Here is a 72,089-nt window from a genome sequence, read left to right as displayed (position 1 = left end):
AAAAAGCACCGTTTCCATGCTCAGCAATCATTTCTAATGGACCACTGGCAACTTCTCTGTGCAGATCTGCCTGCAGTGTCCTAGGGTCATCTTGCCCGCTGGGAGAAAGCCAAGAGAGACACCTCCTGCCGTTAGGCATATAATAAGGTTTCATTCTTTCAGGTAAAGCTGAGGAAAGTCATCTTCTCAACAGGGTTGTACTGAGCAATCACCCATCACTTGCCTTGACACGGTGAAGTTGTCAGGGACTACAGGTCCCTCTGCCATACTAGTAAAGTGCACTGGTGAGTCTCATCCCAATCAGACACCATGCCACATGCTGTCCCCCAAGATGGACAGGGAGAGCAGCCACCTCTCAAACCTAGAGATACACCATGTGTCTTTGGAGACAATTACACCCAGAGAACAAAAAAATGCTACACAGAACTCCTCAGTAAAACAAGTCCTACTTGGATTATATTCATGGTGCCACATAACACCATTTAAGACATACTTCAGGTTACTGTAAGTCCCAGGAAAACACAACAGCATGTAAGGAGGGAGGAAGGGAAGGAAGGGAGAAAGAGAAAGAGGTTGCAACTGTAGCCATCAGGAGAATAACACGGGGGCCTCAGGGAGGCTCCTGGGATCAAACCACTTTACTCCCTGTTACGCACAAATCTACCCCTAGGGCCCCCAGCAGAGCATATATAACTGTTTCCCTTTGTAGCAGCCTCAGTAGAATTGTTTGCATTCAGAAATTTTCAGCTAAAGACCACCATAGAGTTACAGTATTTTACTCAAGCTGTGGGGTTGTTCTCCTAATGCAAGACAAAAATAAGCCCGTTTCATAAATAGCAGTCAAGCCAAAACTACCTGCAAATGTAGAGGTGCTGCAATAAGCTAAGCTGAGCATGGCAATGACAACATAGGCAGGAGATACCCTACAGTACCAGAGTGCTGCTGGGGCAAAATATGACCAAGTGCACTGCAGATGTTGGCTGTAATATGGCCAAGATGCCTGTTCAAAATAGCAGTGGAGGCAAAAAACCTCCCAGCATTTGCACACAGGGATTCAATGGCATTACCTTCAGTACAGAAACAATCTCATTACCTCTGTGCAGTCAACAAGCACTCCTATCAATAGGAACGTACCTCAAATACCCTAAAGTGTCATTAGTCATTCAAGAATCAGCAATAGGTGGTAAGTAGGATTGGCCAGTTACATACCATTGCAGTTAGTGCCATTGACTGTATAGGACAGGACAGAGACAAGTTTCCTTAATAGATGTGCTTATTTTCTTGTTAGCATTTGATTTCTGACAAATGTCAATGCCTGGTGATGGTATACATCTTCTGGCTTAGCTTTGGGATTCACTGCCCAGTACTTTTTTTCTCTGAGCACTATGCTTTTTCCCTACCAACAAGCTGGAGTGTGAGTCAGCCTTTGCTATGGGGCTGTTGCTACCTAACACTACAGCAAGACAGCAGGATCAGGCCTGACCTCTGTCTTCTGCCACTTGCTTCCTGCTACCTACTGCAAATGCTCACAGGTCTGTGTTGCATTATCTGGAGCAGATCATGCTACTCTTTTGGACCCCTTCTGAGCATTACTATCCACAATGAAATGATACTGGGAAACACTGAAAAATTTCTTAGTACAAAATATTTCTTTTTAGTAGGAAATAGCATAGGAAATAGACTAAACATTTTGAAAGCTTTTAAAACATTATTAAAAGAACTATAGGCCTAAGTGGAGTCCTTGCAGGAAAATAGGAAATATAATAGCAATGGGAGACCCAAGGGAGATGAAGTTTTGAAACTTGGAGAATAATAGTGAAACTATCAATCCTGTGATATAGAAAGATAATTTAGATAGTGTAGAGCCTTATAGTGGCGTTTGGCTATTTCTGTCGTAATTTTCTGCCATGTTATTTTCTGTCAAGCCTTACAATATTTCTATAATGACTAAACCATTTGTTTCCCAAAACTTAGCTTTGGAAATTATACACAAGGTCAGAGTTATACAACTGAACACTATTTATTATCAGGAACAAGAAAATCTGTCTGGCCACATCACCAACTGTAGCTGTCCACCTAATAGGATGAAATAAGTTGCAGAGAGAGTACCTGAGTGGTAAAGAGAGGCACGGCAGGTGACAGAACAAGAGTGATAGAGGAAAGACTAGCAAACCAAAAAGCAAGAGAATATTTATCATTGGCAACAAAACCAAATCAAGCTAATGTCTTCTCAAAGAAAGATGGGTAAAACAGAGTGACTCAGTAAATGAGCTGAAGTAATTTGACAAAAGATCTTTTTAGCAGATCACTTCTTCATAGGAGGATCTGACTGACATCCTTTGCGACTGGAGTTTATTCCCATACATGAGTAGTTTCAAAGTGACTATCTGGTAACTACTTTCATTCCTAAAATGTGCTGATACCTCAGACTGCAACTTTTATTTTTAGTGCTTTTCTACAAGTTTGTGCTGCATCTTCCAGTCTGGGGTGAAGAAGCATCACCAAAGCAAGCTGAACCATTTACTAGAGCTTGTCACAAAATAGAAATGAGCTCTGAGACCCTGAATCATGAGACAGTCCCGCTGAAGTTGACAAGAATCACACTGTTGAAGTACCTGAATTTTCTGAAGATCATAAATTCTGCCCTTTGATGAACCGTACCAGTGGGGTGTATTGGCTCATACTGAGGGCTGGATCGCCCACATAGAAAACCTAAAAAAGTTAGTGCCTCGTAAAAGCAGCAATGGTGAAAATGTGATGAAGGACATGCTTCAGGGCTCATGTGATGTGCTATGAATCTCATCTCGGCAGAGGGCCTGTCTTCGGAAGTGGTGTAATCAATAAATCATGTGCCAACTGTATTATTCAATATGTCAACTTGCACTCTACTCTGGAGTGCCCAGGCCAGTGCTGAGGGCTGGTGGTGTCTTTGCTGCACCTCTCACATTCCCAATGCTGAGTCAGGGTTCGCTGTTTTGTGCTTACAGCAGCTCAGACAAATGCAGCTCCATTGCTTCCTTCCAGAGGTAGAAGGGCAATGGAAAATCCCACACATGGGAGGCAGGGGTCCATGAAACGCCAATGCAGGGTACAGTGTGCTGCTTGCTAGGGAGAAACTGAGGAAGTCATGGCCCAGTGCCTGAGGAAAATGGACAGGCTCTCAGGCTGGGGGTCTCCTGGAGCTGTTGGTTAGGGCTGTTGAATGGTCTGAAATTTTGAAACCATTACTGACAGTCCAGTGCTAGTACTTTTGGTTGGCACATGGCAGGCACACAGGCAGAGCAGGAGACCCACGCATCTTAGAGCATAGCCAGAAATAAGAACAGTGCTGTTGAGAGATTTCTTCACCTCATACTGATGAATTAGTTATTAAAGACCTGATACAACGTATACTGAAGTCCAGGGAAGACTTAGCGCTGCACTCAGTGTGCTTTGGATTGAGCTTTAACGTCCTGGTTACTAATGCACAGTTATCATGTTCCCTTTCCACACCAGACACAAACTATCATTAGCCCATATTGCCTGCAACAGCCCACTGCCCCTGCCGCTCCCCCAGGCTCAGTGGTGGGGCTGCAGGGCTGATCCCCTGCCTACTGCAGGTGCAACCCATTTCTCCAAGTGCCCAGAAAAATTCACCCCATCTCCATGCACAGTTTGAAACAGCAGAAGATCAACCAGAAAATCAGCAAGGCTTGGAAATAGCTTTCTGAAAATTTAAGAGATCTGAGATATTTCTTTTGTTTAAAGAAAAGAGAAATCAAATTAAATAAGCCTAAAAGAGACTTACCTTGCATTTAGACCTGGATTATGGTTTGTGCTGGTTTTCCTCTCCGTTCTCCCGCACACATATGGTGGCGGGGGGGAGTGGGGGAACATAAGACCTGTAAGAAGTGTAATTGATGGCAAAAGAGGTTCAAATGTGTGCACCAGATCCAGACACTCTCCAAAATGTAATCCTTGTTTGTCTATATGATGGGAATAATAGCCTTCCTCACAGGGGTACTGGGAAGATCAATATATAGTTAATGTTGGTCTAGGAAAATGCACGATGCCTGCAGTGTAAATCAGAAGTAACCTATTGAAATGCATGTAGTTACATATTAATAGACCAAATGTAAAAATGAGCAGACGCAATTTCCAAAAGAACAGTGTTAGTTACCCTGTAAACATTTTCTCCTGCATGTGGGGCAGAGAGCGGACTTTAGGCAAGATTTTGTGCTGGTGTAAATCTGCATCATTTCATTGACACCACTGGAAATATATCAGTTTAAACAAGAGCAGGTTCCAGATCCTGATACCTGCCAGTCATGCAGCCTTTAACCATGCCTGTAGCTTTCCCTTTGCACACTCTCCCAATTCAGGCCTGAAAAAACTACATTTTAGAGTCCTCAGTATCTCATCAGTGCTGTATTTTCAACAAATTAGAATAGGTAACACAAATGTGAGCATTAGTTTTTAAATGTTCATGTATTTTTGAACTCTTATGCCCACAAGGTCTTATACTAAGTATTGCATAGTTATCCTGGAGAAAATACCAGCTCCCTACCCCCACGGCCAGCTTCTTCAAAAGAAAGCATGGACAGCTTTCGTGCAGATACCTCAGACCATCTCTCTGAAGTACATTCATGATGCTCTATACCAGCTCATAATATTAGAGGATAATATAGCAATTTCTGTGGTACAATAAAGTCTAGTCAAGGGATCAAATGCTAAGGGATAGTAATTAAACTGGAGTGGCTGTGAAGGGTGCTCAGTGGAGATGAGGTGTGAAGGCAGTGTTTTGCTTGGGGCCAGGCAGCAGGACTGAGTCTCCTGGGTACTCAAAAAGAGGCAGGTTAGGGCCCACAAAAGGCATTTTTGCCATAAGCAGGCCGGTCTCTGAGGAGATAAAAGAGCAAAAATTCCTGTGAATCCAAGCTGAACTAAAGGAGTGTTTTAAAAGGGGGATAAGGAGAATATAAACAAATTGCAGTTTCATGGTCCAAGCAGAGCTGGTGAGAGTTCAGCCCTGGTGTTTGGGTTGGGCCCAGCAGACCCCACAGCCTGGAAACATGATTAACCCGCACAGATCTTCCAAGGGAAGAGAGAGGAACAATTTCCAATCGGCTTGTCCTTCTCCCCTTTCGTCTGAGTGGGAACTTGCCTGTATGTATTCCCTCAGGGAGTGGCAAAGGGGAGGTTTGCACATGTGAGTGCAGAGATTTGGATTTGAGACATTGTGATCTCCTGAAAGTAGAGCAAGGCTGCATATTTTGCTTGCCAGCTCTGTAGGCTGCTGTTTGATTTTGGCTCTCCTGCTCAGGTATGTGCATTCTAAGGGGAGGCTGGGAAGCAGGTATCACATAACTTAAAGGTGTTTTTCACAAAAGTTGTCTGCAGTGAAACCTCTGTCAGTCTTACGCGTGAAAAAGTGAGGCTGTATTTACACAGGTCAGCCCCTTACCTGCCAATGTTTTTTTTTCCCTGCCATGCCATCATGTTTGTTCTCTGACCGAGTGTCACTGCTGGTCTGGCAGCCTGAGGTAGGAGGAGGGTGAAGAAGAGTGAGAAGGTGAACCCAAGAGGCCCAACGAGGTCAAAGCATCAGCATCAGTCTATCCTGGGGCTGGCCCTGGACTCAGGGAGAGGTGGCCTGTAGGACATTGCCCCCTACCTGAGGAAGAGTGTGGCCACCAGCAGCAAAAGTTTCCCACCATCACAGTTGAGACAGAGCTTAGAGACACCACCTTGGAGGCTGGGAAGAAAAAGCAGCCTCTCACTCACTCAGTGCTTGCCTCTCTATGAAGAACAATAAGCCAGATTACTTTTTTGTGGTGTGGACATCTGTCTGCGGGGAACTGGCTTGCAACCATGCTAATTTCATGTCAGACTCTGAACCGCCATCAGCCAGGAACAACTTTCAGTCACTGCTGACCTGGGCAGTGTTTGGACTGGCAACTAGGAGGAGGAAAGCAGTCTAGGTCCCTTCCCCTGCTCACACCTTTGGAGCTAACACATGTGCCTATTAGAACATGCCAAGGTCTGCACTCACACAGATAAGTGCACAGTCGGAAGGTATGCCCTTTTCTTGATTGACTCAGAAAAGAAGATATTTTTCTGTCCCAGTAGAAATCAAGGAATCACAGTTACAAGCAGTGTTTACATGCACCTGTTAATGATAGGGAAAAGATCTGAAGGGAAGCAGTGGAGACTTTTAGCTAAGATGAACCAGTCAGATAGGCAGGGATCTGCTGGGTTTCCTGGAGGAAAAGGGGACAGGAGGCACAGAGTGAGTGGAGGTGTGCATGCTGGGTAGAGAAAGGAAGAAAATCCTGGCACATTTGCCAGTAGCAAATTGGGCTCCCTCATGGTCTAATTCCTGCTTCACCACAGACTGCTAACACAGCTTGGATAAAAAGGGAAAAAGAGAGAAAAAAAATCTATGCAGAAGGCTGCAAGAGCACATAGAGTCTGTTCTGAGCTCCTTCCACAGGCAGACAGAAATCAATAAATCAATAGGAAATGTTCGCTGGCTGTAAAATGGGTAGAGAAGCCAGTGTCAAGCTGCTTTAAGATGGATGGACAGTAGGTTTGCAGTTTGCAGAAAGGCTAGAGGTGACTATCACCTTGAGATGGGATCAGCGGCCAGCAGCCCAGCAAGGCTTTGAACCTTGAGTTTATGATTAAGGGCTGGGGCATGGATTGAAATACTCCTGTGTCCCTTGCACAGTCCTCCCTGGACCTTGCTGGCTCTCCTCCTTGGCAGCACCAATGCACTGGCAGCCGGGGCCCAGCAGCTGCCAGCCCTGGCCCTGCTGTGCCACTTCATTGAAGTCGAGGCTACAGAAGACTGAATAAAAATTGACTAGATGTCTGGTGGTAGTGAGGATTGATTGAAGACGGGCAGGGGTTTTCTACCCCACAGTTGGATTTTTTCCTTTCTATGAAGAATTTGACATCATGTAGGCAATGATTCCTGTTCAGAGTATTGCACCTTCATTCCCTCCTTAATGAGACAAGCACAGGGACATGAAGCAGTGCCAAAGATGCTTAAGAAAAGCTGGCATGAGCGACAACCTTCTTTTCTTTTAAAGGCAAAGTATTTGCAAGGGGTGGGACAGCTGTACTTGCGGCAGGCTTGCTGTGTGTCTCCATGTGCCCATTCAGGTCTGGAGGGTGGCTACTCTTCAATCAGTATTTTTCAAATTTCGAGATGATTTTCACTGTGGTGTGACTCCTGTAGAGACAGACAAGCAATCTAGCTTCAGGCTTCCCCACTTCCACAGCCTCCCCTCCAGGACCTGCATTTTTTTCAGTCTCCACAAACTGCTGCTTATCCTATTCTTTGAGGATAGATGGGCCCTCTTAACCTCTTGTAACCAAGACTCACTCTCTCTCTCATAGCCCTCAGAAGCAGTGGATTTGGGGCCAGCTTCTTGCCCTTGCCAGATAAGACTCTGCAACGCTGTCATTGGTGCACATGTGTTTGGCATTACTATTGCTTAGGTACTTACTGGTCTGCTTAAAGGTGTGCCTGCTGCCAGGGTGCCACACTGGCCAGTGCCTTAAGCAATGCAGTGGGGTATTTCTGCCCAAAGTTAGTTAGCACTGTACAAGATTGCTTCCTTTTGTTTATCAGCAGATTTTCCAAGGCAGCATTCAGCTTCATGCAGCATACACAGATGAAGTACAAAGGGTAGAAAGAGTCCCAATTTCTTTACTTGCATTTGAAGTTCACACACCATAGTATCGACAACTAAATATGTATATTGAAGTAGTATGCTCTGGTGTTAACAGTCTGACTTCAAGGAACTGCACCCAATAAATGGAAAATCTAGTTTACAAGGTTTTTCTTTTATTCACTCTGGCAGGCCACTATTTGCTCACTTTCAAATAAAATTTAGGCAAGAAAATACCAGGGTTTAGTACCTACATTGTAATAGAATAAAAAATTAAGTATAATCTGCTGAAATGGTTCCTTCTACATTCTCTAAATGCTCTGCTTAAGTTTTCTGGAGTCACATTTTTTGTAATGCTGGTCAAGTAATCAAGAATTCAGTTTTCTGGTGTGTTTTCTGAATCTTTATTTCACACGGACTTACTGAGTCTTACAGTGAAGCTCATGTTGGTAAACCTGACCAGGTCTCTAAAGTCTGACAGCAGTCTGGAAATGGACACTTAGAGTGCAAGAAATACTCTAGTGAGTGATTCTGGATAGAAAAGTTACAGAGGTACTGTTTTGGGAGATCAGCAGGGGCTGAAATGGGGCTTGCTTTGCACAGTGAAAACTAACTGAAGAGATTTTATCTACTTGCCTACATGGTGAAAAACAAGAAAATCTGGAAAATCAGTATCATAGATTTTGGACTTAAATGTCTGCCATTTTAGGCTGCATTGACCAGTAAAGTCTTCGTCACAGAGCCTTGCTTTTGAGGAAAGAGTAGGATCATCCCAACACTGGACAAAAAGAGAAAAGACTGTGAAGAGCCAGGTGCTGTGGCACTAACCCCTGCTACAGGTTATATAAACTGGCAGATGAGCTGGCTCCACAAATGCTCTGATTTATTCCAGGAGTGTTTATGGGAAGCTGTATGTACGCCACACCCAGAAGCACAGCTTGGCATTTGGTGTCCAAAAAGGCAGACCTAGATGCACTAGCTAAGGATATTATAGAATGATCAAAAGAAACAACCATCTTGTTACTACAGTAAAATAATAATTTAAAAAACTAAAATTTAAAAAAAAGTAAATTAGCTGATCTATAGTGTTTACAGTGGTGAAAGGGAAGGAGGTTTTCTCTCCTTCTCTCCTTTTATTTCCTGCTAATTTCCAGATTTAAGTAGTGTAATTCACTGCAAAATACCCACTTTCTGTAAGGAATTTAAGAAATTAGAATCTTAAGTTAAGGGAATAAGACTCTTAAGTCAAGGGAAAAAAATCTGCTTAATCTCTGTTGGATGGCCCGGTGATGCTGTCAAAGTTGGTGGTGACAAAGGTGTGAACCCAAAGATGGGAATGGACCCCAGCCTTGTCAATACTTAGCTCTTGCAGCAAAGAGTGGGTTACCCAGATGAACCTCTGGAGAAATCTTTTGCACTATTTGGACCATAATCAAACCCCATGGAAGTTAATGGCAGCTTTAGCTTTGAATGGCCTTCGACTCAGTCTCTTCAGAATAAAATCCCAGGATTGTCTTTTTCTGCCACTCATGTATCAGTGCCCAGAACAACAGGTACACTTTATTACAAGCATATTTTATGCTTCTGGGGTAGGTACATCAGTGATGAGAAAAACCAGAATTTTCCATCTGAAAGCTTTCCCTTTGCTTGCACCAGTGTGCAGTACAATCCACATACATACATCCTTCAATGCTGATCCCATTCATTTGCAGCAACAGCAGATGCATCAGCAATTAGCAATGCCTTAGTCAAGCACTGAACTTCAGAGTCCCTCATTTTACATGGGCTCATTCTGTACTCATCCCATGAGCACTTGGGTATTATAATGAGAAGCAGAGAAGGTTTTTTTCAAAAAAACTGTATTTGGTGAAGTGGACCATGACACAGATTATACGTGTATGGCTAGGACCTTATATCAGTTTTGGGGTCTTTTTTTTTTTCAAATATGCCTATTTCTACCAAAACTTTCTGGAAAAAAATATTAGCTGCAGCCAGTTATGAGAACCAATATGAAGAAAGAAATTTAGACCTCTGCAGTTAAATTTCTTAGCAAAGTTATAAAACATGGAATGAAGGTTCCTCTAGGGGAAATGGTAGGCACCTTAAAGTTCAGGTGCAACCGTTAGGAGACACACACACCTGCACAGGCAGCAAAAAATAAACAGAGGCTTAACAAGGGGTTTTCAGCTCTAGCTCATTGCTTAGCTTTAACCTAGTTCAGATCAGCTGATAGTAGTTGTTACTCAGGTAAGGAGAATTCTGCCTGTCTTTCAAGCACTGCATGATTGTTTTGTAGATTTTTTAGCTTATCTGTGGTAGAGTGGAGGACTTGTAATGAAAAAATCATTAAATTAGTTACTTTTGTTCTGTTTTAAAATCACTTGGAAATAGACGTTGACTTTGATTGATTTGTTTGTGGCTTGAAGTGGTGCTATGCTCTCTGTGCAAACATGGTTTATCCTGTAGTAGGCTTTACTACGTATCTTCACTGCATCTGCTGTCCTTGTTATTAATTATGCTTGGTGAATTCACAGCGCAAACCGTAGAGCGTACTTTCTGGATGACTTGCAAGAATTTCAGTTCCATAGGTACTTTTTAGAGCAAAATATTTAATTTATAGAAAAACTTAAAAAAAAAATGTCAGCATAAAAATTATTCAAATAACTGGTTGCAGACACTTGTTTTTTTCTGTCCTGTACTCACTCAGACATGAGAGTTCCTCAGATTTACAGACATATTTGTAGATTTAGACACCAATCTTGAAATCAGCCTGTTAGGTAGGTATTACTGGGAGTAAATAGTTCCATGTCAGTGTTTGAGTCCACCTGCAAAATCTCATTAGAAGGTCAGTGCCTTAATTTTTGTGTTCTTTAAAAGATAGCTGCAAATCCTGCAATACTGTAGGGCACCCATTGTCTCAATTTGATTAGAGCCTGCTTATCTTTTTTTGTTGTTTTTTTAAAATCATTTTTATTTTTAAGTTAAGAAATCATAGGCAGTGGAATCTCTTTCATTAACACCTCTTTCATAAATCTAATCAGGAAATTATTTTTTTTTCCCCAAACATTAAGAAATATTGAAGCAAAGTGAAAACTGTGGAGGTTATTTTAAATTATCATTTAAAATTTGGAGGTCCTTTTTAAAAATCCTATCAATATTTTCAGTAAAACAACTTCTGCCAAACACTTGCATTCTGTTTTTAAAAACCCACTCTTTAGTTCCAGAAATTATTGATAAAATAGATCAGTTGCTAGCTTTATTTTAATATAGAAATAATTATTAGGAAAGAAAGAAATTTCCTTACAAAAGTAATGAGAGATTTTTGTGTCACTTGGTACAAAATGGAAACAATACATCAGGAGTAAATATTTTCTATATTGAGTAACGAGTTGGCGTACTTTTTGGGTATAGCAAGAAGGCTTTTGTAATTCACTTATCCCACTCAATCTTTCTGTCCTCACCTGCTGCTGTTCCACACCAGCCTCATAAAAACAGCAAATCACCCTATTATTCTTAACTGGCTGCTCTCCTTTAATTGTTGTTTTTCATGTTTTTATTTTTCCTGTTTCTTTATTGGTGTGTCGTACCTAGAAGTCCAGCAAAGGATTTGTTGTCCTAGGAACCCACATGATATTTCTCCCCACTTAAAGTGAGAAAACCAAGGCACGTCTCTAATTGTACAGTGGCGGGGGGCATCCCCAATACACACCTCACCAGCGCTTTCAAAATCAAGTCAGGAGTCATTCAGGCTGAGACAACGGTTTCTTTTTGAGATCACTCAGCTTCCTAATAGCTGTCGATAATTTCCCTCTCCAGCTTCTCCTACAAGATTAATTAGTTTAGTACCTGAGCCCCTGTAAATAGCAGGTCCAAAGCATCACACTAGAGCCCAAGGCTGGCTCTGCATTTTGCATGAGGAGAGCCTACTCCCCACAGCCCCGTGTCAGAGTGGCACATGGGGCAGGTGGGCAGCACCCACTGCAGCATGTCAGAGCCAGCCTGATGGGTTGCTATTGCTAGAGCTGTATTTGGAAGGCAATAGCATTGCAGCTTGTGCTGCTCTTGCCTGGCTCTGTGCTGTGCGTACACATTTGTGGGCAGAAGCGGGAAACTAAACACTGATGTAATCGTAAATAAAAGAGATCTTATTGGGGTATATCTTGCTGATGAGGACCTACTTCTGACTTAAAAATGTTTCGGCGTTGCTGGTAACACAAAAGCCAGAAATAAAGCAGCCTTTCCACACAATGGGGATGCTGTGCTTGTGGCTAATAACATTTAATGCTTCGACAAGCAGACGGCAGTGCAAAGACTTTCCCCTCCATGTTTCCCTCTACCTCCCCTCCCCCAGACCCCTCCTGCCACTTGCTGACGCCATTTGCCTGGGACTGGAGGTGTCTGTGAGCTCTGAAAATTGGATCACAGGGGTAGCTCTTTGTCGGCTCTGGTCACGCTGACGGCAAGACTCGATCGATCAATACTCTGTGTGACACTTTTGGAATTCATTGGAAATTATGTCCTTCTTGAATGACATCCACATTTTATCGAGGGCAGCTCCAACAGAAAAGCACCAAGTGTGTTTTTGCAAGATACATTTTGTTAGTGGTAAACTTCACTTTATTTGTAAGGTTCTCTGTATTTGGGATTTCTCCATCCCTCCCTTCAACCTCTCTTTTGAAGAGGGCAGAGATTTAATCTTTAAAGGTAGCTTTGTAGCCTGACATTTAGAGTGTGAGCCGTTCCTAAGCCTGATGTTTATTATGACATATGGCCTCTCCATGTAAAAAAAACAGCAAGCTTTGGGGGAGAAATTTAAAAGTAGCCTGAGGCTCATAGCACACAGATAAAAACTGATTCACAATTTTATCCAAAATATTATGACTTTTGCATAAAACTATTGCTCTGCTATGGATTCCCATGAAACTACTTGGCACTGCTATCTCAGAGCCTGTTCCTGTGGGTGGGACTACATGGGTCATTCAAAGCAACTCTTCTTTGCTGCCTGTCAACATGAGCAATTAATGGCTCCAAAGAACAGTGCTTACAGCTGGAGGCTTCACGGTGAGATATGTAGAGAAGGAGAAATGGGGAAATCATTGGGAATCTGTTTTGAAGAGCTTGCAGAGAAATAGGTAACCTTTCCATTAAAAAGGAAACTTTAGCCCTTATATTTTGTGACTTCAAGGTAAATAGCTCTGGTTGCTAGAGGGATTCAAATGCTGTGTGCCTGGCATCCTTTGGGGACTCTTCAGCTGGGTCTTAGAGGATCCAGACTGGGTTTTAGTTCTGCCCTTACCAATGCTGCAGCCGGATGTATCATTTGGACCTAGACTCAAACCCACCCAAAATGCACAGGAGGTTCATCCTCAGTCAACTCGGTGAGAAAAAATGGAAGAGTGATTTCCCAAAATATAATCCTGTGTAATTTGGGATTTACAGCATTCATTGAGCTGCACAGTATCTACAGCGTAGTAAGTCTGTGACTAGCTTAGCATGTGGGTGGTCCTAAAAAGACATGTTAAAAAGAACAAGGCATCATTTGTGGACTTGAGACACATCTGCAGAGTACAGGTGAGGAAGCTCATGACACAAAAGCAGGTGATGTGGAAAGATTTTTTCCAAAGATATTTTTGTGTTTTCACTCTGTGTGCATGTCAGGCAGAACAACTCACTCTGCATTTCACTGCTGCGCTGCTGTAATGCATGGGTTTCATCTAACTCTGGGTTAAGTCTTTCCTGGACTGTAACTGGTGCACCATCACCAGTCCTGCACTGACTCTCTGCACTACAGTGAATTTCACCAAAGTGAAAATGAACGTTGCAAGGTCCAAAAGTTGGTGATAGAGGGAAAGAGAATATCAGAGGTGGACTATGGACTTATTAATCTGTTTGTCTGGTTGCCAGGAAATATCAAAACTGTAATAAATTATTAGATAGCAGTTTATAGGAAAGTTTTCTGTTGTTAATCCTGCCTTTGTAATAACACCTAATGGTTTCATTTACTTTGTTCTTAAGGAATGTGACCTGGCAACTTGGATAATTACTATCCTGAATTATAACATGAGGCTTGAATGGGAGAAACTAGATATGGAAATCAGAGTGACTATTGCCTGTTTTAAAAAGTTAATTCCTATATCTTTGTATGTGGAAGTAACACAGCTTAGTGGAAAATATATCGTCTGAGCCTTGCATGAGGGACAGCATGCTAAGCTAAAACATCTAGTCTTTTAGTGCAAGGTGTAGAGGCCAATGTTGCTATTTCTGGTCACTGCCAAGCAAATGGAAGTTTGTCCACATGAGGATTTTGCTTGCTCTGGACAAGCACCCTCAGGCTAGAGGCAGCATCAGACTTCCTGGTCAGAGACCGTTATAGCTTGTCCTTCAATGCAGCCAAAAAGATGTGTTTAGTGTATCCCCATCTCTTAGTTTAACCTTAGTAAACTTTACTTTCAGCTCCAGTGGTTTCTGATTCAACTCTTGCTGTTTGAGACCACAATAAATATTTGCAGAGTAGAGACTTGTGAACTATTAGAGCTTCTTCTCATGAAGAACACAAGTTTCAGTCACAACAGAACTACTTTTTATCTCACTTATTTGGATAGTCTGTTTCTGGTATGAGTTTCTTACTTGTTTTGCCTAAGTTGATTTCTTACCAAGTCAACAATGTAAAACCCTGAAAAATAAAAGCATAACAGAGTTTTCATGTCATGAGTCTGTACTGCAAACTGGTTTCTGAATGAGTGTAGCTGAGACTAAAATTCTCCTTGTAGACAAATGGGAGGTACTGCCCCATGTGAACATATGGGACTGAAGTTCTGCTGGACTCCAATTTTGCAATGCCTTGTCTAAGACTTGGTGAGAAAATCGGTAGGGTGGAGTGATTGTACTGTGACTTCACTGTTAGAATAGGCTGTCAGAGTTGCAGGTTTATAGTCAAACTTTTCTTTATAAAGAATTAAGAGTGATCTGTGGTATTTCTCTCTAATTGCTCAAATGGTCTGAATGTTGGTCATGGAGGCATCTGATACCCGAGCCTTTTATGAGGGGATTAATGAGCATAAGTCTACAAAGGTCCCAAACGGGCTATAAAAACATGGGGGAGAGAGAATAAGCATCTCGCAAGCATCCTGAAACCTCCAGCTCACACATAATTGTTGGGCAAGAGGCACCACATTGTTTGTGGGAAACGAATAGGGTTTGCCACTGTTCCGGCATCAATATCTTCACTAATTCTCATTTATGGTTTTCTCATAATGTTCTTTCATCCGAACCATTCCTAAACTGCAAACATGTACTTATTCTGTGACGGAGTGATTTGATAATGGTGCTCGCTGCTGTCTCAGGTGATCAGTTTGTGAGAAAGTTGGGTCAGATTTTGTGAGTCTTTGAGCTTTTAGTCCAGGAGTATCAATAGTAGCACAAATCAAATAGAGCAAATACAATGTAGAGCAGAAGAACAGCAAAAGATTGAATATGCTGTTGTACTCTGGGCCTTTTAAAAATTCCAGGAGTCTTGGAAGAGTCTGGTTTCTCGAGACAAGCTGGAGTGTACAGGCAGGTGGGTATCACATTGCATCTCCTCCATCTTGCAATGGCATGGCCATCATTTCTCATACTTAAGGATAGCATCAAGAATTTCATTCCTAGCCTACATCTATTGAAGCAACAGAAAGAAAACCTGACTAGACTAGCATATTCCTAAAACAGAGATGTAAAAATGTCACATTTTGTTGCCAAACTGGCTAATGTAATTTAAAAAAATCATTACTTTAGTGCAAGGTTGAGGTAAACTAGAACACACCACAGATACCATTGTGGTCCCTCCTCTCAAGCAGACTGAGACAAATAGGTTCAAAGAAATGCCGTGGATCTGCAACTCCTATTGACTTCAGCTTCTATTAAAATCAAGAACAGTTTTACTATTAGCTTAAACAGATTCAAGGGAAGATTCAACATAACAAAACAGGTTCTGCAAATATTTTCTTTATCATGACAGCTATATGCATTTTACATACTTTTAAATATTTAGACACTTATGTGCACTAGAATCCTTAAAAGCTCAAAAAATACCATCAGTGAAAAATACATTACATGTCCTGATGGTGTGTCCTGTATAACTGACCAAAATGTTGTCAGCAAGGTGAAGCTTTAGCCTTAAAGTGCAGGGAACCTTTTAGTCCTGCTGAGGTTTAATGAGTTGGGATTCTAAGCTGATTCAGCTCTTAAACAGTCTGATCATTAGTGCTGTATCATCTGTCACCTTTGGGTGATAATTAGAAAAAGAAAGTCAATAACAATAGTACATAACACTACTTTACCAAGATTTAAACAAGTTGTAATATTGTTGAACATCTATTGATGAGTCCAAATGCGCCACAGGCTATTGAGCACAAAGAGTGCTTTGATGTGATGTTTTCCATTATTAATTTGATGTGGTGGAATTTGTAGAAGTGAGAACACTTGTTTTCATTTTATTACATGTGGGAAGAGACTGAGATACTTTACATATTCATTTTCTTTTTTTCTATTTTTCAGTCCACCGAGGAACAAGCACAAAAAAAAAACCAAACTTGGAAAATCATTGTTCCAACTCAGTTAATAACATTAGCCTGTTCATTTACTGTATCTCTGATTCGTTTTGATTTTTATTGATTTGTTTGACCTCCAAAATATACACCCTATATGTATGCTAGCAGCCCCTAGATGACTGGGAAAATTTTAAGCGGAACTGTTTTTTCCCCAGAATAGAACAAGATCTCAGGAACTCACCACAGTGGTACAACCACGGGTCAAGATTCTTATTGCATTACTTCAGCAATCCGGATATTGGGCCTGATGTGTATGAGATACCCCAGTAATGCAGTGGTCAGTTATTGTTACTTATTAACCACTTCCTCATCTGCCTGTTAGTTCTTCCTTTGGGTGATTAAACTTGTTTTTAGAGATTTCCATAATTGTGCTCTTTACAAAGTGAGCCTTTTGGAGTCTTTTTTTATTGCCTTGTTTTGTCTAATTAATCCCTTAATGAAATTTTTTTCCCTTCCTCTACCCTGTCCTTTTTGAGTTTTGTGCAACCACAATATGTTAACACTTCAGTCATGGATCTGCAAAATGCAGTTTTGCTTAGCGGATGTTTTGCAGTTATTTAAACAGGGATGTTGTTAAGCCAAAAATAGAACAATGTACACAAAATATCTGACCATAAGAGAAATGTCTTTGTAGATTGACTAGGTCCTTTCAAAGAAACATAACTGAGACAAGCTGTTTTCATCTCACGTCTGGAAATATCTGTATGCAGTACACTTGAAAGAAGGTCTAAATCTCAAACCTGTGAGGCATGTTTTTCCTTAGCACTTAAATGAAGATACTTTAGTTTTCATCTTCCTGTTTGGAAAGAATAATATCAGTCGTGCTTGAGACCCTGCAAAGCATCAGGTAGTCCTGGCTAAATCACGCAGATGTTTTGTGCAATAGAATCAACAGCTGGAGTATGGGCTTCATATTAGGAGTAAATGGCATCTAACAGCCATATCACCAATTTAAATTCTAAGGTGTGAAACTAAACTCAGAGGGTTGTTTTGAAATCCAGTTGTATTTTGAACAATAACCACCCCATATTTCATCTCTTTTTTAAGTATACTCAGTACTGGAGCAACTGCAGATAAGCAATTAAACAGTAACACACAATGTCTCAAGCTAACGTTAATAAAACATTAAAAGCAGGAATTATTCGTATAAAATGTTGAGGTACTACATGCTGCCATTCTCAGTATGAGGTGGAAGCACTTCACATGGATCAATTACTTCCTTACAAAAGGTAAAGGGGACCCGAAAATCTAAATGTAAACCCAAGTTCAGCCTGGGTTCTAAATTCTCCAAATATTTTGGGATGTTTAAAATAGGGGTTCCCAACAGTTTCCTCACTACTTTAAAAGAAAACAATGTATTTCATACACACAGGAGAGAGGTGAAAGATGGAGTTAAAATCTACTTGGTTCTTTCCAGAAGCCAAATGTCCAGATTCAGTGAGTGAAGATCAATGAAAAGCAGGAACTTGCATCAGTAAAATATAAACCATACAGATCCAAGCTTTGGTTATCTACAAATCTCTGTGACACTCAGCCCGTTCATGTATGCCTCTACACACAGAAGCAGGGCAACACAATCTCTTCCCAGCACTCAGATCTAGCAAAGTCCCATTTATTATACATTGTGCTGAGACGTTCCCCAGACAAGGCATCCGCTGCTAAATGTGGCTGCAAAGTCCACTTCTTAGACAAGGGGCAGAAAAAGGTGACTGGGTTCTCATCCTGATAAGTAAACTCTACATAATCCTCAGGGATGATAACATTTGTCTAAAGTCCAGAATCTGGGTCAGATAATTGGTTACCTCTATGGTAGTTATACCAATAACAAATTTGGACCTCAGAATTGAAAACTTAAAATATTCTTTGACATATATTACTGTATTTTGACATACACAAAAAATCAGCTGGGTCTTTGAAAATGTACAGCAAATGTTTCATAAACCTGAAGCATGACCACTTCCATACAAGCAAGATTCAACCATCTCAAAGTAAATCAAAGCATACTTTAAAATAATATTATTGTAAGAAGCATTAACCTGCCAAGCTACCCAGCATTAGATTACATGACATAGTAGCTTTCCTAATTATTGTGCTTAAAAAAAAGAACAAACACAACTTTACTTTTGCATATCTCAAATTTGTATACTCTGGGTCAATCAGCCATACAAAACTCATGATCCCTCTATTGTTCTGAGGTTTAAGCAAATTACTTAGTATTACCTTTTGGACCAGCCAAACATTTTGCAGCTGGAAAGCTTAGCTGAGTGCCAAGCCTAGCCAGATGCAGGATGAGGAGCTGCCCTGGATGCAAAGCAGAGAGTGGAAATGGGAGGGCGGCAGGGCTGCACACACCCTGCTGTGCTGACCTCCTCCTTCCCCACAGCTTCAGCAACAGAGAACCAAGTTCACCAGCAACAGCTTTAAAGCTCTGTGTTTCACAGCCTTTTCTGCAGTGTCTAAAGCTAAGCTTGAATTTAAAACTGCTGTACCCAAGTGAAACTAGGCAAAGCATCATTTATTGGGCTGGACATAGGCCAGAATCCTTGGAGACCTGTTGCAGGATCTGTAATGAGCTCAGCAAGTTAATTCCCTTCACATTGGTTGCCCCCTGACCCTCTTGCTGGGATAGCACTGGGACTTGGTGCCAGGTAGCAGTGCTGTGGAGGAAAGAGCAGAAAAATGCTGTGTCGGGGACCTGCTAGTAGTTTCCCTCAGTACATTAGGTTTTCTTGCATGGCTGAGCATCTGATGTTTGATTCTCTGTCTGTTGTCTTGGTTTGTGAACCTGTAATATTGGCTGGCAAAGCAGAAATACCAATGTAGCATTAAGTAGCTTTCCAGAAAGATGAAAGCTCATCTTATTAAACAACTGTCTTACACATGTATTCAGCATTAAAAGATCAGTTATTTGTTTGCGTTTTCTGCCACTTACCATTTCTCCCCTTTGAAAACCCACCGAAGGTGGTGCTTAGAGCCTATTCTGTCTCATAAACTTGCCACCTAAATGTTCTCAAAGGATCAGGTGGCTCCATGCATGTGCGATGCATCCTGCTGGTAAGGACGAGAGGTTTTGATGCTGCTCACCGAGTTTCCATGCAAAGGGCAGAGCCCTGTAGGCACATGGGGCCCCTCTGCAGCAGCATGGCTCCAGTGGAGCACTCACCTTATTCCGTTGTTGATTTGGGATCTTGAATCATTAATTAGATCATTGATTAGTTAATGCCCGTATAGTGCTCTCTATTTTCAGCATTGCGTAAGAAGTAGGAATCATTATCATTAGCAATAAACCTTTGTTTATTGATGTTTTTACTCAAGTTATTCAAGTCACTTTCATGGTTTTTTTGCTCTGTCCCTTCCCTTCCTTAGCTCTCTGTGGGGCAGGCTTGGTCACGTGTGAATTAAATGTAATTAGGCTGAAAGGTTGACAATGAAAACTAATTGAAATTCAATCTGCATATTCCTACTCACACTTCACCTTGCCCAGGAACTGCTCAGGCCGTCCATTTCCTCTGGGGCCAGCAGAAGCATGGGTTACAAATCAACTTTAAAAACTTCAGCTTTATTAAGTTTCATTACCAATTATTTGGCAGCTCTATTGACAGACTGAAACAGCCTAAAAGTTACTACCAACAAGTCTTTTTTTTATTCAGAATAGATATATGTCAGTATGCAAAAAGCAGCAATCCACTATCAGAGCGTTTTGTGGTTTTGCACAGATCTGCGTATTGTAGGAGGAACTTCTTCCTTTGTCTTTCTTCTGGTGTCTTTTTTCTTAGAGATTTTTCTTTTAAAACTATGTGGATTTGCAGGTAACATTCAGAAACCATTCTTTTTGTTGTTGTTTTTGTATTTTTCCTTGTAGTTCATTGATTTGTTCAAACCAAAAACTCAAAGCCAATCTCTGACGCTGTCAGCCTATTTAACTGAGGAGGAAAGTCCACCAACTTCTGTAAATAGAGATGATAGTATGTAGCCCAGCAGTCTGTTGTAACTTGGGGCCTGCCTGGCGAGGCTTTGCGCTCAGCCCCAGCTTCAAATAGCCCAAGGGGGTTGCTGACAGGACCCCTTTTCCCGAAGCCACCTGCAGCAGCAAGAGCCGTGCCAAGCAGCCATCTGCAGATCATAGTGCAATAGTCCTCACACCTCCTCTTTTATTGCTCTGTATTAAAATGACTGGTGCCAGCAACACTTTGTAAAGCAATAAGCACCCTGCAAGCTCTGAAGATTTTCTTTTTTTGATCCACCTTAAAATCTGATCACTTAACAGAACCAGTTGCCAATATTTGTACTTTGAATTTTTTAAAGGTGGGCTGGTTAGAAATGCTAAAACAATGTTTGGCCAAGGGGTCATTCTGTCACCCCTGGGCAAATGGCCAGGCAAGAAAGCTGCTCTGCAAAGTGGGTGCTCATCATAGCATTTGGTTTTGTTTTATCGTTAAAGATGTACATGATACACAGGAAAGCAGCTGGTGGAATATCTTGCTTTTTGTGTTCATTTTCACTGTCTGGCCCTCGTGAAAGACTTCCATCACAGAAATGAAACCTTAGGACAGGTCTCATGGCCACAAGCATAGCAGCATCAGCATGATTCTTTTCCCACTTCTGCCACTTTAGATCCTTTCTTCTTGCCATTAGCAAACTCACAGACCCCAACAACTGCCAAAACCCTCGAGGCAGATGAAAGGAAGTGGATCCATTTTCTCTAAACCAGCCCTGTGACATTTTATGAACAGTCTCTTAACAGATCCAGTGCTAGGAATATTTTCATCTCTTCAGCTCAAGAATACCTTTTGAAGGCCAGCGGGGTCTGTAAGTGGGACAGGGATTAATGTAATCCCTTCCCCTGCCCTGCCTAGAACCTATCCTGGAGGGAGTTTTATCTGCTCCCATCCTCTGCCATCAGCCCAACCCCTTTACTCCCCACACAGGTTCTGAACAGCTTTGCTCTTTCCCCAAGGGTTATGTTTTTCTCGTAAAATCAACACACTGAAAGGTTTGCAAGAGCAACATAGAGCTTTACGATCTTGATTTGGAAAAACAATGTCTTATGATAAATCTTTACTTAAAGTGGCATGTACCTCAACAGAAACTTTCATACTTACTTTCAAACCTTTACATTGATAACTGTTTCTTCTATGACTACCACATAGTGGTATTCTGCATCATTCCTCTGTCCTGGTGATTCACAGGATACAGAATGAAGACATTTGTGATCCTTTCAGTTATACATCAGCTGCAGCTATTAAAACTCAAGAGGATTATCAGTTAGTCTATAAAGCCATAGATTATGATGCTGCCTCATCCCCATCTCCAAACAGACAAGTTCTAGTGGTAACCAAGTGTATAAGCTTTTTACACATTATAAATAATGTACAACCCTGGGCTTTGCACATAACTGTTTTTCTTAGAATGCCTTTTTCTGGACTGCCTCTTCTTCTGCCTTTGCTGCAGATAAGGGAAAAAGGGGGAAATTCTAGAGATCTCAGTATAGTTCTTACAATGCATGTATTTTTTGTCATTTATAGAAGTAGAATAAAAACCCTTGATATGTATTTTCTAATACCATATAGGAAAACTTTGTCAGCAGCTTCACTCTTTTCTTGGCAGTGTATGTGTGCTTGGAATTGTTTTAGTTTATTCCAGTTACAGTATGTATGCTGCCCCTTAGAGTCACTGTGGGAAAGGGGCTCCAAAAACAGTATTTCTGTGAGTGCAGACTGCATTAGGCAGGAAAGCTCTGTTGAAAAGGGTGAAACTGAGTCTGGGCAGTTCTGGGATAGGCCACTCAATTTAACTTGCACAGAAACAAGTAGCACGTGGAAAAAGATGACTGGGTCTAAACACACAGAAACAGAGGAAATAAGGAGCCTGGGCAGCCTTCAGCCACCCTTCTGGCTGCATGCTGCCTAGGACTGACTTCTTAGAAGTTCTGTTCTGAGAAAGATTGAAGAACTAAAATATGCAGGGCAAAAAAGACCGAGGTTTGTCATGGATGGAAATTTCAGATGAAATATGCAGGTTTCAGTGTCACACCAGTGACTGATGCCAGTAATACCCAGATTCCTATCAGTAAAGTCAGGGCAAAGGCTGGTGTGCCATCTTCCAACCTGCCTACCAAAATGAGAGTTCAAGAAGATCCTGGCTGAGATCATGATTTCATTCACCTGTTTGCCTCCCACTTGCACCCAGAAGCCTCAGGGACTATCTGGTACCTCTGTGCCCTACCTGCTACACAGATACAGCGTATGAATATCACAGTCTTCAAAACTTCTCAGCCCAGCTCTCGTATTTGAGCACAGCTAACAGGACAATATGAAAGAGAGCACCAGTTTTCTGTGACCTTATCTTTTGGCTGGTGGTTTTGTGATTTTTTAGATAGAAAGGTGTTTATCCCACAGACAATTTCTATGCAGTGGACTGAATGTAAATAATTTGCCTTCTTTATGTGTTTGTAGGAAGAAAGGAATTCTGTAGTGTCAGAAAAGGCTGTACAATACATTCACTCATCATGGAAAAATAAAATCATATTTCTGACCCTTTAGGGCATGTGCATCCAACCGCTTATGGCTGTTCTTAATGTCTCCTTCAGGTATCTCAGCTTACCCAAGAAGCTTATAAAAAAAATTCAGTAGGCTACATCAAGATGGTCCATGTCTAGAATGTCAAGTATCAAACACAACTTTGTATTTAATGTAGACCAACATGGCCATGTTTCTGGTTTTAGCAGAAATTGCTTGGCTTCAAGGTATCAGTTAGAATTTAAGTTCTCAATATTCCTACTGCAGGATGAAATAGGTGGGGTTTTTTTTTCTTTGCATCTCATAAAAAAAGTTAAAATCTGTGCAGACCCTTTTCAGTAATCCTTAAAATCACATCTGCCCAAGTTGTGGAGTGAAGTTCAGTGAAAATTCGCACAACGAATTAAAAGCATATGTTACAATCTTAAGAGAAAGCGGATATGTACCTACGTCCATAGCAAAGTGGAGAAATGCTGCGGTGTGTATCTGGAGGTTGATTCTCACCTGTCAGTGGCTGGTAAATCAAAGCAGATCCAGAGAGGTCAGAGGCATAAAGGCACAGTGGTGTCAGTGAAAGCTGAAACGGAGCCCACATATCCCACTAACTGACTTGGAAAACAGGAAGTCCAAACTCAGAAAAACTTCGCTAGTTTCTTTTTTTTTCCTATCTTTCTTTCCTGATATGAACTTATTGATTTACCTCAAAAGAAAAAAACCTTATTCAAAGAGCTGCTTTACAGAACAAGCACAGGGAGCTGCTTGGGTCATTTCAGCTTTCTTAGAAGGACATGAAAATAGTCTTTCCTGGGTAGAAGTAACCCCAAACTAGCAGCAACCATTCCTGTGATGTTTCATTTCTGTTGCACAATTTCAAGGTGCAGAGGCTGCCTGGGGAGGCAGGTCTCCAGACCCAAGGAGCAGGGGCAGCTTCCACATAGTCTGTTGCCCTGGGGTGGCTGGGGGACCTCTACAGAGGAGACTTGGCACCAGCAGCCTTCTGCAAACTGGACTTGCCCTGGCCTGGGGGGCCATAGCAATTTCCCAGCCATCCCTCCATCCATCCCAGCCTGCATCCTTTGGGAAAGTGATTCACTGAGAATTTAGCTTGTCTTAGTTAAATGTACCAAACCCCACCACCACCTCCCCAAGTGTTTATTTGATGCTTATTTTGGAGGGACAAGTGGGAGAGAAGGAATGAGAAGAAAATGCTGTCTCCTTCTCAAATCTGAAATTGCTATCCTTATAACAACCGTCTTCATTTAAAACTAAATAGTTGTAATTTTTAAAGATATACATCTGTGCTATATTGCTCTCCATTTATGTTCTGTGTTAATATGCTCGATCTTGCCCACGTTTGCATTCTGCAAGCAATATGCTGCCAGAAGGTATGTTTTTGATTGGACTCCAGTTCATCCTATTTTGTATTTAATATAGCAGACTGTTATCCAGGAATGTTCTCAATTCCACATGAATACTAATGGCTGTTTGTGTTTACTTGGGGTCAAATATTTCCTAGCAGCATCACACTAAACAAAGTATATCTAAATGTCCAGGAAACTACTTTCAGGACCATTCAGGTATTGTTTCACTGTGGCTTCCTTCACCAGGAAAAACCCAAGAGCCAAACGATGGGCGCTGTCACCACCAAAGCAAGCAGAGAGGCGAGGTGGCATGGGCAGCAGCTGCCTCCTGCCTCCCTCTGCTCTTCTCCCCAGTGGGTTATGATGTGTGACATTGTATTTCTATGAAGGTACATCTGCTGCATAAATATGCTCATTGGTTGGTAGGGCAGGGCAAGGAGTCAAGGTTTCAGTTACCTGTTTCCCAAAACGTACTTTCCTTCAGAGGTAGCCACATGGCAGCCCTGGATAAAGGCTCTTGCTCCCTTGCACAGTGACTGCCCTTCCTTGGTGCAGCTCCATGCCCTCCACCTCTGAATAATGATCTTCTTTCTAAAGTGGAATGTGTAATAGGGAAAAGGAGGTGGCCAGAACTCAAATGAGGGAGAAAAAAGAGCAGATTAATCAATTTGGGATGTTCTTTTGAAGCTCTTGCCCTCTGTTTCCCTACTCTTCTTCCAACCTTTCTGCAGTTATTTCAGTGTGAGTGCTGCTAGCCACATGGTTAAGATTCAGCTTGCAAAAATGTATGCTTGCAGCAAGGAAGCCTTACCCTTTAACCTTTAGCAGCCATTTCCTCTGAAAAGCACAAGTTTCATTTTCGCTTACAGTGAAAAACGTGTAGAGGGGGAAGGGGAAGAGAACCTCATCTCTTTGTAAAACAGCCAAACGGTCCTATTTTCATCCTCTGCACCAAACTTCTCATGAAGCTCTTTTTGCATTATGCAGTGTGCCCTCAGGAAAGAGATCTGGCAGAAAAAACAAAGGCAAACTTTCTCGTTAGTCTTGAAAGACCTGTTCTTGAGCATTTGGGGTCAATCCCCTTCAGCAGGTTCATTTTTCTTCATTGCAGTTTCCCCAATTTGGCCATCAGCTAAAAGCATGCTTTAACTTTATTTTTTTTAAAAAAAAAGGTATTCGTTAAACAAAACTGAAAATTGCACGCCACATGAAAAAGTCAGGAATGGAGAAGGAATTCCACATCCCTGCAATATATCCAAACGTTTTACAAATAATGTGCTGTAGCACCAGCAGCCAACAGGGCTGTGCTTTCACCTGGGGTAAATCCATGTAACTCATGCTAGGTGTTCTAAAAATAGGACAAAGAAGAGATATTTTCGCTTGAATGTCTTCAGCTCAAGTGCCTTTCTGTCTAGAAAATATGCTTTTTTTTTCAGGTCTGACATGACTTGAAAGATGGGTAGTATCATACCAGAACTATCAGCTTTATCGCAAGTCAGTGATTTTTAATTCAGCTCATCTTTCTAATGGTCAAAAATTCAAAAATTGTTACCAAGAGAGAAAAGTTTAGTTGCCTGTTTGTTGCAAGTACAAGAGGAGGCCAAAACCCCCATTCCTGCTGCCTCCTGAGTTCTCCTCTTCCTCCTTGGAAGTTCCCCAGGCTAAGCATTGTGTATGGTGGTTGTGCAACATGGTGAACTTCCATATCCCACTCATCTTTGCTGCCACGTTTTTGTGAGTAAAAGTGAGTGGTTTCAGGTTTCGTCAGTCTTCGTTCTTCCACAACAATCTAAATGGCTTAAATACACCAACTCTTTTCTTCCCTTAGCAAATTGTCTGCTTTTACCTCGCTAAGGCCTGATCCTCTAGCTCAAAAGTGTATGGGCTTCTCTCTTGCAGCCTGCCTGGTCTTGGTGCTTCCTGGAGAAGGGCTGTCAGGACTGCCCTGACCCACTGCAGGGTTGCAGTGATAGAGGGTGCCCTGTGCAGAGGCCCTTGCCCCCTGCACCCTAGGAGCCCTCCTCCAGTGGCACTGCAGCCCCTGGGCCTGGCACCCCTGAGCTGCCATCTGCCTTCACAGGCTGCCTCCTGCTCTGCAATGGCATTTCTGAAACTTTGGTACGTTTCTAAGATGAGCTGTTAGATGCCCACTTTCCTGTAAAAGCTTTTTAAATTGTTTTTGAATGAAAAGTCCATGAACTTATGAAAAATTTCCCTTTCAAACTCTCTGTTCAAATGAGTATCATCATGTTTTTCATTCTTGCCAGATGGTAATCTAAATGGAGCCCCAGGTCCCCTGACTGTAAGGACACCTCTCAGTCTCCAGCCTCCTGTCACATACACATTTTAGGGACAGCAGCTCTTGTGACCTTTCTCAGGTCTCCCCTAAACCCTGGTAAACCTCTGCTGCCTTTGTGGGGGTGAGCAGAGAGGGGAGTGTCCCCTCCCAGACAACAAAGAGTGCTGAAAATAATGCTGTTGCAGGTACATTTCACGAGAGGTCATTATATACCAATATGCATATAAACCATGAAATACCAGAAGAAATTAGATATCACAGTAAGGTGAAAAGATCTGACTGAAAATATAGTTACTGGTGAAATATGAATATGTGAGAAATTCCCTCAATGTACTGTGAACTGAGGACAAGTATTAATTCTTGCAATCTTTTTGTAAAAGGAAAATGCAATTAGTTAATTCTTTTATCAAGGTAAAGATAAATGAGGCAGTTGTATGGGATAAAGGTGTAAAGGAGGGAGTTGGGTGTGTGACAACAGAGCGCATAATGTATTAGCATTGGCAACACAGCCTGATGGGTGAAGGCTTTTATACTGCCTCTCTATCGATAGGTATTTCAACCAGCAGTAAAAAACTGCTCTTGACACTCATCTGTAGGGAAAAATATCCACATAGTCTTTGCTGTAGGACCAATTAGCCTGTGAAAGCAGCTGGGGGGAGGCGCGGGATATAAATGCGGGATGCATCCACACTTGATTACTCTAATGAAATGTCCATTGATTCCTATAGATTAATGTGAGAAGAACGGCAGCTGTGGAGTGGCTAATACCTCTAGGTCAGCAGCTCTGTGTGTGTGTGTGGACATGTGTAATGGAGGGGGTAGTGCACAGCTAGACCAAGGTAGAAAAGAGAGGGTTAGTCTGGCTGCAGAGGGAGAGGTGGCCAAGGTGCGTGGATGTGACAGCCAGTGACAGAGGGAGATCCACGGGAGGCCATGGCGAGTGGCTGCAGGGACAGTGTGTTTCCTCCCTGCCTCGCTCACCACTGCTGTCTCTCGTTCCCATTTGACTTTGCTGTAAGGCAGGCTGAGCTCACAGGTCATCTGTTTTTGTTAGATTAATTTGATTCAGCATGTAGGAATAGAGGGCTGAGGGGCCTAATGGCTCTCTGCAGGTGACATTGGGAATGGGCAGCACTCGCATCCTCCTCCCCCACCACTGTGGCTGTAAAAAAGTCACCACCGAGGGTGTCCTTCTATGCCAGGGCTGCCGGCAGCGCCACGTAACCGGGGCGTCCTGCATCACAGCTCCCACGCCCAGCACCGCCTCACTCCGGAACTCCTTCACATCTCAAATACAAATCCCTTATCTCTTGTGCCGTGTCATGTAGAAGGACTTAATTACGATAAGGGGCAAGGGATCTACTGAGTGACTGCAGTGCTTGGCACGAGGCTGGTTTCCTCACGCAAGGAATAGTTACTGGGGACCCTGCCCAGGTTGTCACAAAAGATGCACCATATCCTCTCACAAGGTAGTTCTGGCATTTTGTCATTGAAGGTGATGTGCAGGCTTCCATGCAAGGGAAACCCAGAGGAGCGACCCCATGGTGCAATATCGGAGCTGTATATTGCACTGAGGGAAGAGGCTGATGTGAAAATATGAAGGGGTAAAATATTTAGGCTAGGATTCTAGAAATGAAGTTTCAGATGAAACAAAAATACCTCTGAGCCAGATTCTCACTGGTATAGCATCCAACTGTTACATGGGTGTCTGGTTCCTCTGGTCACGATAAAGGAAAATCTGGCTCTGTTAGTTATTACTGAGGATGAGGAGTCTTGCAGCTGTATTGTATTGTGAGGAGAATTTGATGTCTTCAATTAAGAATGCAAAATAATTAGACACATTGTGGCTGTTATTTCAGTTGTTCTCAATGCACACTTTGCCACATCATTGTAGTACTTAAGAATTCAACAGCAGCCAAAAGTTTAAGAAATAATGTTTCTTAGCAATATGTACAAATGGGGTCAGGCAATTGCAAGACCCACACAGCACTGCAAAGATCAGGGTCCCCTGGGAATTGCAGAACCTGAGAGCTGGATATTAAAATTCCTGCTGTATTTTACTAACTCTGTGAGAAGCTGGGTACTAACTCTAATTCATGGCTTTGAGCAACCTGCTACTATATTGGCAGCAGTTATGTCAAATGCCCAAAACCAATGCTAAGAGATTATGTGTTCTCTATGCAGACATGGGCAGAAAAATGTCAGTGTCTGGTATAATATGGAGGTTTCTCCAAGGCAAGCCCTGCCCTGGCCACACCAAGGGCTCTCTAAGCTCCCTAAGTAGTAGGTGCTGCCACTGCTTATTCCCGAAGGCTGTCAAGCCCTCCCAGCTAGGCCCAGCCCTTCCAGCACCAGGGCTTCAGCCGAGCCTGGGCAATACTTGACTCCTCTGGTGGTAGGACTAATACTGTCTTCATGCAGTCAAGCAACAAAGCTTTTCATCACCATCTGCAGAGCATAATTTATCCCTGAAAGCACAAATAAATATAAATACATGGTGTGCAGGTTGCAGCATTTCCCCAAGACTGTTCTAAAATCTCTTACAACTAACAAACCCTGCTCCTTCTTTGTGGATGCACATCCCCAGTGAAGCTGGGGCTGAGGCTGTGCCCCATCTGTGGGCAGTGGCCACAGTGTCCCCAGCCATTCTTTGTGGCAAAGGACATTGCAGGTGGGCAGGAGGGAGTCAGCCTCAGTTTGCAGTGCTGACCTTCGCTACTGCAGCCAGACCTACCCAAAATTGCTGCCACCTCCTTTGATCACTGTAAAACACCAGCTTTTAGTTGAAAGATTTCATTTCTGTCTGTTCAAGAACATGCTTAGCAATTGTTCCTCTTTCCAGTTCAAGATTTTTACTTCTGTTTTACTAGTGTTCTAATTTTATGCTTTCTCCTGCAGAAACACCTTGCTCACTGAATCTGAGCAAAGATTTTGTCCTGTCACTTTTCCCCCTTTTCCAGAATGGCAGGACATAGAGTGTGCTGTCAGTGTCGATGCAGTATGTATAAGGTACTAAAATGCAGTGCCTAGTTACATTTGTCTAGCGTGTGGGGCGCATGCGTGTGTGCAGGCGTCCGTAGCAGCAGCTGAGGCACTGGCAGCAGCAGCATGTCTGTCCCTTTAAGACTGCCTGGTGTATTTTTAGAAAGCATAAATAGGCTGCATTCTCCCACTTGCTCACTATCCAAGACACAAAAAGGAAGGGCTTTCTGCTTTCTTCAAGTCTCCTTCCCCTGCTGGCACCATGTAAGTCTGTCTTTTAAGCAGTACAGAGCAGTACAGGTCCACAGCTTTTTTTGCTTTTTTTTCTTTTTTTTTTTTCCTTTTTATTAAGAAGCTGCAGAACTCTAACCGGTGGTTCAATAAATTGTATTACATCTCCGTCGTACTGAATGCCCTACAAGCTTTGGCTTTCCATGTGTAATTGCAAGCTGTTATTAGCCCAGAGCTTCGTCCGTTACTGTGCCACACTATTGCTGAGCGGTCAATTTCTTTCCCCTGCCATTTCCTTTGCTCACACCATGCTGACCACGTTGGCCAGGGGCTGCCCGAGGTTTATAGTGCAGCATTGATTTTTCTTTTCTCTCAATACTGACAGAATCATAGATCCAAGGCAAATAAAGAAATGCATTCTGTGGTGATGAAATGTCTTTCATTCAGCCTGGATTGAATCAAAGGCCATCACAGAAATGTTCTACTCTAAAATGCTAGTGAAGCTTAAAGCATTGCTGGAAAATGAATTTTCCATTTTCTTAGCTGTAATTTGGATTCTCAAATCACTGTGCTAAAAATAATCAGTTAAAATTGAATACAGACTACAAGCCTATGTAAAATGTTATTTGTTAGGTTTTGCAAACTGCTGCAGCTGATATGGAAAGAATCTGGCAATAGATCAGAAAATTAATTGCTTAGGTGGATTTCTAGTAAGTATGTTGCATTACGCTGAATACCAAGGTATAAGTTGACTGCTTTATAATTCATACAACCCTTAGTAAATAACCAAACCATAAAGACATGTTTTGTATATCTACAAGAAGGAGATATTTCTAGTAAAAAAATCACCACCTTATATCATGTACATCTCAATTATGAGTATTTCTGCTTTTTGTTTGGGGATGTCAAAGGACTTTTTTAGATGGGTGTGTGTCACGGTCCCTGTCACACAGATGGAGAAATAGAAGCAAAAAGAGTCTCTGGGGATAAAGTCACACAGTGAATATCTGGCAGGGCCTGGAAGAGAACTTTGATCCTCAGAAGCTTAACACCATTTTCAATGCAAAATAAAAATAGCCATGATTTTCATTACATATATGGGAGGGGGTCACTCCATATGATACATCACAGGCTGTTAGAGACCAGAGGTGGCCCTAGTCTGCATGGTTGGCTGTGCTGGCATGGGACTCCAGCTGTCCATAGAAAGGGTGCACCTTTACTAATTTTTGGGCAAATGTCATTTCTCATAACACAGGAGCAGCTTAGTAACCCTGACCTGTCATCTTGGAAAACAGAAGACAGAACCACATGTTAAAGATATCCCCATATTCTGGGGTTTGGGGTTTTTTGGGGGGGAGATTCTGTATTATCAAGACTCATGACTTAACATCTGGTATATGTGGCCATTAGAAATTAAACCCAACTCAACATCAATAGTTTCTTCCTTGAAAAAACAAGTAAATTGTGCAGAAAGACTGAGCAGAGGATCCTCATGTTCTCTCCCTTGCAGGACATGATGCAGTTCTCTCTGTGGCCCTGCAAAGGTAAGGCCCCAGCTTCTACAGGGTCCAGAGTAAATGTTACCTCTACACCTCAGAGAGATCTCACATGTTTTAGTGGGAAGCTAGGGAAGAGAAAAAAAAAATACAGGGAAAAAGTATCCAGAGGATAGAAAGAGTAGAGTATTTATAAATTAAAATAACAGATGGATTCAGCAAAGTTAAAACTACAAATTGAAGAAATAAATGTACTTGAATGTAGCCCTTGGGCAACATTGCATTAATTCCCTAGCTTTGGACCTTCCTTTTTCTCCTTTCTTAATGACTATACATCCAATATCAATATGCCCTTTTTACAGCTATTCCTTCAGCATCACATTCCCAGCAATACGCAATAGGTCTTTACACTTCATAACAAATCAGATTATTCTTCACTGATGATTCAAAAAAAATTGTAAAAAAAAAAATTAAAACCTTTTGGGGTGCCATTCAGTGTCTTATTCAACCTGAAATGCTTCTGAATTTTTTTCACACTAAAAGACTAAATAAGTTAAAATAGGAAATTTATCAAATTTTAAAATCCATCCTCCATCCCAGATTGTGCAGAAATTTTCTCTACAAAATTTTTCAAAAGGTTACAGTGTGACTGAATCTCTGTTATTGACTGTAAAAGGTTTTTTGTACAAAGTGCTATGTGGCTTTCATTTGTAATTTTTAAGAACATTCCACAGTGGAAACAAGATTAGGGTTAGCTCCTTCCCATTTGTCTTCCCACTTTGATTCTCCCCTAAGGTTCAGAAACACTCTTCCTCCCGTTTTGACCCACTCCAGCCTTGTGGTGTTCAGCAATATGTAAAACTAAAGCAAAGACGACTCTGCAAGTTGAGCTGTAAACTGGCTCAAATCCTGGAAAATGTAGATCTGTCTAATGATCCTCTAAATGGGACCTGCATTGATTTTTCAGGGGTTGCAAAACCGTGGGTATCATTATACAGTCATAACCATTTCCTTCTAGGTAAACTTTTTTTGGACCAGTTAACCCAGACCTTTTGCTTGCTGGTGTTCCTTATGCAGATGAAGGGTAGACCTCTGCAGTAACCAAAATAAGGTACTGGTGTTTAGGTGTGTTGAAACCTAATTACTTGCCATGATTTTTGACAGCAGCAGATTTGGTTTGAGATTTAAATTCAGATTCAGGGCTTGTATTTGCACAATATCTCCATTAGGAATTGGACCAAATAAGGAGTGGAGGTTTCCAAGTGTTGGTAAACAGTCTAACAAGGTTGGAGAGTGACACTTAGCAAAGGCACTGTGGGTAGAGTTGTACAAGGTAGAGACAATATTAAGATATGTGTAAAACTAGGAACACAGCTGCCCTTCTGCCTCTATCTATCACTTTATGGATTTGCACATCACTTATGGCTAAAAGCCAGCCATTGCTCTGTACAAGCTACAGTCAGGAATCCCCACTCTAAATCCTAGGAAGGGGAAAGTGAGGAGAATCTCCAAACAGGATTAGTGTCAGGGAATGCAAGTGTGATGAATACTTCCACAAATTAGTAAATTGTATATAATAGCCTAAGTATGTAGGAAATCATTGTCAGGGGGAAAAAAGCTGTTAATTGGCTCATATATGAACTGTGATTTTGGGGTTTTTTTTAATATGTCAGCTGGTGAATACGTGCTTGTTGACTGGTGCATGATCTGTGTGTTTTTATCAAATGCCCATACTAGCAACCTGCTATGATAATTAATTTTTAAGGGGGATGAAAAGGATCATCTATGCTTGCAGTCTCAAATGGACATCTTTTCTCTGATCCACTGGGTTTACAGCTTTAAGTGTAACAAGTAAAAATGGTTGAACAAAACTAGAGTGGCATCAAAATGCAAAGCAGCTCCATCATACTTGGCAGTTCAGTGGCTAAGCATCATTCTTCACTCCTTCCTCTGCTCAGCAAGAAGCAGCTTTTGGTTTAAAATTTAGAAAATGTAAAAAAGTTGAAATTTGTGTGGCAGTAAGAAAAGAATATTAGTAATAATGATTCTAGCTCTGCTGTAAAAATAGTGGCTATCTTACAGGACCTGTTAGCTTTGGTTGGTCTGAGAGCCAAGAGTGTGACTGAGTTTGCAGCTGGCTTCTGCAGGAGATAACTAAGCAGGAGCACAGGGCAGTATTGCAGGTGAGCTCAGGCTCAGTTTGACCATATAGTTCACATACTTGGTTAAAGACATGTAACTGCAGACTTGATTTTTGAGATTCGCCTGCCCTCTGAACCCTGCTAAAGCACAGGCAGTCAGGTACCAGCTGCTTTTGGGAGCTGTGGGCCATGCTGCTTGCCAGGCAAGGGGTGTCCAACTGTGTCTTGCCCTACTCTGTTGCAGAGTCCTCTGTACTGGTATCTGCCTTAGGTGATTTGATGATCCTCTGCAAATTTGGCCTGCAAAAACAGTGGCAGCAGCAGGAAGTCTTTATGTATATGGCAAAACAGAAAGTTGCTTGTTATGTGAAGTCCTTTCTTTGGGGAAGAACATTGTATGTATAAAGTTCAGCTCCCTTTTGAGGAGCTCATCTTCCTCAACCTCTTTGAATGTCATCTTTCAGCAAAGGACCAATGGGGATTCCTGGCATATTCATGTTATTTAGCAGTCATCACCCTACAAATATTGAACCTCTCTGGGGGACCTGATCCTTTCCTGTGCAAAGGTCCCCTGCAAAGATGGTCAGTGCCCTCAGCCCTTCCTGGGTTGAAGCATACCTCAGCACCTTGCCCAGCCCAATATGTGCACGCTTCTAAACTGCTGCCAATACACATGAATTTGCATAAGACATACAGAAAACTAGTGAAATTGTGATGTTCATTGGGATGCTCTGTCTAAATTGAGACTTTTAAGCACTAATAATAATTAACTACTTTCTTAGCAACAAAAAAAGTCTTAAATGCCTATTTACTTAACAGTCCCCTAGGGTGCCTTTGTTCTGAATGGGCTAAAAAAATCTTAGCAGCAAAATAAGCAGGCAATTCCAATCAATAGAGCCAGAGGACTATATTGATTACCAGAACTCCATTCTTTAGTCATTAACCCTGTGAATTCTTTACAAAAGCTGTACAGGACAATTCCTAACCACTACACCATTTGAGGAGTCATTCAGATATTTGAATGTCATCAAACTTTCATAGCTTGTTTACAGCCCCTTCAGCCTCGCCCGAAGGATCGTGCACCAAGACTCCCCACCACACAGCCATGCTCTGCCCAGTTGAACTGACAAACAGCATTAATCAAGCCTGGAAATTTCCTCTGCAGATATGTTTTTCTTGGTGATTGTTAATAATGCTACAGAGCAGGGAGACAGATCATGGAAGGAGTGAAATAATATCCTTAATTTTTCCACATTTCAACTCCAAGCCAGAATGTTCTAGCTGGTGATAAACATGCCTTTTACTCATCCTTATACAGAAAACCACCCGTGCACCCTGGAGGTCCCTAACTCCATACGGGGTGCCCCAGGGCTCCATATGTGGATGGGAAGGGAATGACACAAAGTGAGACAGTGGGGAGGGAAGGAAACAGTGAGGTGGGAGGAGGATGAAGGGGAGGAAATGATGCTGGGAGAGCTTGTCAGGACTCTCCACCTCCTTCTGCTCACTGGGTCCTGTGGGACCTGCCCCCATGACACCTCCCTCTCAGCAGCCCCATATTTAAGAGAAGATTCTCGCATTTCAGATTAAGAAAGTTCATGACACACGGTAATGGCTCTAAATGATAAATTGAATCACACAGACAACAATTGAATAGAAGCAGCACAAATGAGCCAAACACCAGCAATTTAAGGGGATGCTGAAGGAACTCCCAGCAATCATAGGTCTGCTGCAAAGACAGGCACCCTTCCTCTTCAAAGTTCAGGTGGCTCTAATTGTATAGAACATGTAATGGTCTATAATGTTGTTTTTCTTTGCTATGGAAACTGTGAGCTGACCAGCGTCTTTGTGAATACACAAAATGGGAGTGGTTTTTCCTAAATATTTCCATAGTGCCTTATATGAATTTCAGCCACAGTTTGTCCCTGGCTGGCTTGCATCCACAGTTCTTTTGTTGGTTATGGTTTTGACTGAATGCCTGGTAGATATGGAGTTTCACCTTAGGCTGTGTTTGTGCTGGTAACACAACATAAACATGGTATTGTTCCTTGCCTCCCACTGTACAATGAAGATTTTAGCCACAACATAGCAGATGAACACCAAGCAATCTTTTCAGCTGAAACTGAGGATGTTTTGAAATTAAGGAACAGTTTGAGAAATACACAAGGATCTGCCTAAACATTTGCAAACAGGGAATGTATTTTCAGAGTCATAACTAAGCCATATTCCTACATTTAGTCATGAAAATTGTCCTGCATCTTTTTTACAATTAGTACTTGATCCACTCCAGTTTCAATGTTCCACCATTATCCTTATCTGTTTGAAAACTCCCCAAGAGAGCTATAATGAGCCAAGGCCATTTTCATGACTATTGATTTAATGATTAAAATTATAGTATTTGATTGTTATTTGACCAAACCGAGATTATTGTTTGTTTTGAAAACAAGATCAGCAGCAGCACAAGTTGTGTCTCTAGAAAAGGACAGTTAGGAGATACAAAACTGCACCACTTCTCCTTTGATCCCACAGGGCTCTGTGAAAGCCCTCCTCAGTGCTGCTGCTTTACAGACAGCAAAGAGAAGGCACACAGAGCTTCAGTGACCTTTCCAATGTTACCCCATGCAGTGTGGCAAAGTATGGGATAGATCTCAAGTCTCCTTCCTCCCACCTAGTGCTCTCACCACTGGCACACATTTTCCTACATGGGAAACACTCATACCTCTTCATAGTGCTGCATATAGTCAGTGGGCGTGTTTTGTGGTGAAGACTCTTAAAACTGAAAGGCCTGAACTTCATCATAACTTGTGGCTAAATATTTAGGCACTGGACAATGATTTATGAAGTTTATTTTTCATTGTCACAATGCATTTAGAAAAATGTTGTTAAACCTAAGGAGTTTCTGCAGGCTCTGGTTCCTGCTTGTCAACAAGGTAAACCAGTTGCAATTAGCAATGGATTTCAGATAAATTCAGAATTTTTTTAAGCATGTTCCTAAATGTGATAAGAACTCCACATACCTTATTGAATAGAATACTTCAAAGGACTGTTATGACTAAATGGCCCTAGTGGGTCGTGTGAACAGAACCACCATTTCTTTGCACTTTGTTTTATTTTTTCAGTATAAGATCAGTATTTTATGATGTTAAGGGCAGATCTCACCATCCTTTCTTTTGATCAGAATAGCAGAATTTTTGATTGACAGGCTGTGTTGGCTTTTTGTCCTGTGTGAAATCCAATAAGGCTACAAGTATTTCCTAGCAAAACTGTGGGCACCATCAGGGGCTGGCAGAGGAATGAAGCGTGACATCCCACCCCAGCAGACAGGCACTACATGAACTGTTGCCCACGTGAAATGGGGCAAACGTAGGTGCAATTGCCACATTTTTGCCTTTTACTATCAATGTCATGGAAATCATCACTAGTTTAACAAGTGTCCTTGTGAGCCAGAGGCAAAGACACTTCTGCAGAAGAAACAGGTGCTTAAAGCCTTGTTCTGATTACATCTACTCCACATAAAGCACAGTAACAAGTGTTCAGGGCTCTCCTGAGCATCACTGTGCCAAGCCTGACTTCCCATGATGTGGCCCCCAGCCAGGGCTGAGCTTCCAGGACACGTGAGACAGCCCTGAGAAATGCACACAGCTAAAACCGCTCACCAGTAAATACACCTTGCTGCATTTAAAGGCTTCTCCAGCTCAGATTAATGTGCCCTGGGGAGGAGTGCAGTATCCTGCAGGACACAGGGTTAGAACAGATGGAGGTGATGGAGCCCTCCTGCACTCAGCCAAGGACGGAGGGGAGCACTCCTCCTCACTCATTCTGAGAAACATCTTCCTCTACATTTAGCAGAGGAGGGTTGGCAGCCTTCCTGTCCTCTGCTGCCCTCAAAAGTCTCACTCCTGGGAAGCAGTTTTGAGGTGAGGCTACAAGCGGACCCTGATTGCATGTGCCAGTGCTGTAGTCATGCAGACCTGAGGAGTGAACAGAGCTTTAAATAAGCAAAGCTGTTGTACAGGTGATCCCCTTGCAGCTTGTGGGCAGAAATGCCCACAACAGTTTAGTTAGGAGGGGAGGAGGAATGTATGTCCAGTGCTGTGTGTGTGGCTCAGTGAATCACTGTGGCACTCAGGGCTGTTTCCCACCCACAAAATATCTGTGCTGGAAACCCAAGAAAACATTCCCCTCCAAAAGTGCCATGTGCTGCTGCTTTCATCTCTGAAAAAGCTGGACCATTTAGCAATAGGTCTCTGCTCACTGATCCCAAGAGGTGCCAGTACTGCCATACTGATGTCCTTGTGAGCCAGAGGCAGAGACACTTCTGCAGAAGAAACAGTTGCTTAAAACCTTGTTCTGATTACATCTACTCCACATAAAGCACAGTAACTTAACTCAAGCCAACAGTCAACACAGTGTAAAATGCAATCGTGGCAGATCAGAAGCTGGGCTGTAATCCTCTCATTGCCCCAAAACAAATTTTCTTCTCAGAAGCAGGGCTTAATGATAAATGCTCAATCCTGACTTGTATGTGGCTTAGAAGTGCAAGATGGGCAGCCTTGCAAGAGCTGCACAGCATTCAGCAGCTGCACCATGCCACACAGGCAGCAGCCATCCCCGGGGCCATGGAGGGAGCAGGCTGGTCTTCCTTGTGTGCCCTGTCTGCAATAGGCTCACAGTGGGCAGCCCCAGCAGTCATAACTATTGCCAGCAATGACATTTCAGAAGGTTTTACCTTGTAGAGGCTTCACATATGTTGTCCTCAATGCTCCCTGCTCAAGCTTCTGGTGGTAGCTGCGATGATGGGAGCAGGAGCCAAGTGATTCCCCTGGAAGGAACGACTCCATGTCAGGTTTCTCCATCGCTGTCACACATATCTCTGACACTATTTACTTAGTGTTTGAAAGGAAAATGGCTTTCTAAAGCCATTATTTCTTTCACCCATCTGCTGTCGTAAATGTCTTTGTGATGGAATGATAGATTAAAGCACAAAAATGTACAAAGCAGGAAAAAGCACCAAAATATAAGGGCATCTCTAGTTAGTGCAGTGTAAGATCACTGTCTATCAGTGGCAGTCATGCCCATTGTATATGCAAAGGCAAAAAAAAAAAAAAATAAAAACCTGATATTTGAAGGACTTGGAAACTAGAATTTGACTTGCTGGTTTTTTTAAGGTGACAACTTATCCCCTCCCATCTCATCTTTTCCTATATTCCTTTCTGTCTAGTTTGAACCCCAGCCTTGACAGAGTACAGTCTGTTTATCATTAATAAGATGTATTGTATATTAAAGCAGCAATAGCAGTAAGACATTTAGAGTGTACATCACAGATTACAGAGAAAATAGGGGTGCTTTTTTATTACGCTGAGCTGTAAAGCTTATACTAATACAAAATATTGCTGGCAGTCACCTTGTTTTATTCTTCTTTTAACAACTTGCTAACTGTGTAAATATAAAAGCAAACTTTGATTTTTCCATCTGGATACACTGGAAACTCTTTCAATAAAAATGCTAGGGTGCATTTAACACTGTGACCAGAAATATTGAAATTTGACAGTTAGGAGGTTAAAGGTTTCAAATTTATACACAGAGGTGTTTTGCTCCTGTCATGGTCATAGCAGCTTGCTCAGGGTAACCCCTTTTGCTTACTGAACCTTTGAAAAGCAGAGAACATTAAGCAATACATCTTGGCAGACGCCCTGGGATTTCATACCACCAGCAGAAGCCCATATGTACACAAAAAGTGAACCTCTCAGGTGAAAACTGGTAAAGCCTTTCTCTCTCGCTTCTCCTGCACCATGTGCTGGCAAGCATCTGTCTTGCACTGCTGCCATCTTTTCTGGTAGAATTAAGGCAGAGTTTCTGTAGGATTTTTCAGGTATAAGGCACTACTGCTTTTAATTTCCACATAGATTGCTCAAAATGGTGGCATCAAGAAAACATGTACAGAAGCCATTACTGTGAGGAAATGGCGTCAAATAAATAGGTCTTTTACATTCCTGACATGAAATACCTGCATAAGAGATAAAATAAAATGTACTTTGCACCCCAAACATTAAGATTTTAGATTTCTTCTTGTCTTTATTTTAGGAATTTCAGCCTGTGGTGTATATGCGTAGTACAGTATTTGCCTCTTTACTGCCATCTGTGAGAGTAAGTGCAGCTGAGAACAGACAAGATACCACAGTGCCTCCAACTTTTCTTTATATTATATTTTTCAAGCTCTACAAAGATCATAAACCTGCTATGTGTTGATTTACTAAGAAACCATCATAGCATAGACCTGCTTGAAATATTGCAGCCTTGGCAAACCAACAAGTAAAATGAACAACTTTCCTTTTTTAATCTTCATATCGTAGCATGTAAGAGAATTGCTATGGGTATTTCTTTCCATATTCACCATGAAACTGTCCTCATAAATATTACTACAAATGCACAATGGCTTTTTGGCTGATGTTCTCAAAACAGTTACAGTGAGAACACATTTTTACACATAGGCATCTCTGCAGCATTAACATACTTCCCTTAGAGCAGAGTAAAGCCACGTCCCATGTGGGTAGGCATGGTGTGACTGGCAGAAGGGATGCTGTGAGGCAGGCAGCCCTGCTTTTTCAATGCTTCCCTGCTGTTGCTCCAGGGGCTTCAGGAATTTAGAGTTGGGTCTAAACTCGGGTTATAGCCCCTATTCGCTTCAAACCAAAGAGTGTGTAGCCTCCACTTTTGCTACTTGTAGGACCTGCACCAGCAGAAGCACCATGCATGGGGCAAGGCTCAGGGCTTTGCCTGGGTGGGGGAATGGTGGGACATGGGGCAGGGACCGAGGGGCAGCTGGTAGGAGATCCTGCTGTAGACTTAGTGCTCTTAGACTGAAACATCTGCAGGAGTGCAGGAGCTGGTTGCATGCAGGATTTTAGCAGTTTAGTGACTGTGAGAGTAACTTGTTCTCTGGTCCTGGAAAAGAGCATGCGGCAGTGCTGAGGCTGCACAGCACTGTCTCCCTTGCAGTGTGGGTCAAGGCCAGGCATATCTGAGGAGAGGGAATCTGTATCATGCTTCTCCAATATATATATTGTGCTCCAGGAGTGGAGGCAGGAAATGCTGCATAGGAAGCATGCAGAAGGGACTGTACTGTACCCGTAAGTGGTTTGGGGCTCCCAGTGTGCTGGAAAGCATGCAGAGGTCACCACACCTCCTGTGCTTCCTCAGGGGGTCCAGCTGTCCTGCACCCTGGCAATGATGAGGCTGGAGGTTTGACTTTACACGCTATTACAGATGTAAATACCAGCCCAGGCCCAGGCATCTGAGAGTGCAGGTTTCTGTACAGTTAGGAGAAATCATGTGTCTTACACATGACAGAACTGCATGTCCTGCAGGACTCCCATTTTTCGATTGTTGGAGCAGCTGTCAAATTACAGTACTTGTACCACTGGTAATAGCTGAGCAATTTTTATTTCGATTGACTTCCCTGCATAATGGCCTATTCATCCCAGCTCTCCCTGGCAGACAGTTCAGGGTACTGTGTATCACTAAGATCCAGCTTAAAGCTGGTTGTCTGAGGTACATGGCAGAGGGGCACTCTAGGCAACAGAGAGAGAGGCTGGATTACAAAACAACCAAATCAAAATTGTCAGTTAATGCCATTGAAAACATTAAACTCCTCTATTAAGAGCTTCTTCGTTGGTCCCCAAGGCTTTCACTGTGCCATCCAAGTACTAGAAGAAGCCTATTGTAAGCTCCTTGCACCAGGTGAATCTCCCCTGTGCTGTCTTCAAGATGTATATCATCCAGGCTTTCAGAAATTGAAATTAAATACTGTGAGGTAAATATATATCTCCTGCCTCTAGTCTTGCTATAGTTGGTTTGTTTGTTTTCCCCAAATACTACTTTATTAGTCTGTTTTCTTCTCCTGTACTTAGACTGGTGTGCACAAGTCAGCAGCCTTCCAGGGTCCTGGCTCACCTCCGGTACAATCATGCAAAAAAAGCAATTTTTCATTATTGATAAAATGTAATGTCATAATGTCATGGCCTTTCAGGTCATCATCCTTGTAAGTCAGCCATGACATTATCACAATTTATAATGATAACAAATGACCATAATGTTTGCATGTAATTTTCATTGGCTATTGCAGAATTCTAAAATCACTCCTTCGAAGGATGGATTTCATTAACAAGTAACTGCTATTATGCAATACTAACTGCTTCTACTGGGGTTTTTTTGCTAACGTGAAGACTATTCTGTCTGATATACAAGATTTATATACTTAGTAGAAATCTAAGGTTTGGTGGTTCTTTGTTAGTTAAGTACTGATGCAAATCAAGAGAATATTACAAAAAGTGCTTGTAATATGCCTAAATACTAAAATTTCTAAATGTCTATGTAAATACACACTCCATGAAGATTGCTGGTTTGGAAGGTCTGACCTGAGTGTTAGATTCATTCTTGACTGTAGTGTTGGCTTTACTTATTTAATATTTCATGATAAACTTAAAAGATTTACAGCTTCAGGAGCTGGTGAGAATCATAGGACATTTATTTTTATGTGATATGTAGAGTCTGGAGCTCCAGTCCCCAGACACTTTAAACATATTCTTAGCTTTAGCATCTGGACTGAGAACATTGCTGCGACTGGTTCCCCTTGCTCTACAGGATCAGGACCTCAGCGTAAGTGCACCGAATTCAATAGAGATGAATCTGGAGCACTTGTAGGGAGCACTCTGTCAATCTAATCCATAAATAAATACTCCTCTACTCCTGAAGCCCTCTGAAGCTAATGCATGAAAAACAATGAAATGCCTGGGCACTCCAGGGCTCTTGAAAAAGCAAAGCCAGGCTTTTGTAGGTGTGTGTGTGTATGCGCACATGCATGTGTATGAAATAAATTAAAACAACTAAACAAAAATAAATGTTTCTGAAATAGCATCTGTGAGTTATAGTCTAACAGACTCTGTGACAGGCCACCAGGCAAAAGGACTCTCTGGGCTGCACAATTAGTCCCCAAGGGACATGGCGCCTCAAAGAGGACAAAGCAAGAGCCAAGGACTCTCAGCTGTGCTTTGTTTTGTCCGACGAGGCTTATCAGACCCGTGTTGTGATTCATTTTTCATCTGCAGCAAGAAGCTTGCAGAAAAATTTTACCTTTCCCCATTCCCCCCCTTCCCTTTCTTGGGGCTGCTACTTTTTTTAGTGGAAATTGTAAAATTACTGCCCTTTGCCACATTTGCAAATTCACAATGGAGGAAATACCTGATCTCACTTGCTAATGTTTTTAAGGGAAACAAGGATAATTTCTGCATCTGTATTTATTGTGTGGCCACCACGGAGTCTGCAGAAGTCAGGAGGCTGTGATGATCTGCCATGTGTGTGTTCTGAGTTTGTGGGAGTTTTTCTATGGAAAATATTAGACTAAGTTTCATCCTTTGTCAGTATGACATCAAGGCTACCTGGTTATTATTGCCTTGTCCACTAGGTCATGCAAACATGTAAACAGAAGGCTCTCTTTCCTTTAGGGTGAATTGTATATAAAATATCTCATTGTCTGGAGGATCACACCTTATGTCAAATATTGCCCAATTATATTAATGGCCATTCATTCTGTAAGGCTTGAACATTACTCACATGGGGAGCTCCTTGTTATTGTCTTTTAAATCTCTACCATGAAGACTAGTTTCATCAATTTTCCAAGCTTACTGGTCTACAAATGACCCAGTAAGGTCATCCACAGCAGTTCAGTCTCCATACTGTAATTGTTCAAACAGACCATAGATGGTTGTTTTGCAGGCTTAAAAGAGTACCTTCATTCTCAGCAGCAAAGGGAGCTGAACTCCATTGCAGTATGCAGGCACACTTGCATCAAGATAAATTCTTTTAAGGCACTTTAGCGGAAAACTTCTTGAGCTATCAAAGTTAGTATGTGCTGCGAGCAATGAACATTAACCAGAGTCTTGGGAGATACAGAAATAAACTTAAGTGTCTGTGTTTAATTGTCCTTCCTGAAATACCTTTTTATTACACAACCCTGTTGTTCACTTATTTTCCTCAGTCTAACTCAAGTTCTACTCTTTCTTGGACATGTTGGCAGCCCAGAGGCTTGGTTGTATCAGGGAACATTTTGGAAAGTCTTGGTGAGATGGATCAGGTTGGTTTTAGCACAGCTCCGGCTCTTCTGTAATAGCTAGTGTCCCCAAAGATGAGATGCAGAGGAGTATGGGGGACTTGAGTGTATTTGCCTCAGTTTCTGTTAAATTATATGTTATCCCAAAACACTTCTCCCTGAATTTTAAAGATGATGGCTACTTCACACTGCTTAATCGGTGGTTTAATGATGTTTTATGTGATGACACACATAATGAGGTGTCCATGAGATTGCGTATACTATTGCAGTAGACCATGTAACTTCCCAGATGAATTTTACTCCACCATCACCTCATTGCTTTTCAGCGCCCCAGCTCAGCACTGGCCATTTAATCAGCTGCCCTGCTCAGATGAGTCCTCCTTCTTGACTTGATCTGAGCGGAGGCCCAGAGCAGAATCAGAGGCTGCTCTTCCACAGAAAGAGAGAAGAATCTGCAATATTCAGAAAAGTACAAAGACAAGACTCCTTTGCATCCTCTGATCAAGAGTCCTTAAGCAATTATTTGCAAAGGTGCTTTTAGCACTTGGTTTCATCTCGGTATTGTGCTAGCCGGCCTATATAGGCTTCCTCCCACCAGACATTCATGTCTCTGTCTGAGCTCAGTAACAAGCTGTTATCCAGCTGTGAGCACCAATCTGCTTTGCTACAGATTACCAGGTTCTTCCCTATCACCTGAGAAATACCCATGGAGAACAGGCGAAGTCTGGTGTCAGCTTGGCATAACCCAGTTCTGCTGTGCTGCTTTTCTTCACAGAGCACCGTGGCATGTGGTGGAGGATTTTACAAGGTTCAGGAAACAGGAAGGCATGAGTTTTGGTGGAGGTGGGCATTGCCACTGGAGCAAAGCCAGAGCCACTTGATCCTTCCAAAGCACAAAAGTCTGTTTTTCTGAGGCTAAATAAGAAGTAGCATAACATGTAGAATTAGCACAGATTTGCTGCTTTGTCATTAAAGTGGGTTTGCTGCTGGGAGAATGTCTGTTTGTACTGTCAGGCCTCGGCTCAGCGCGAGCACGTGCTGCACTAAAGCAAACGAAAGGGGAATTATACAATATTGAATGTGGACCTATCTCTAAATGCATTGAAAATGTAGGTTATTGTCTTTTGGCATTTCCTAAAAAGCCTCTTGAGCGCCTGTTGGCAACCACTGATATTGAGGGTACTTTTAGCTGTTTAAGTCTTCCTGTTCTAACAGGGGTCAAAGGGCTGTAAAGATCTTCTCAAAAGGATATAGAAGGAATCATTAAAAGGGAGGAGGAAGAAAGTGACAGAAGGTCAGCCTTTTTTTTTTAATGGGTGTATCCCCGAGGGGGTCAGACACAGTTGTGCATTAGACTGCAGCTCTAGTACCTGACTTTTAGAAACCTACAGCAAATCTTATTAGCAGTTCTATAAGCATAAAATACAGAACAGAACCCGATGTTCCACACAGAAGTAAAAGAGAAAAACCATGAAATAAAGCGATTTAGTCTTTTAGATGAATTTAAATCAACATAGTGCAAGGATATGATCAAGATGAGGACAAATACTCAAATATGTGCAAGGCATTTTATGGTCCCTGGGTAGCATGTGCATGTGTGTGTGTGTTTAATTCCCTTGTTGATCTTTTTTTCTTTAGAGACAAATTTACTGTAGGCTCATGGCTATAGCATGTCATGTAGCTTTTTGTAAGGACTGGTGTAGGGCAAAAAATTTACCTTTTTATGTGACACAACCAAAGAGAATTGTGAAGGTTTTCAGTGATTTCTAGACAGCAAGCAATAAACTGCGTTTGCACCCACACACTTACTGACTAACACCCCATCTGGTAACATTTCCACGTCTCCAGGAAAGAAATCAATAGCAATAATCTGTGAGGGCCTCATAGGGTGTATATTTTTTTATCGCACTGCTATTTGGAATTTTTTTCCTACCTGCTTATAGCACTAGATTGTTCTTTTTTTGTTAGATAACATTGAAATCTTGGAACCATTATTATATTTTATAAAAAGCAGTAACTAACACTGGGGTCAGAATAATATATTCTAAACACTCATATTCAATAATATCACTGTGTTCAGACAGCAAAGTCCTATTCAGTGAAGGCACTGAAAAATCTTATACAGTAAGAACCTGTGCATTTAAAATTATATGCTAGCACACTTCAAAGACTAGCATCCTAAAAATTCATTATTACTTAAAGATAGTTTATATTAAAAGGGAGTATACCTCCAGCTTTCATCTTTCTCCAATGCAGAGAAGAATTATCCTTATATTCTGAAATTTAGAACTGTGTCACTGTTGGTTTTCTGTGTAAGGAGGAAATATGATGCTTTGTTACTGGTCTTATTTATTGCAGACCTTGTCTGGAATCTAGTATTGAAGCTGTGCTTGATGAGTTGCTGCCTTGAACTTTTCCACTGATCAATGCTAGTGCTATGGCTGCATGAAAGAATAGCTTTCCTGAGGAGAAGCTATCACATGGGAAACACACTACACAGTAAGCTAAGAAATCTGCTATAATCTTGTATGCTTAGGCTTAGAAACGTGTTTCCCAAAAGAAATGGTGATAGTGAATGACCATTTAAAAACTGAGATATTACATGTGCAAGAGGTCAGGTCAAGAACAGGGAGATATGAGAGAGACAGAGAGAGAGATGGGGGAAAGAAAGGAAAGGAAGGAAGGAAGGAAGAGAGAGAGAGAGAAAGAAGCAGAAACCCTCATTTCACTAACATGATAAGGCACAACTGGACAAAATGCACAGCTGAAGAAGAGGCCATTACAGAGCCAGGAGACAGGAATCATATTTCTTCTTCTCCCTGCAGTGACAAATAGAAGATTGTTTTGATTTTTGCTGTACAAATAATAAGTTTTACTTAGAAAGTGTTGCTGCTGAGTTGTTCACCCAAAAAATATTTTTCACTTTCTGTCCTAATGGCAACACTAGAGGAAAGAAAAGGAAACAGTTCTGTAATCAGCATATATTTTATTTACTCGCATATTGTCCCATGTATCTTGAAGTAGGGGTGAAACTGGCACTCTGAACACAAGGCATGGCCTTCGGAAGTGGGATTTCAGCAGTGTTTACCATGGGCAAATCTTTGTCTGTGCCTACCAAGCCTTTTCCTTTGGCCAAGGCTGTCAGTTGTGTGACACTGTAGGGTTTTTTTCACATAGGAAATAGACAGTGCTGGGCAACTGAAATCCTTTAAGTCACCAAATCACCATCTCATTTGGTTACCAGAAGGGCACATAGCAGTGCACTCCCTCAGTGCACTTGGCTATCTATATTCATGCCTCCCTCTAAATAAGCCAGTTGTAACAAAAATTATTTTACATTTCCGGAGCACTGTTGCAATAGAGATCCCACAAAGACTAATTAGGTAGATGCATGGGGTTGTAAGCAAAGATTTTCATACAGTTTTATTTTTGAAGATAGTACCAAGCCTAAAATATCTGGATAAGCTAACCTTACTACTGCTATAAATGACGGCTCCTACCTCATTTTTGCCCCTACATTTCACATCTTCTGTCTTCATTTGCACTCTGAAAAGTTGAGAAGCCAAATCTCAATACTGAACAAATAATAACACTGTGAATAAGGATTCAGTAGATCAAATCACTGGTGGAAAGGATAAATGGGGGTGAGAATCCTAGCCTGCCCATGGATATCACAAACAAGAGTTTCTGGATTTTTTGTTTTTTTACATTAAGTATGTTCATAAGGATGGATTTGGGCAGCTAATCTTTGATTTTTGTTTGTTTTTAAAATCTTGCCCTCAATGTCTCTGCTCCTTGGGTAGGTGGAATAAGAAAAATAGTGCTCTTCTAATTCACAACATTTCAATAAAAATAAATCTGTGGTGACTAGGGTGTTCAGGTACGGTGGGAATGAGGGCTATGTAAATACCTCAGTCAGTGTTTTTTTACCTGTGGTCCAAGGACTACGAATGAGAGCACTATAAAAGATAACCAAGGATAGCAAACCTATTGTTAATTGGCTTAAATTTTCAGTAGAAGGGTCCCTACCTCCAGCAGAAGATTTTAGATGTATAAGCATTGAAGAGATTGAAAACCACTGACATAACATCCATTACAGGCACTGAGAACAGTATATTCAGTCAGTATTATCCCAGTCTGAACATTTGAATCTATTCTTCTAATACTATTGAATTTAATTCAGTAGTCTATATTAAAACAAGAGTGAAAACTCAGTGTTTTCAATAAAGTTATATTTGGGCTCAGTGTTTGATGATAAATAAGCCATTCACTTATGTACATCTGCCAGAGCATTCATAGGAAGCATTGGGTTTAAATGAGTTGTGACCTTATGAGACAGTCTACTGTTTAGAGACTATATAGGTGACTGCTGGGTTTTGAGTCTTGACCTTTCTGTTTATATTCATCATGAATGTGCAGATACTTTTATTCTTTCCGGAAAAAGGCTGTCAATCTTCACACTAATTTTAATGCCTGTGCAACGCAGAACAGTGGTGGATCTTAGCAATAACAATCACCAACTGACTAAAATTAACTAATTCAGACTGCTATGCTAAATTGAGTATGAGTGGGTTTGTTTCAGGCTCAGCATGGAAGCACAGGTGCAGTTGATAAATAGGGACACATACGGTGCCTAAATACACTCCGCTTATAGTGACCTCCCAGCAAAAAAGCTCTGACAAATCACTTGTGACTTTCAAGAGCTTGTCGAGCTGCTGTTCAGTTGATCCGTATTTCTCTAGACTGGAAGTGACAGGAGGAGGCACTGATACTTGTGAGCTCGGAAAAGACTTGAATTCCTACCCCAAAATCATGGTGCCTTCCAAGGACTGGCCGTGTAAACAGCACCTGACCCCTCAGCCAGGGCCAAGGCTTGTTGGTGTCTGTCTTTCATCATATCTCCTTCCTTACTTCTGCCACAAAAGTTCGCTATTGTTCAGGGACCATCTCAGGAGCTTTTACACCGTCTGCACCATGAGTTGGGGACAGCCCTCTTTCCCCCTTTATCCACCCCGGGGAAGCTCAGGTGGTCTCCTTGGAGTGCAGCCTGGGGCAGGTGGGTATCCTGACATTGCTTCTGCCCCCAAAGCTGCTGAGAGGTCCCAGCTCAAATCACCCAAATGGCAATGCAGAACATAGCCTAAGCTTACAATGACCCCGCTCCAGGCGTGGGATGCTGAGGTGCCTGTGGGGTTCTGGAGCAGCCGCCCTTTGCCTTGCTTGGATAAGGGCACAGTAAGAATTTCCTACTGGTAATCTCCAAAAATACAGTTCTTTTATAATTTTAACCCAGTCTAGTGCTGAATAGAAAAGGAAACTTCTATCAGAGCTTTGGTACCCTAAGCAGGAGAGCTTCATGCAGGCCAGGCATCTGATTCTGTGTAGCAGAGCTGTCCTGACCCCTCATTTTCCTATGGCCATGGGTTTTACGCTGGCATCACCTGCTCTTCCCCAAAATCCCTCCCTGCTTTTGCCACCCCTCCTGCTTTCTCACACTCTTTCTCATCCTCTCTACTTTCCTCCCAAATTACATCTTCATGTATAACTTCTGTATCAGAAAAGCTTCTCCATGATTCTTCAGAGGAACTTCAGCCGGGGAAGCAATTACCTGAAGGAAATTAAAAAAAAATAAAAAAAGAGGGAAGAAAAAAAAAAGAGTTTTCCGTAGCTGCCAACTTTCCAGGAACCAGGTCAGTCCTAGCAAGGGTACACAAATGCGTTTTTCAAGCAAATATTACAGAGCCTTTTCACTAAAGGCATATTGGCTTAAAAGGGCTCCAACCCTTCTGATATCTGAGCTTTTGCCCAGAATTGCTCAAATCAATGCGAGTTATATTGCTTCTTTCTCCCACACTAGCCCAAGTAAGCTTTTATTACCTTCCATACCCTGCCAAAGTCATTGTGATCCCAGTCACTACCCCACCATTCACTACTGGCAGTGCTTTTTCTACCTGCCATGCCCTGTATGGAGAATTATGCACAAGCAGTTGCTTAAGCAGGGTATAAAAAATACCACTGTGAGGCAACTTCAGAACAACTTCACTTGCTTGTTTCTGCTAGTATCCCTATTGTTGTTTGCTTTGCCAATGGAAAAGGGTAAATTAAATTATAGTAAAATGCCTTCCTAAATATGCTTTCTTACTCCGCCTTCATGTATACAAGCACTGCAGACATAGCAAGAGATTATGTATCCCAAAGGAATTTGGTGCAATATTTTGTAATTCTGATTGAAATGTGTTCTGTCTGGTCCCCATAGTTTAATTTAGAACAATTAAGGTTCAGAGTACATGAGCTTGCAAAGCACATTACAAACAATGGCTGCAGAATAAACTGCAAATCAATCCACACTAAATCACCCTGAAAATCCCTGTGAACACAACAAAGAGGTCTAGATTCACAGTCCTTTAATACAATTTCCTATGTCTTTGTAGCCATAAGTAGTTCAGTGTCTTCCTTTATGGAAAAATGTGATCAAATTATTTTGGGTTTGGGGTGGGTTTTTTTGTTGTTTGTTACCTGAAATAAAGCAATAAAGAATTGTCTTATATGTATTTATGCAGGCATGTCAAATCAAACTGCAAGAGAAAAGCCGCTGCTGTGCTCGGTACCCTGCTTTACCTCACGACACTTATTTCTAATGATTGCCTTGCTGCTTTTATACAGGATATAGATGAGCAGTGGGTACTAATATAATTAAACCTGATAAGAGGGTGTCCTGAATATCATGCATGTGCGTGCACAGCCTGTGTAATAGGGCTAGTACATTCTCTGATTTTTACATTACCTTTATTACACTGGCTGACACCCATGTTCTCTGCTTTTATGACAGTAGCTTTTCATTAATACTGTACCTAAAACATTAAGTGGGGTGAAGACAGGTTAAAAAAAGGAAAAAGTAAAGTTCCTCTGATTTCTGCAAAACTAAGATTTCATTTCTTGTGTGTGCAGACTCTTAAGTCTTGGAAGCGGCAGACAATATATGATGTTTTTCAGCAGATAGTCTCACACAGCATATTCCCATATTCAGATGAACAGGCACGCATGCATAGATCGCACTGCAATCATATGCGGCCATCAGGAGAAAACTGGTTTTTTTGGTTTTGACTATGAAAAGAGCCAGCGCCTCGATCTGGCAAGGGTTCGTGCATGGTCTCCTTTTCAAACCCCAGACAATAACCTATTCCTCACAATAAAAGTTCAGTGAAGGAAAATGGCTTCCAGAAGAGCACAGTAGCCTGGCCAGCCCCAGAGCAATCACACTACATGACAGAAGGCAAAGCAGGAGCTATCAGGATAATTGCCTCTGGAAATTACCACGGGGGAGGGCCTGATCCAAAATCCCAGCCGGTCAATAAAAGGATACTGCTGACGTAGACTCACATCATCGGTTGTTATATCAGAAACACTTTTTTTTCCAGGACAGTGGTTCTGATTTGAATGTTCTTTGCACAGAGCATCAAATACGGATACCCAGCCGCTGGACAAGGCGGGGGCTGATTTAAGGCAGTGATAAGGCTGGCATATGGCTGACACATTCATCAGGACTTCTCTTGGACTCACACCATCTCTGCACAACCCCGCAGGTCTCTCCATACTTAACTTAGTCATAGCAATATTCAGTGCTACTGATACATAAAGAAGGCAGTAAGACAAAAGGTTGCTGATCTTTTTCCACATACCATTTTGCTGCATCCTGCAGCATTTTATGTAGTGCACTGTCCCCCCAGTGTGGGCGGGGAAATGCAGCCTTGTGTGCTGTCCTCACAGAGCAGTGCAAAGCCCATTGCATCGAGGTCACTATCCCCACAGAGCTGATGCAGGTTTATGGATGGTTGTGCTCCATGCGGCATGGTTGTGCTGGTCCTAGGGTGTTCCCCGTGATGCCTCCCACCACTGCAGCACCCTAAGCGGAGTGCAGCCCTGAGCCCCAAAATGCCCTCAGCACATGTCAGTCACATTCCCATTGTGTTCAGCCCATTACAGGTTTTACATTTTCCAGTGAGGGCAATGTACAGCCTAGCTGAGGCCAATCAATACACTCCAGGACCATTATCCTATAAAATGCCCACTTATTTAAAAAGGGGGTGGGGGGTACAGACCTTCAGATCTGATCCAGCTCTGTTAAAGTCAATGGCCAAACTTCCATTGATTTTCAGATGCAAAGAGTTGGCATGTGCTTTAAAATATTCACAACCCAGGAATAATAACAACAAGCAGAAAAATATAGAAGCGGCATCCTCAGTCCACATACTGTAGTCTGCGTGATACTGCTGTCATTTAAAATAAACAGTCAGCTGTTTGGGACAAAATAAGGGTGCATAAGCAATTGTGCACTGCAGATCCCTCAAAAAATCAGCAATGATTACAAGGGCAAGGCATAAAACTTGGCAGGTGTTTTATTTGCATGTTCTCACACTGGTTTCTGAACCACTTTTTCCTTCCCCCTAGCTTGCACTCTGCTCATCCTCACTGTTGTGCTCATTAGTCATATAAGCTGCACTGCAGGATTCAGCTTGTTATTTTAAGTAAAATAATGGAATTAATCTGGGATTCCATAATTATCCCTTTTTAGGAGATAAACATATGAGTACAGTAGTGTTTGTTCCTTAACCTGGGAGCCCTGGATTTTAAGCGGAGCCAACGGATGATTTTCAGAGGGATATTAGCACAGCACTTCTATCTGCGGTGGTGTCTGTGTCGTGCCCCAATCCTGCACAGCTACTGTGCAGAAACAACAGAGAGTGCCAAACTTGTAAAGACCTTTAGGAATTAGGTAACTTCCTCCAGGGCATGAAGCTTTTCTGTCAGAGGTTCCCGGCATCTGTGGGGTTAGTGCTGATTTGTGAGGATTGCATTAACTGATTTTCACTGTCATGGTGCCACTGGTGAAAGGGAAAAAGATAAAAGACCTTCCCGATGAAAAAGTCCTGCCACTTTCATTTCAAACAACGCACTGGCATTGTTATTTTAGCCTATGTTTGCTGGGACAATATGGATGAAAAGGGAGCATAAACATTTTGTTTTCTAGCTATGGAGGTAATGGCTGGTAGCTCCTGGCAAGCCTGTCCTTGGATGCTGGATTGTGGGGACCACTGCCGGGTGGGTCCCTGCCGGGGGGTCCCCGCAAATGCATGGGTCACATAGGTGGGGTGCTGGGCATTTCCTTGGGACTTGCTCACACACAGTGGTGATGGGGACAAGGTCCAGACAGGGGGTGGAAAAAAACCACTCCCTTTCTCTGGAAAGTTTCTAAAAATTCTTCTCAGCTTGGAGTGGTGGACACACAGCTCCTCAGCTTCCCTGGAGCTACACACCAGGGCTGATCGTATTCTGCACCCTGTGGGTGAGGTTGCCACCCAGCCTAGTGCAGTGCAAGGGGGTGTGTGGCACCGCTCCCTGCCCTGAGCCACCCCCAGTAGGCCATGCTGTGCACACACACCCACGCCTGGGTTCACAATCTGCTTTCTGGGTATCCCTGAGTCTGTGTTTGACTTCATTCAGGAACATGTCTGCTCACTTTTGCTATTTCTCCTGTAAGTGTAGCAGTGCTACAGCTTCATGGGGCTCTGCTATGGAGGAAATGTTTTTATCTTAACAGCTGGTGACCTGGGAGGTTTATATATATGGGAGGATACTAACCTTTGGTCTAAATATTTCATCCTTGTTCTCAGCTCAGACAGGGATTTTTCTTTTCTCTAAGCATCTGTGAAATACTTCTTAGCCATTTTAGATCCCTTCACATATGGGACTTGAAATGACACTTCCTTCTATGTCAGTAGCATTTCAGATGCTTTTATACAAGAAGTAACATCAGATGACTCTTTGCTTGTGTCTTTTTTAATTATATCAGTCCTTGAATGAAGTGCCTAGCCAGCGGGGCCTGTCCTGCCTCCTCGGTGAGTGCCTTACTCTCTCAGTGAGATGGTCATGCTCGTGGCTGCTCTTGCTGCCTCTGGGGACCCTTCCAAATTGCATTTCTCATCAGGAGGGGTGAAGAGCAATTTCTCTCCTGGCCTCCCCATGAGCTTTTCCCCTAGAAGAGTACAGTTCAGTATCCAGGGCACCCCCATACACAAGCCTTCTTAGAGAAGAGAAGATGATGCCTCCCTTAACCACATGGCTCCTCTGGAAAAGAGAAACTCTTCCCCCAGTTGGGTGGAAAAGAAAAAGACCAGGCAGCGCAGGCAAAGCTGGATGGCATGAAGGAAAGAACAGTAGATGGAAGAGCATCCCCTTCTTGGACCCCAAGAGGTACCGACCCTCTGAGCCCAGTCATGCCAGAGGAACTTCTGGCAGCCTTGAGCTGCGGCCACTAGAATTTCAATTTTGAAAATTAAGTTTAAGCACTTCAGAAATCAAAATACAACCAGGTGATAATTCTGAGGATGGTATTTCTGAAATCAGGAACCTGAATTTCACCTAAACCTCTTTTTGGATCAAACCTTTGACAGCTCCTACACAATGTTATATAAAAATTAATTTTGTTGGATTTGACAGAGTTTCCACATGATTTGAGAGTGCTGTCATGTAGGAATGGACATAAGGACATGCTTAAAACTTAAGCAAATGCATAGAATCTCTTTTGAAGTTGAAGACCCAAGAATATGTCTTTAAAATTCTCTTGGCTTGACCTGTCTCAGCAGAAGGAGGGTCATCTCTTACTCTGTACTCTACTCAGTTTGCTTGTTGTTTTCTTTCTCCTTTAAAGTTGCATTTCAACCAATCAGCTAGAAAACTTCCAAGCCATTAGTGTAGTCCAAACAGGAAAGCAGTGTCTACCCACTGCCAAAGAGCAGGAGGACAGGGCACAATGGCTGCATGTCAGGGTCCCGGCCAGTGGCCTTTCCCCTTGGCCACCACCACGCTCTTACCAAGAATGATGGGCACTCTCCCAGGCTGTGGGGTCTCTCCCATGCCACATCCCAGGGTAGCAGAGCTGGTGGCTGCCTGGGCTGCCACTGGGTAGAATACTAATTTCATAAGGGATTTATTAGAAACAAGACTTCAGATTGAATTATGGTGTAATTATGAACTGGTTTTTTGTGTGCTACAAGACTGGGCAACTTGCCACTGGGCACAATCCGCTGCACATCAAGCAACCACAGCAGAACCTGCCAGTGCTGCTAGGTCTCCCCTCTCCCTCAATTAAACACACCTTTTGACTGCCAGCTACACGAATTAAACTGTTTTAGCCTCATTTACAATATCATAAGTGAAGAGTGACAGGCTGAAACCATCAAACACCCTCAACTTCCAGCAGCCTTATTCCTGCAATGACCATATGCTTGCGCACAGTTGTCTTTCTCAGCTGATCTGCTACAGAATTAATTGACACTCAGATTTTAGCTTTAACATACCAGCTGTTAGCTGTAAAATAACAATCAGGGCTGCTCTTTAATCAGAAAATGTACTAGCTACCTTGAGCATCTAATTTTTTTGACAGCTATGAGTGATTGTTTATGCTTACATGATCCAGGCATAATTTTAGACAAAGTTGAAATACTGCTAAATGTGCTGCTTAAAAAAACACACACTCCTCTTTTTCTTTTTGGCCGGATGGTGTTTGGCAGTCGGCAGAGAGGCAGACATGGAGCTGAAAGATAAAGGATGAGTTGATGTGATGGTGGTGCAAAGCAAAGGACTGGATTCCCAGCTGGGGAAACCCTACCATGGCCCATGCCAGCGCTGGCTCCTTCCAATAAGCACCTTGAGTCTGATGTTTTTATGAATAGCTGGGAAACCTCCTTGGACAGCTTCTCAGCTGGTATAATAGAGCACGAGTGATTTACCCCAGCTGGAAGACTGTGTTTGAATTGGGCAAATACATCTAACAAAAAATGGCTGCTCTTAAAAAGCAATTGTATCACAGGATAAACTAAGCTATAAGGGCGTGAATTGGACAGGGAAGTCGGTTTTTGCAGTACTTGGACATCTCACATTGGCAGCCAATTTCTAAATTTGGGGACCTAAGTCTCAACGTATTTAAAAATATGATATTTCTTCCCTTCTTTTGTTTTTTGCTGATCTTCCATCCTGCTTAGAATGATATTTTTTCCTTGAGTTCTAATAAAATTAGTTAAATAATTAATGCCACAATCCTATAATCGGTTATAGAATTCTTTTCCAAATTGTGTGTAGCATTGTTCACATGCTAAATCTTTTTGATTACTGTTTTTTAAAGAAGGCTTGTTACACCCATAATGTAAAAAAGTAGAGAGATGTAAGCTACTGAAGTAAACTTATAAATTCCTTTTATGAACGATGATTCATTTTATAAGCTTGATTCCTGATGCGTACATAGGAAATACTAACATGGAAGAAATATTCTAAAGAAACTGCAAATAGAAGCCTCCTCTTCTATACCCTCTTGAAATCTAGTTTATGTCCATAGGTGAATTGCTGCTGTGAAGCCACTGCAATTTGACTTTGTACAAAAAGGGTCATTGAACAGAAGGTCAGGCAGCTGGCCATTTCCATTTCAAAGATGCTATCAAAAGGGCAAGAGGCAGTTCATCCAGCAGCCCTTTAGCAAACAAGATTTTCTCCTTTCTCATTTATGATATTTTTTATGCTAAAATAGTTTATAGGCTACTGAGAGAAGGGCCTTGATTCATTTTCTTTGGAAGGAAAGTGGACTAAGTGTAGCCTGGAAAGGACTTTGGTTCAAGAAATCAGAGGAGCTTTTGAGTAATGAGGAGACATTTGGTGTCCACTTATCAAGAGCTTGGCAGTAAGGCAATAAATCATTACCGAGACTCTCCGTTTCAGCTGAAGACAATTGGAAAAGGTAGCTCTTTTATTACAAATTATGGCTTATCGCCTCCTTAATGGCAGGCCTCAGCTTTACAAATACTTGTGCTTATTAATCAAGCTAAACCAAACAAGTGCAGAAAAGTTTGGGGATCCCGCATGCCAACGTGCCACCATAGAGGGAAATCCACCGCAGAGTTTGCAGCTCTGCCTGACAGCCAGAGGCACAATCCATCCTGCCTGCCAGTTGCTGACAGCTCAAATTATACTGGTTCTTCTGGGATTAGAGAATTGCCTCTCACCAATGAGCAGCTAAAATGCACCTATTACAGTGATTTAAAAATAGGCTGTTCCTCCTCCAGTATTTAGTGCACTTGCATGGTGAGACAGACAGAGCCAGAGGTTCTCACCAATGCCTTGCTCAGGCTGGTGACTCCTTTAAAAGTGCCCCTGCTCCTCAAGGCGTCGGTAGCTTCGTTGGTCATTCTAAGAAAGAACAGAAATGTAACTTGCTCTCAAATAAAAAATGCTTAAAACAATTTACGTCCCATATTTTACTCTACATACCATTCTGCTTGTCATCTCAGAGTGCTTTTACACTGCAACTTCATGTATTTTATTTCACAAATACAAAGGGGGAGAAGGCTATTTAGCAGCATGCTTTGGAACTAAAATATCAGCCTTTTCATGGGCGGGAGGTGTGAGCCCCCTGCTCTACCACACAGCCCTTGGGAGGAGCAAAATACAAATATTGAAAATTCTGAAAAACACATAAAACAACCTTTCTGTACAAATTGGTGAGAGAATTTTTGGCTTCAGTAACTCATTATGTATCAACGGATAGAATGAAGGATGATTTATGGGGCAAACTTTGAAAGTGAGTCTCCACTGCAAACAGACTCCTGACCCATGCTTGGGCTTGTACATGCAAAAAAACCAAAACCAGCCCAAAACTCTAGCGAATCGTTGGTTGTCCTCCCAGCCCTTGCCATGTCAGAGATAACTGAGTGAGCTCACAGCTTCCTCACCAGCACAAATGTTTCCAGAAACATGTCAGCATAAGTTCAAAATACGTCATTGTAAACTGTTTATATAACACTGAGCTGAAAACCTATTATTGATATATCTGTGCTTGTAGGGGAATAGACAGGGATCGGCGACCAGAAGATCACAGGATGTGACGGAAAGATAGACTCCTTCCCATAGGAGTGGCAGGAACAGGAAGCGCAAGAGCTATATAAGCGTGTGACGCAGCTAAATAAACAGACATTTTGTATCCATCATATTGATGTCTGTGCATCACTGTCCCCAGGGTGGGTAGAGCCCTGTGTCCCGGAGACATGCGGCCCAAGATAAGTTCTCCCATAGAAGCGTACAGCAACATGTGCTATACCATTACATCCTGATAATAAGAATCCTTCATCACAGCTGGTCAGTATTTATTGGAGTAAATCAACCCCTTGTCAATGTGGAAATGGAGGTGTCCATTACCTGAAATTGGAAGAGTTGTATATTCAATTATAAAAACTAACAAGTGAAGGCGTTAGCTACTATACAACAACATCACTCTGTTGACTTGATGGACCTGCATCAGTTTACATCAGATAAGTCTGGTCTTAAAAGCCTTACCAGAATATCTGGGAAGGACTTACATGGCCTTTATGCGATGTAGTATGCAGGGCGGTGCAGCCCAATGTGCATTGGACAGAGAGATCCCCTGGCACATGGCAGAGGAGGTGGCACCAAGCATCAACCCAGTGAGCAGCACCCCTCCGTGAGTGAGTCCCTGCCCTCCACTCAGCCCCCCACAGCAGTACCTGCTGGCACCCAGAGGCACAGGAAGATCAGTGGTGCTTGTTGGCAATCCTTCCTGTAAGGCGTATGGGAACATGTGAGGCCCCATGGCCAGGGGCAGCATGCAAGGGAAAGATCCTGGTGTTTTGGGAACAGTTCTCCCAGATGCTTTGAGAGCATTGCTGCTAGTGCCTCCCGCTGCTGCTGTGCTTGTGCTGCCAGAGGCAGCGTAGACACGCTGCCCACATCCAGCAATGAGACACAACCCTTGGTGGAGGGTGAGATCAGGGATGTGGTAATGGAGGGCTGGGGAAGAGTGCACAGAGAGAAATGAGTAAATATTTTCTATTATCCTTCCATAGCTTTATCCCTGTTAACAATATTGATTGTGGAAAGTGAAGGTGAAGTATACGATTTTAAATACAGCTGTTGCGAGTCATAATTCCAATAAGGACATTTCAAACATGTCTGGAGCATGGCAGCAGCAATCAGCAGCACAGGGCCACTTGGAAATATGTCCACTAACAGTCTTCTGAAAAGCATAAGGCAAATTGCCAGCTGAATAAGAGCTAGAGGAGCACCACAGCCTGCTGTGTTTACCAGAGTGGCAGGTGATGAGTTTGTTCATGATGTCCTTTGAAGAGGGAAAAGCATTTCCCACTGGCTGGTTTCTCCCATGACTTTGCCCCACAAGCTTGGCTGCTGCTACCACTGCCTCCCAAGGCTGTGGAGGAGAAGGGACACGGTGCCGGAGACATCACTGCCTCCCCCAGAGGTACCCCTGCCCTGTGCCGCTAATGACGTGGCTCTGCTCCTGAGCAGGAGCAGCAGCTGATGCTGCTATTGTTTCTTTGACAATAATACAGATTTTAGACTTACTAGTCACGGAGACATTTTTCTTCCTCTCCTCCTAGCACAGCATAAGCTACTTTGACACCCCAGGGACGGGCTTAGGCACAGCTCTACAATGAGTTTGGTGCTGCGGTGATGAACCTGTGACCCCTAGCACTGCTGTGGACTTGCAAGTAAATTCAGAAGGACCAAGGGTAACTCTGGGGCTCTGCATTTTCTGCTCATCAGCTCTGCTTCAGCATCACAGCTACACCTTGTGCCTTTAGATTTAGCTCAGTTACCACTTGCTAGGAGGGAAATGAAGAAAAATGTCAAGATCTGCAAATGTAGCTAGACCTTAGGGTGCTGCTTCCCCCATCAGGGTGAAAAGCAGGGCTCCTCTGGGATTATTCACAGCAATTATAAAATGAAGCATGCAAAAAACCTCTGGAGTAACTCAGCAGCTCTTGTTTTGCTTTGTAAGTGCTGGAAATTGTCCTCAGGTATTTCAGAGGGGCCTCCAGGCAGCCCTAAATTGTGACTTGTTTCTGTAAGGGATGTCTGTTTGGTATATAGGTAAACTACTGGCTCTACCAGATTTGAAGCTACTGGGAACATCAGACTACCTTTAAAGTATAATAATGTTTCCTCTTTAATGTTCAACCACGGTTTTTGCACCCATCAAAGTCAATGGGAGTTTTGTCAATGGAACCATGCTTATGTAAAAATACTACTGATGAGGCAATTATTTCGAGGTTTTGTATTTTAAAAGTGTAAAACAAAAAGACCTTCCTTTCTACAAAGCAGTAACATGTCAGAGAACCATAGACTTATAACCAAGGATCTACACCAAAAACCTGTAAAGGGAGAAGCTAATAAGAGGTTGAGAAAAGGTCTATGAAGCGGTAAAAAAGGGTAAATATTCTGATGGTTTCCTCTCACATGTACTAATATTAGGTTCAGAAAGAATTCTCCAGGTACATCTGTTGCTCAGTTTTCCAAGTAAATACTGCTTATCTCTGCTTTAATCCAATGTAAGACCACTGGCTGAAGGTCTGAGTAGTTTGTGAAATTTCACCTAAAATTTTCAGTCTTTTTCAGTGTGAATTCATTCAGGCTTTAGAGCTGGAACAATTGCTATTTCATTATTGAAAATAAGAACATTAAACTTGACAGCAATTTCAGGGCATAAAATTTCAGCAGATCCATGGAAGTGGTGCAGCAGCTATCTTTGACCTTTGGTCCATCATAAATGGGGAAAGACATGTTTGTCTGAAAGGGAGAAAGTACCATGCTTCTGGAGGCTGTTGCTGCTTTTATTAACGCAGCAGCCTCCTGGTCAGCTGTGCTCCTCCAGCACTGGCTTGTGGGGCTCACACACCCAGCAAGGAGGTATACAGAGTAGTATAAGGATGGAGGGGAAAATCTGAGGCAGAAATGCTAAAACAGGTCTGCATCAAACCCTCTTGAGGGAGACAGGTGGGAAGATCACCCCTATTAGGCATATTAGGCGTATAAGCTATACTGAGTAATCAGCATGATATGCCAAAAAACAGTCACCAAACAGGGCTGAAGAGTGATTTGTGCTGAGTAAGCATCAGTATCAAGCCAAAGGTCTAAGTACTACCTCTGAGTCCTACTTCAAAGAGATGTTTTTACGAGCCTTGAGGAGCTGGGCACAGAAAGTGTTAAGGAAATACAAAGTACCAGAGACTTCTGATTTAGCTTAGGGTTGAGGTAGATCTGAGTTTCAGGGTATCAATAACAAAGGAAGTTCTAAATCTGTAGTATCCTCTGCAATCCCCATTTTTCCCATAGCCGAAGAAGCTACTACTAATGTTTTGCTTGTGCTGATCAAAACCTCATCATACTCCATCCAGGTCCTCTCCTCTTTTGCTCTCCAAGAAGCACTCATTTTTCTCTCTGACTGCCAAGCATATAAGCAGTTTTTCCTACTGACTCTGTACTCAGGAGAGTGATGAAGCTGTATTTTCATTCACAGCTTCAGAGCATCCCCCTGGTAGGAATACATTTTTCTTGGGTGCTGCGTGAGTATCCCCAGTACACTTACTGTGATCTCCTGTTGCTGTCAGAGCAGTGGTACTCCTATCACTGATCTATGAGTATGCTGTGTTTAAGGGGTTTCTAATGCCCCATAGCTTGAACCAGGCAGCCAAAATGTAAAAAAAATAATTCCAAGTTTTGCTGCCTTTGCAAGGAAAGAGCAAGGAGAGACATGGGTCACCCTATGGAAATGAGGCAGAGACAGACAAAATGAAGCTGCAGCCTCAAAAAATCAGCAGAGTTTAGTACGGGTATCATTTGCCAGGTATTCCCAGCTCCACCTAGGCAACCCAACCTGCAGCCCACAGTCAGGCGAGGTACATGCTGGCAGGGGCAACGCTGCAGAGCAGCCAGCCACCTCGGTGGTCTTTGGAAAAGCCCTCAGCCACAGCCAAGCCTGCTGCTGCATTCCCTGCCCACATGCAATTTTTGCACTAAAAGGCCAGGCCATGAACCCAAGGCACAGAGAGGAGGTCTGTGACCTCGTCGGGCTCAGAGCACACCAACGCACAGCAGCAGTGCTGGGGGAGACAGCTGCTTTGTGGGTCCCAGGAAGGCCACGATGCACCCGTGCAAGTGGGGGCCCCTCGGCCAGCCACGCTGCTGCCTTGGGTGCTGATAGCACCTTCCTCCTACAGCTCCCAGCCCCTCTCCTGACTTGCTGCTAGCGGGATGTGGTGATGACTCCCACTCTGCATCTGCTAAGCCTGCAATGCAAAGATAATCCACTCTCTGCTTACACAGTGTTTGACATGCCCGGTGCCCCAAGGGAATAAAGCAAAGGATGAGGGGCTGTGCAGGGCAGGCTGGGGCAGGGGGATGACTTTGTCATCTGAAGGGGGGAAGCAAGGGAAACTAGTTAAAATGGATTTAAGGCTGAATTTTGCCACCATATCTGCTTCAGAGGAGCCACAACCTGGTACCTTCTGTTCCTGCAAAGTCTGTGATCATTGAAATGGGTAAATTTGAAACTTTCCTAATATCACATCAAATATTTCACATGGTGCTAATGACAGATGTAATATCACAGTTAAAATAAATAATTGGCACTTTTAAAAGCACTATGTTATTTCAACTGTGTTCTTATGATTCAGATGTTTCTATGGAATAGTCATATTTCCTTCTGACACCTTTACAAGTTGGGTTCAAAATGTATCATTACGAAATATGGTCAGATGCATTAAAATTATAATTAAAAAATTGCTTTTCACCCTGACATGAAAAATTTAAAGCTGGTATCAAGGAACAAAGTACTTTAACCTATTGGATAAAAGGAAAGCAATGTATTATTTTAAAAGTGAATTATTTTTCAAGAGTTTATTTTATAATGGTATAATGACATTTGTGGACCCTAAAACAGAAATATTAGTTCTTACAGTTAATTAGCTCTTAGACAGAATTTTGCACTCCCACATTATGGGTTATAATTGCCTGTTTCTTGGTTCAGAGTGAAGACATCAGAGGGGAAGCAGCACCCCCCAAAACCTGTGCAAAGGCCTCCAGCTGCCTTAGTGGCAGCACTGAGGGTGGTGGGGCCCCTCCCTGCTCTGCTGCTCCCCGAGGCCACCGTGTCCCTCCCGCTGCCCTCCCTCTGCCACGAGCTGAGCTGCAGCAGTCCCTGCTCCTCGCACAGGATCCCTCCCTCTGATTTCATGGTTTTGGGCTAACCCTCTCTGTAGTGTACAGTCAGAACCACATAAATGTGCAAAGTCAGGGTTTTTTTCCATGATCACCAACTAAAGAAATAAGAAAAGGGGTTTTGCTCAAAAAAGGTTGCACAAAAAGGTTAATTGTGAAGGGACTCAGTGGGGAAAATACGAGTTTGAGGAGCGGTTCTCCTAGAAAGCCAAGAGGTCATAGAAAGTGGCAGAGGGTCAGAACTGATGTGGCTCTGAAACCAGCAAACCTGTGTGAGCCAAATGGTCTCAAAGGGGCGAGACAGTCACAACCCAGGCAATGCAAAGAGCCAGAAGAGGGTGCTACAATATCTAATTATCCAGAGATGTTACTTATTTAAATAACTTTGTCTAATATTTCTCTGACAGGGCTGTGAAGCCTTCTATCTGTCATGTACACAACCCAAATGATCCCAGCCAGGCACCGATCTAAATCTGGTGACCGCACGGTTTGGTGGGACCCCAGCAGTGTGACACACTTTACTGGGCTAATACACTTTGGGTTGGAGACTGCATCCAAGGAGAAGAAAATGCAGATAAAGTTACCATGCTGAGAGCTGTAGGCTATGTGGAAAACATCTCCCTAGGCCCCATCACTTCCCTGATCACCACCACCTGCTTTACATGAGTTGTACCCTTTACTGCAGCAATGGTGTCAGCGTTTGGAGGCAAGGTTTAAGGGGAGGTAGGGGACTGTTGCTTAGTTGCTCTATTTTTGCTTGTTATGTAGCATTATCTACAGGTAATTATTCCTCATACAAGCAGTGCAGTTGCAGAAATGCTGTGGTGTACTGGCTGTAGTCCAGATAATAACGGAGATAGCTGCTTTGCATCTCATGATCCATTTTAACTCATCGAATTTAAACCTTCACCTGACCAAGTATGCCATAAAATGTACTCATAAGACTTATATTGTTCATTACTTCAGAAAGTGCCACGTACAGGAGGGTGGGAAAAGCCCCTTTGTAGATGGGGAATTATCTTTCCCTGCTGCCAACTAGGAGGGTGCAAGAAAGGACAAACAGCCCCGGTGCCAGTGATGACATGATACAAAAGCCAAAGTCAGGTGCATTTATAAATACTTCCTGTAGGTGCCGGCTTTATGTATCACCTCCTTGGGACACTGCAGAAATATTCCATCGAGCACCTTGCACTGGGCGTTGTGACTCTAGAGTCTATTAACAGGAATTCTGGAAACCGAAATAAACATTGAATTAGCCCAATTGCCACATGCGCTAGGAGAAGCTATGGTTTCCTGTCCTCAGGAGCTTTACCACACAGATAGATAAAATAAGTCAGGCACAAGATGTACCCTAAAACTGTTTGCATGCCAGAAGCCTCTGTACAGTAATTACAGCGATGTCTAGAAGTGTCATAATTATTAAGAGTTGTCAGCATTTCCATTACAATCCCCTTTGTGCGTGGACTGACCTTCACATGCCTCAGGAAGCGGTGGGCTGGGGGCTGCATGCAGATTCCAGGTGCATGCCTCTTAGCTGCATCGATTCGGCTGCCGAGGGTTCTCCCTGGCCACCCAGATGTCCCTAATGCACCCAGTATGGGAGCCACTCTGCGCTGGGTGGGGAGAGAATTAACTGTTCCACATTGTGTTTTAATGGTATACTCAGTTCTTGCAGACCTTGAAATGTATTATAACAAGGAAAGACATTTCTAGAGGACAAAAGTATAATGTTTAGCACGTCAGATTAAATCACAGGTGTTAGGTCTGAGACCTCAAAGTGCTTCCTTCACACAAGCCAAGTGGCACTGCGTGGTAGTTTCCAAACAGAGCAGGTCACAAGGCAGCAATGGAAGTTGCTGGGAAATATTTTTAAATCTTTTCTTTTTTTTTCCAATTTGTTGCAAATTTTTCCAGTTTAGAATATTTAAGAATAAATGTAAAAAGAACCAGCAAACTTTTTTCCCTGCTTTTTGTCAAAAGGTTTTATTATTGACACATGTTAATACTTTATGGGAAAAAGATGTTGCAGGGTTTAGTCTGAACTGCTCTCCCCCGACCTCTAACCTGGCACAAGATTCACAGTCTTCTTCCAAAGGTGGAAGTCTTCTGTTACCATTTTTCTGAGTTAATTCTAGTGGTGCAAAGGGTTTCTGGGACAGGGGACACTATGCAATGCTTTTATGCCAGTATTATATAAGCAGAAGATTTGGAGCTACAGAGTGAAAATAAAGTGTCTTTTCTCATAGGACATCATGTTTCTAGTCCCATTCTGTTATAGCTCACACTTGAATAAATATGATTTGATGCATACTACCTTATGAGGCTAGTATTTTAAACCATATGTTAAAAGAAACTTATAAAATAGGCTTATAAAAAAATCTTTTTTTATTGTTCTTGTTGTTTGTTCCTCCTCTGTGTCTAAGTACAGCTTTCTTTCCATAGTAATTTGCACTGATAGTAAAGCTAGTCAGCGGAATAAAAAGACTCAAGATATTAGATATTCTAGGGCAAGATGTGGCAAATAAGATGCTGTTGAAGCTAGAAAGTTTATTAAATACTATGGAGACATAAACAGAAACTGCAGGCCCTTTTCCTTTCTGGTCCATAGAGGAGAAACAAGCATGGTGATATCTGTGGAGTCTCTCTTCAGCATTGCTCAGAGCATCGCATCAACTCCAGTGTTCACATGCACCCCAACAGGGATTTGCTGTCATTGGAGGGGACCTGCTTTCATTACTTCAGTAAGTCCAAAACTATTAGGAAAATTAGGAGCTGATAGCCAAATGGCATCAATCTGAATCTACAATAACACTAACTAATAAATATTAGAAATCCCTTTCAGATTGCTCAGGGAGAGAAGGTGGGGGGAGTCATTTGCGCTTTGAAATGCCATGTTTTTGGGGGGGCAGTTTATATATTTGTCACTGGTGAACTACTGCCTCAGCAGAGTGAGTTCCATTTGTATGCACCATTTTCTGCATCAGGATCTGACCCCCTGCACTTGCTGGGGCTGTTCCTAGTCCATGCCTGTGAAGCAAGGGCACAGCCACCCTGCCATGTTTCCCCAGGCTGAAACACCGGCCCCCAGGTTTGAGAGCTGCTAGGTGCATGCAAGTGGATGTGAGGGCTCTCTGCGATTGTTTAGTGCCTGCTCTCTGCAGGCACCACATGGGGAATTGAGATGCAAAGACATCCTGCAAGTGTCCGTTTCAGCTCAGCCTAATTGGCTGTGGCCTTTCAATCAGGCACTTCATGAAGACACTTAGGAGTGTGCCTGCTGCTCTTCTGCGTGGGCAAACTGGAGATGATTTGAGCCACAGGTTAAGGAGGGATGGGCCACCTCACTGCCATAATCGGCCCTCATCAATCACGGCATTCAGCATGGACACAGAAAGGCTGAAGTGCAGCTAACAAGACTTTGTCAGTTAAAAGCTAGAGCTGAAGGTATCACAAGTGTTAAAACACTCTATTTACTCTATGTGAAGGTAAAGCAATCTATGTCCCAATCGCTGGAGTCATTTGAGGTGCACGGGTTCCTGACAAATGTGAATGGACAGATATGTAAAGATGATGCGTCATGAGCTCTGCTGATGAGTTTACAGCAGAAGCCTCTGAATTCACATCAAATGTGTCAAAGGGTGACAGAACTACATCACACAAACTCTGGCAGTTTAATTTGATGTCAGCTATTAGTGTTGACTTTCAGCACTATTGCTGCTCAGTGTTTCTGCCAGCAAGGTGACACAGCCTCACAGATTGCTAAATTTCTTTGTTGTAAGAAATAGGGTTTGCTCACTGCACAGTAGTCCTCTAATAGAGGAAATCCAGAAGGTCAGAAAACTATTTTGCCAGGATGCAGTACTCCATTTTGTGACCTAGACTTTTCATTACATTATTTTTGGTTAAGTATTTAATAGTGTCACTACACAGAGAAAATGTCTATGTCTTGGGTTTTTTAATTACTCTCAGTTGTTTGGAAAGGTCTTGCTCATGGGCTCTGCTCAGTGATGCTGGAATTTACCAGATGCACTGGAGGACTGTGGAACTGTGGAAGGCTTTGAGAAGTGATTTTTCCATTCAAAATATTTTTCAAGGAGAGGTGGTGTTTTTAATATGTTTTGCTCATCAAATGCTTCCTTTGGAGATGGTTTGGGAGAGTGGCAGTAGACACAAAATGGAAACATTACAGCTTCCCCTTCTTCTAACCCTTATTAGCTATTGCTGCTGAGCTTTGCAAAGCATTGAAAAAAAGGGGAGTAAAAGGGGGAGAAGTGGGAAAATGAAAGCTATGCTGCTTCAGAACAGAAAAGGTTTTAGGAGAAATACATCCAAACCCAAAACATTTCAAAATGTCTTACGTGAAACAGTTTCCTTCATCAACAGAACAGGGTGGGCAGAAAGAACAGTCGTGCCCTCCAGAAAGAATTAAAATGGTTGGTATCTAATTGCATTTCTTTAAAAATGTCCAGTCTGAACAACCAAGCATGAATGTAGATGTACCCAGACACCCTGCTTAAGGAGCCCCTGCCGGGCTAACAGCAGGGGGGTTTGCTATGGTCCTCCCAAAGCTGGAGATGAGAAAATACAGCTCCCATTGCAATGAGATTGTTTAATATATACTCTCTATCATTCACCAGCATAAGTTTAAGCAGCACATAAGCCACTTTGACACAGCAATATATAATTCAAAAACAAAACCTGTGCACTCTGCACTGGGCATGGGTGGATAGATAGCTCATCAGAGGGGGAGAGAGTCTTTCATCAGCTGCTTTTCACCAGGTGATGACAATAATCATTTCAACAGAGAGTACACAACCTAGAGTGATGAAGGCAGCAGAACACATCTGGCCTGATCCCTTTAATACAGAATATTTTAAAAACCTGAGAACATTTGTCGGTGTGGTTCAACACAATGCCTGAGCCATAAGAGAAAAGGTTACATTTATTAAAAGAAGAGCCAAGAAAAAGGAAGACAAACTGTCTGTGACAGAAAAGCATGGCTTGTACTGCATCCAGCTCCGACCGTGGTAGTTACTTCACACCAGGGATGTCAGAAGGCCAAAAAAATTTTACAGCTTTTAGCATCTATTTAAAAACCAACCAAAGTCAATGCAAAGCTCCCATGTATTCCAATAAGCTTTGGCTTGGCACACCTAGAAGATTCAGGGCAAACCCACATCTGGAAAAGGAAAGCTTTGAGCCCTTAGGTAGTGTTCAAGTGTGTTTGGATTCGTTCCAGCCACAAAGCAAGCTGCCAGGTCTGGAGGGGCTTTGCCAAGTGTCATGTTATTTGCTGGCAGCTCACAGGTCCCCTACATGTGTGATCCCATGCGAGGACTGCACATGGATACTTCCCAGCCACAGCCTGGATTGACATTTTTGATCTAGCGCTCAAGGACAGTTTCCTGCTTGTCCCCTCCTGTCCTGGCTTAGCCCCAGCTAGCAACTAAGCCACACACAGCCACTCACTCACTCGCTCCCACCCAGTGGGATGGGGGAGAGAATCAGAAGAGTAAAAGTAAGAAAACACGTGGGTTGAGATAAAAACAGTTTAATAAGTAAAGCAAAAGCTGCACACACAAGCAAAGCAAAACAAGGAATTCATTCTCTACTTCCCATGGGCAGGCAGGTGTTCAGCCACCTCCAGGAAAGCAGGGCTCCATCACATGTAACAGTTACTTAGGAAGACAAATGCTATCACCCCAAATGTCCCCCCTTCCTTCTTCTTCCCCCAGCTTTATGTGCTGAGCATGACATCATATAGTATGGAATACCCCTTTGGTCAGTTGGGGTCAGCTGTCCCAGCTGTGTCCCCTCCCGGCTTCTTGTGCACCCGGCACAGCATGGGAAGCTGACAAAGTCCTTGACTAGTATAAGCGCTACTTAGCAACAACTAAAATATCTCTTCATTATCAACACTGTTTCAACACAGATCCAAAATATAGTCCCATTCTAGCTACTACGAAGAAAATTAACTATCCCAGCCAAAACCAGGCTACCTCCATTCAAACAACACACATGAGAAGGAGGTAAAGACATCATCCATCTTCTGTGCTAGCTAGTAAAGGACTAGGAGTATGGGAGGAAATGCTGCATGACAGGACACAGGGGCATAAGCTTTCTCTGTGTCCTGGTTTCAGCTGGGATAGAGTTAAATTTCTCTGCCATTCAGAGCCAGTGATATGCAGGAGAAAGCCTATCAAGAGCAGGAGATCACTTCTTAGCATCTGAAGGGAGCTGAGCAGACACGCACACATACAGGTCCCAGGACATATTTTTTGTTTCATGTGAGGTACAAATAATGTCCCAAAGAAACCTGTTTGCATTTAAGTCAAATGGCAATGGGTATAATTCAGGCTCTTGGTGACCTTCTGGCAAGTAGGAGATCCTCAGCAAGTCAGAGATAAAGCCCTAAAAACAGAGCAAAACTGTGTCTTTCAGTTTCTCCAAGGATTTCTTTACAGTGTCATCTATATACAAACCTGTTTTCTGCCCAGCAGCAGGAGATTTTTGTTTTCTGTATTCAACATAGAGCTTTCACTAAAAATCCTCTGCTAAAAAGTCTCCTAAAAGTGCAGTTAAAAATGGATTAAAAATGAATTAGTGTATTAACATGCAGGTCAGAAAAAAAAATAATGAAGAAGGGCATAATAAACAAGACAATATGAAGAAACAAAGCTAATTACCAGCCAGGGAGAGCCATGCAGCACATTCCTAGTAAGCTGTCTGTCTTAAACCCTCTGGATCAAAAAGTGATTAATCCTACAGACAAAGGTAGCCTTGATGGTAGAGATATGCAAAATCCCCTAAACAGAGTGATGTGGTGTTATACTTACCGTTCTGAAGGCCTCAATTAAAGGGTCTTTAACTCAAGCCTTTCCCATTATGTTCCCTGACATACCAGGAAGCCCCCTCCTCGCAGCAGCCCACTCTGAACCTCAAAAAAAAATGCTCTTTGCAGTGCCCAATGCTGCTCAACCAAGCTTTAACCCTCCCTCTGCAGTCCTCTTCCCTTCCCTGGGGTTGAATTAGCCACCCAGCTAGTGCAAGGAGGAGCAGACACCTGGCATCACCCACCACCCCACTTCTCCTGCAGACCCCTGAGCCAAGCAGCTCTGTGGGCAGCCCTGGACACCACTGGTGGAAAAGCCGGGAGGCATGTGGGAAGGGGCATGATGCAGGCAGCAGCAGCAGCAAGAGGGGCTGCAGCAATCCCTCGGCGGGCTGGGGTGTAATGACACGTACACACCGATTGTGCCCTGTGCGTGAGCAGGGTATGGGCAGGCAAGGGCAGCTTCTCTTCAGCCTCCAAGAAAATCTAATGCAAGAGCAATAATGAGGATGGAAGCAAAACTGGGGGCGTTTCTATGGCATAGTTTCTACCCAGAATCACAGAATTAACCCTGTGTTTCTTGCCCATAAGGGCCACACACCTGCAGGATGGGACCAGGCAACACTTTCTGGCATGTGGGGATTTTGTCCCCAGGAAGCGGTACAGCCTGGCCCCAGTCAGAGGCCATGGGGAGAAATCCCCAGCACTGCCTCAGCTTGGCCACTGGAACAGCACCTGCGAAGCCTGAATTGAGCAGGACTTCCTTTGCTGTGCTAGATCTGGTTCCTTATTACTGTCTCACGTCATCTTGTGCTCAGCTCTAATCATCCAACCGTGCTAAGCAAAAATGTATTCTAGAGCACTCTTCGGATCTCTGCCTTTAATTTTATTACCTCCAAGGCTGCCTCTATAAACATTCTCTTTCTTATTTGTGGGTTTGCATGCTCTTCGCTAATATTAGCAAGCTAGCTACCCTGGGCAGCCCTGCAGAGCCCACACTGGCAGTTCGTGGGGCAGCATCTGCCCTGAGCCGCTCCACTGTTGTGCACAGGCTCTCCTGCCACCTTCCTGGCTGCTGAATGTCTGCGTGGAAACACGGCCCAAAGACAAATTACGTCTGGTTAGATGGAGCTCATTGAGAGCACTTTTTGTACAAAAACTGTTTTTGAAACTGAAACTATTTTAGATGATTTTAAATTTTTCTTACATTTTTGTAAAATAATACCAAACTCCTGAAAACTACATGTCAGGAATCAAAAGATCTCAGGTTAAACATAGTTGAACAAAAAAACTTCTCAAATTACTTACACATTTAAATGAATATCTACATTGAGAAGAAGAAAAGAGATTTTATGGAAAATATCTTTTTTAAAAACTAGAAGCTATTTCCTTCTTTGAAAAATACAGACAGATTTTTTGCTGTCTCTGCTGGATTTTTTTTACTCAGCGCATCTCCTTTCTGGTTTATTACACATTGTGTTAAGTGAGTCCTTTTAGACTCATCAGTACATCACTGATACAATGCACTAAAAGGCTTTAGAAAACACATCACACTAAAAGCATGGGTGCTAGAAAGTGATCTAGGCACTATATGGCAAAACACAGATGGAAAGTTTTTATCAAAACCAGGTACCAGTTAAACAAGTTGTTGCTTTGCCAAATCTCAGCCTCCTGGCTCTGGCCGTGCAGTTCAGCGCTGGGCAAACGCTGCCAAAGGGTGCATGGCTGCATGACATGGCACAGCGGGAGCAGGCTCAGCTGCCGCAGGCAGATCACTCCCTTGCAAGAGCACACCAGGAGCAAACCACAGCCATGCTATGGGCATGGGAAGGTCAACTCACCTGCACCCATCTGTGGGCAACACCACAGCCTCACTCCCAGACTGGCAGCAGCACTGATGCTTCTCCCCACTGTGATCCTGCAGCAGTGGCTGCTGAGGACAGTGTTTGCTGATGACTCTAGGCTCCCTTGGCTGCCTCTCCCAGTTATTTTCAGTGCTAAAGAAATGCTTAAAACAGACTTGCTAATTCAGTGAGTGAAAACCCAGAAATGTGAAGAAAGTCTAAGCGAGCACCTACATTGATGGAAAAATTAGGATGCAAGTTACATGCCATGCTAGGGCTGCTCAGAAGTCTGAGGCTCATATGTCAGAGTTCTGGGGGCTTGAGAAAACAGCCACAAAAAGGAGAATCAGCCCTGTGTATGGGATGCTGACATTGTGGGTGGTAATCAGTGTGAAACAAACACACCGTTCAAATGTTTCTCTCCATTTGCCAGCCAAAACCAGAATTCCTATGCTTATAAATAAGATCCTTGCTCTGTACGATGCGAGACTCTGAACTTTCCTGCAGCACTATGCTATTTCTCCTCCCAAACACTGCTCATCTACCGAACCAGCTGGAAAAGACAGTGGTTCCCAGGGGAGGAGAGCAGGGAGTGAATACCTTCCTGACCCCTACAGTTGCTCATTTTATGCTGTGAAACATGAAATTTGATTACTCTTATCATTAGCTTAGCTCACATAGCTACAAATGTTATTAGTAGCCATAAAATTATTGAGGCTCTTTTAAAATCCATTTTTAAAGAGTGTGTGACATGTATTAGCAGATCTGAAATCCTGATTTCAAATACCCTCACTCGAACATCAGAAACAAAATGTTGAGCTAAGCAACAGTGACAGGGCTTGAGAAGTGCTAATGAAGAGTGGTGCCATTGCCTAAGAGAAACATTACACATTATTAACACATTAGCCCACTAAGGCACTGTGCCAGCTGTAATAAGCAACCAATTTGGCATGC

The sequence above is a fragment of the Phalacrocorax carbo genome, chromosome 7, assembly GCF_963921805.1.
Source record: "Phalacrocorax carbo chromosome 7, bPhaCar2.1, whole genome shotgun sequence".
In the NCBI taxonomy this organism is placed as follows: Eukaryota; Metazoa; Chordata; class Aves; order Suliformes; family Phalacrocoracidae; genus Phalacrocorax; species Phalacrocorax carbo.
The sequence above is the reverse complement of the archived record's forward strand: the minus strand, read 5'-3'. Positions refer to the sequence as shown.